Here is a 72,089-nt window from a genome sequence, read left to right as displayed (position 1 = left end):
TTGAGCATTGCAATCTGGTGAGGCATGTTACATTTTTTTATTTGACGTTCAATAGTGAATGCCAATGGTCAAGAAGTGTAAAGCTATAACCATAATAGCCCTGAGCTGTTTAGCAATGTTTGAAACAAAGTGCAAGTGATTAGATAGGCAGAAGGAAGGTGGGAATTGACCTTTGTACCTGGGACTAAGGGAAGGGAAATATAATTCCAGGGCTTTGCCGTTCTTGATTCATTCATTGGCACACAAGTTGTTTGAATGCCTTCAAAGTTAATGGGTATGATGACAGTTCAGTGGGCAATTAAGAACTGACAGCAACACTATGGTTCTATGGGCCATTTATAGTCCAAACTAATAGAAACTACTTTTTGAAGAAGTTTACAGCTGAGTTATTAACAGCAACCCAATGGTTTCATGTTCCCAATTATAGGTTATATCTTTTTAATTTTAGACTGTTCAAAGAACTGAATTTATACATTGCCAAGATGATGTTTGCATGCCTGCTTCTGGATTACCATAAAATACCATGTTATCTATTTTATCTTCCTTCATAAGTTCATGTTCATAAGTTCTCGGAGCAGAATTCGGCCATTCAGTCCATCAAGTCTACTCCGCCATTCCATCATTGCAGATTTATCTTTCCACCTCAACCCCATTCTCCTGCCTTTTCCCCATAACCCCTGACACTCGTACTAATCTATCAATCTCCACCTTAAAAATATCCAATGACTTGGCCTCCACAGCCTCTGTGGCAATGAATTCCACAGATTCACCACCCTCTGACTAAAGAAATTCCTCCTCATCTCCATTCTAAAGGTACGTCCTTTTATTCTGAAGCTATGGCCTCTGATCCAAGACTCTCCCACAAGTAGAAACATCCTCTCCACATCCACTCTATCCAGGCCTTTCACTTTTCGGTACGTTTCAAGTTGGCCTCCCGTCATCCTTCTAAACTCCAGCGAGTACAGGCCCAGTGCCGTCATACACTCATCATTTTTTAATCCAATCATTCCTGGGATCATCCTCATAAACATGTTAATTTTAGCCAGTCCTCCGAGATTGAGAGTGCCTTGGCCGATTTTAGTGCTATAGGCCCTTTGAGGTGACTGATGAGGCCAATCTGAGGCCGCAAATTCTACCTCAGATAGGGTAGCAAATTACCACCCATCCTATCCCTGATGGGATGGGTGGCAATTTGCAAGGTACAGTGGGTTTGTCAATCAAGATGACATCAGTCAGTATAATAATGCGGCGCAAGAACACAAGAACATTGAAGCGGTTGTAAGCCACCAGGCTCCTCCAGTCGGCCCCAAAGTTCACTGTCGTTTTGATTGATCTATTCTGGCTTCAACTCCTTTTCTGTGCCAGTTCAAGAGTCAAGAGTGTTTTACTGTCATATGTCCCAGATAGAACAATGAAATCCTTACTTGCAGCAGCACCACAGAATATGTAAACAAAGTACACTGTAAACAATAAAATAAACGAGAGAGAAAAAAAAGTTCAGTGTGTGTTTATCAAAGGTTTCAGTTTCAAAGGTCTTTTATTGTCACGTGTACCAATTAAGGTACAGTGATATTCGTATTATCATACAACCATACTAAAAAAAAGCAACAAGACACACAACTACATAAAAGTTAACATAAACGTCCACCACAGAGGATTCCTCACATTCCTCACTGTGATGGAAGCCAATAAAGTCTAAGCTTCTTCCCTCAATTTCTCCCGCGGTCGGGACAGCCGAACCATCCATCAGGGCGATCGAAGCTCCCGCAGCCGGTGGTTGAAGCCCCCGCGTCGGTGCGTTAGAAGCTCCCATGTCGGGGTGGTCAAATCTCCTGCGTTGGGGCGATCAAAGCTGCCACGTCGAGGCGGTTGAAGCTCCTGCGGCTAAGAGCTCCTGAAGTCGGTCTCTAACCAGAGACTACGAGTTCTACGATGTTAAAGTCCACAGGCTCCCGTGGTTGGAGCTTAGAGGTCGATCCCTGGAAAAGGGATCGCGAGCACCGCAAAATTAAAGTCCTGCAGGCTCCCGCGGTTGGAGCTCCCGAAGTCGATCTCCAGCAGAGGCCTCCAGCTCCGGCCGGTCCGGCCGGAGATACGATACGGAAAAAAATTGCATCTCCGTCGAGGTAAGAGATTAAAAAAAGTTTCCCCAAACCCCCCCAACCCCCCACATAAAACAAGCTAAAGAACACTAAAAACATACATTTAACACATACTAAAGAAACAGCAAAGAAGGAAGGGGCAGACAGACTGTTGGTGAGGCAGCCAATGCTGGCGCCACCCGGTGGAATGTATATATACACATACTCACAAATACCCACATATACTGTGTATATATATATACACACACACATGCACACATGCACACATACGTACGCACAAAAAAACAGTTCCCCATCAATGTTCAATACCTCTAAGGAACATGACTCAAAAGATAAATAAATTTAGGTAGAGAACAACAAGAGAGCAAAAGAGCAAGTGGAGGAAGTCCCTACTGGGGGTATCTTATAGCCCCTCCAACAATACTATACTGGAAAAACAGAAATAGTTGGAGCTTGAAAAAAACTATAATTGTGGGCACCTTTAATCTTCAAATGGATTGAACATATCAAATTGACCAAGGTAATCTCAAATTGATCAAGGTAAACGTTTCCTCCACCACCAATCCCATTCAATCTATATCCCTCCCTCTGATTTTACTTTTCACTCCACTTTTCTCCTTATCTGACACACTTTTGTCGACTTTTCATCTCTTGATTTTGTCCATTCATCTGCCAATAACCCCCCCCCCCCCACCAGTTTCCACCTATCACATGCCAGGCTTTGTCCTGGCTCCCACTCTCTTCCAGCTTCCTCCCCTTTACTAAAACCAGTCGAGAGGAAGGTCCCAAAAATGACCCAAAATGTTGTCCATTTCCATCTCCTCCAACACTTGCATGCTTTTTGTTTTTGTAAACCAGCATCTGCAGTTCCTTGTGTCGCGTGGTAATCTCATGCACAACTTCTTGAAATTCACAGTAATTTTGAACAACGTGCAATGGAACTAAACAAGAAATATGTTATTTTATATCTGGCCATGTGTAGGAAGACAGGATTAATGAATGGTCTTATAATAAAGGGTCCTGTGGAGAATAAGGATCAATTACAGAAGTCAGTGACTATCATTTTTAGTTTTGCAGTGCAAATCATAGGTTTGAAACTAGGATCTTGAAACAAAACAACACAATTACCAAGGTGTGAAGGCAGAATTGGCTTCAGTGGACTGGGAAAATGGATTAAAAGGTGAGATGACAGATCAGCGGAGGCAGACATTGAAGCAAATATTTCATAATTCTCCAAATAATTTTCTATCCGTGGCCTCACAAAGCAATTTAGGAACAGTATCAAATTGAAAGAAAAGCCATACAATATTGCAAATATTGGTGGTGGGCCGAAGGCTGGAAGCATTTTAAAACCTGAAAAGGATGAACAAGAAATACACGGGGAGAAAATAGACAATAAAAAACACAATAATAACAATAAAGATAAGATAATGTAACAAATAAAACTAATATAATAAATAAAAGAAAATATAAGAGCTTCTAAAGGTAAATGATAAAGGTATGAAGCCAATTGGACAATTATGCCAGGGATTTTAATAATGATAGATAAATAAATAGCAGCAATATTGAAGAAATATTTTGCTTCTGTCATCAAGATGGAAGATTTTAAGCACTGTGTTAATAGTAGAGATTTATGGCACGAACGGAACTTAAATGTATTTCTTATCTCCCTTAACAGAAGGTATAACGAAGACAGCGGAAAAAGCCTTTGGCATGCTGGCCTTCATTAGTCAGGGCATTTGAGTAAAAACATTTGGGATGTTATGTTGCAGTTGTACAAGACATTGGTGAGGCTTCATTTGGAACATTGTGTTCAGTTGTGTTCATCTTAGTGTAGGAAAAATGAGGGCAGAATAAAGATTTACAAAGACGCTGCCAGGACTCAAGGGCTTGTGTTATGCAGAGAGGTTAGGCAGGCCGGGACTGAGGAGACTGAGGGGCGATGTCGTAGAGATGTGTAAGATGGTTGAATGGACAGAATCCTTTTCCTAACTTGGGGAAATCAAGAACTAGAGGACATGAGTTTAAGTTCAGAGGGGAAAGATTTAATAAGAACCCAAGAGCAACTATTTCGCACAGAGAGTGCATGTACATGGAAAGAGATCCCAGAGGAAGTGACTGAGCCATGTATAATAACAACATTTAAAAGACAATGGGACAGGTACATGGATAGGAGAGGTTTTAGGGAATATGGGTCAAATGCAGGCAAAGGGGGCTAGCTTGGATGGACATTTTAGTCGGCATGAATGACTGAGATGAAAGTTCTGTTTTAGTGCTGTTTGACCCTATGACTGTGCTTTTTAAGTTTAGTTTAGAGATACAAAGTGAACACAGCACTGACCCGCTGACCATTGATCACCCACACACTAGTTCTGTGTTATCCAAGTTTCATATCCTACACCAACCAGGGCTATTTACAGAAGAAAATTAACCAACAAACCTGCATCTCTTTGGAATGTAGGAAGAAACCGGAGCACCCAGAGAAAACCCACACGGTCACAGGGAGAAATAACTACCCCATACATATGGCCCCCTTAGTCGGGATTGAACCCAGGTCTCTGATGCTGCAAGGCCGTAACTCTATCACTATGCCACAGTACCGCAGTGATAAAAAAGGGTGCTGGTACACATATCAATTAAAAGTGTAGCTACATTTATCAACAATTACTTTCCATCTATATCTACCCCTCTTCTATTTTGATTTTTTGGGCAATCGACTTCTAATATAATAAACTAAAAATAAAATTCAAATTCAAAACAAACTTAAGAATCTAGTTTATAACTTTTTAGAGATCCTGGTACACCCGGATTAGGCATGTGCTGTCACATAGAAAACATTGACTGTGATTGATGGTCAGCTTCCTAGGGTGTTAAGAGAAACGGTTGATTGTTCCCCATCCCCACCTCCCTCAGAATGAAAAAGTTGCCCCTTAGTCTCCTATTAAATCCTCCACCTTAAACCTACGCCCTCTAGTTCTTGATTTCCCAATGAAATTCTAAATATTCTGGAGAGGTCACAGCAGATTGGAAAAATATAAATGACACATGTTTCTCATTAAAGGAAGGAGACACAAGGCAGGTTAGTCTGATATCAGTCACTAGGAAAATGTTGAAGTCTTTATTAATGAAGAAAATGAAGGATGTTCAGAAAATCATAACATATTCACGCAGTCAACATGTTTTAATTTAAAATAAATTGTGCTTGATCAAATTACTCGATTTCTTTGAAAATACGAATAGCAGGATGTTTAAATGTAGATAAATATAGATGAAGTCAGAGATATAAAAATAAATCTTTCAGTTTAGATACAGTGTACTTGGATTTCCAGTAAGCATTCAGTAAAGTGTCACATAAATGGTTATCATGCAAGGTGAGGGAGTCATGTCATTAAGCTGGAAAGAGTGCAGAGAGGGTTTATGAGGATGTTGCCAGGACTCCAGGGTCAGAGCTATAGTGAGAGGTTGGGCAGGTTAGGACTTTATACTGTGGAGTGTGTGAGACTGAGGGATGATATAGAGTTATTGAGTGATAGAGTCATACAGTGTGGAAACAGATCCTTTTCGGCCCAACTTGTCCAGTCCGATCAATATGCCCAATCTATACTAATCCCGATAGTGAGGTCTTGATAGGGTGGAAATTGATGGGATGTTTCCTCTTGTGGGAGAATCTAGAATGAAGCCTCATTGTTTAAAAATACATCTTTAGGATAGAGATGGGATTATTTTACACAGTGGGTCGTATCTCTTTGTAACTCTCTTCCTGAAAACGTAGTGTAAGTACAGTCTTTGAAGTCCTTTAAAGTAGAGGCAGTTAGATTATTTATAAGGAAGGGAACAAAAGATTAGTGGGGTAGGTGGGAATACAGATCTGCGTTACGGTCAGAGCAGTCATGGTATTGAATGTTAGAGCAAACGCAATGGATTGTGTAATCCATTCCTGCTCCACATTCACATGTTCATTAAGCAAGTAGCAAGGTGGATTGAGAGTCTGCAACGGAACATCGATAAGTAAAGTGTGTGGGCAAAAAATTGGCAAAGGAACATAACATGGAGAGGTGTGAGCTTATCCACGTTAGTAGGAAGAAGAGAAGGGCAGAATATTCAATAAGTGAAAAGAAATTACAAGATCACAGAATGGTTACAGCATGAGAGAGATCATTTAGTTCACCATGGTTGTGTTGTACCTGTACCAGAAGATCTCACTGGTTTCAAATCGCTTGGCCTTTCTCCATAGTCTTGCAATTTTTCATCTCCAATTCCCTCATGAATGCCTCAAGTGTTTCCATGACTTCTGCTCCGCACAAGATGTGCAATATTAATGTGTAGGAAGGAACTGCGGATGCTGATTATTGCCGGAGATAAACACAAAATGCTGGAACAACTCAGTGGGTCAGGCAGTATCTCTGGATAAAAGGTACAGGTGATCAGACGCACAGTGTCTGTTACCCAGAGTGGGGGAAGCAAGAGCCAGAGGGCATAGGTTTAAGGCAACGAGGGAAAGATTTTATAGGAATCTGAGGGGTAACTTCTCCACGCAAAGGGTAGTGGGTGTATAGAACGTGCTGCCTGAGGAGATCGTTGAGGCAGGGACTATCGCAAGGTTTAAGAAGCAATTGGACAGGTACATCGATAAGGGAAATGGGCCAAACGCAGGGAAGTGGGACCAGTGTAGATGGAACATGTTTGTCGGTGTGGGTAAGTTGAACCGATGGGGCTCTTTCCACACTGTATGACTCTATGACTCTATGAGGCAAATTTACAAGTCTAGGTATAGCCTATTTAAAATGAAGACATTTCTTGTCTGCAAAGGGTGTGGATCTTTGGAATGCTCTCTTCCAGGAGGCAGTTGAGGTTGAATCATTGAATATATTAAGCACCAACAATAGCCGATGTAGAAAGATCTGACCAGTCATGACCTGGCTGAATGATGGAAAGGATTATAAGGCAGTGTTGCCAATTTATGCTCTTATTCTTATGTTCTCATATGCTTTTGAGTGCTGTTGAAATAAACACTCCGGCTGCTACAACACATGTGGGTTGATGGAAGTAAATAAGGAACCAAGTAATATCAGCATGTCCAAAGTCATTCACCTGAACATTAAGTTTAACTAGCTGCTTGCACACAGCAGCTCTGATCCATCAGGAGTGGTGGCAGCAACCTGGAGATGCTGCCTCCTGCAAAATCATCCTGGTTCTGAATGTCCTATATTGTCTGGAGGCCTGATGTAATTCTCATCCAACACCCCTCAAAGCACCTTGCAAACACTTAGCGCTACAGTAAAATGTATTTTAACCTCAATTTCATGTGCAGGTTAATTGGGTAATGTTCAAGAGAATGGGCAAAAACTTCACAGTCCATTGTATAAAGGAATGGCATTGATAATGAAAATTGGAAAGACTGGTGCTTTTTTTTAAAAGGAGTGCATTAATTCAACATTAAGGTTAACAGTTATTGCTTCCCCTACATCTAGTCATCAAGATATAGTTACAAATGGTGAAATAATCATATGATTCATGAAAGTTGGAAGTCAGATCCATGCAGACAGATGTCTGGTGATGGGGTCTTCATAAAAATCAAGACAGATCAGAGGCACAAAATGTAAACGGAAAGAGCTGCCAGAGGAGGTGGTTGAGGCAGGTACTATAACAATATTTAAAAGACATTTGGACAGGTTCATGAATAAGAAAGGTTTAGACAGATATGGGTCAACCCAGCCAGATGGGACTAGTGTAGATGGTGCATCTTGGTTGGCATGAGCAAGTTGGGCTGAAGGGACAGTTTCTGTGCTGTATGGCTCTATGACTCTCCAAGACTCTATGATGTATTCGGCTGTCATTTGGTCCCAGCTACCAACAATAAAAGGTGATGAAACATATAAGTTTAAGTTTCATTTATTACTACCGGTTGTGCACAATGCACTCACAGGATGGTTTTAAAAAAATCTTTCTTCAATTTGATTAAAGTTATTGCATTGGAGGATAAATATGGGTGGAACAGGACAAATTGCTGGTGATATTCATTCCGAATAGATTGAAGCTTACGACCACTTCTACTTTGGCACCATTAATGTATACTGGCGTGTTTGTACTGCTTCACTTCCTTCAATGGTCTAGCTAACATTGAGGGAGAGGTTGTCATCTTGGCACTCGATTATGAGATTCCCAATCTCCTTCCTGTAGAAGGTATCATCATTATTTGATATCCGGCCCAGTCCGGTGGTGTTATGATCAGCCATGATCAGCCATGATCACATTGAATGGCGGTGCTGGCTCGAAGGGCCGAATGGCCTCCTCCTGCACCTATTGTCTATTGTCTATTGTCTATTGTTATCAGCGGACTTGTAAATTGAGTTGGATTGGTATTTGGCTGCACAATCATAAGTGTATAAGAAGTATAGCAGGGGACTGAGAACACATGCTTGTGGGGCACCTGTATTGAGGATTATTGTGGAGGATGATTTGTCACCTATCTTCACTGATTGTGATCTGTTGGTCAGTAAGGTGAGGATCCAGTTACAGACTACGTTCCACAAATTCAAAGGTGAGCTTGGATGGGATATTGGTAATGAAAATAGAACTGTAGTCTGTGAATAGAAGTCTGACAGAGGTGTCTCTCTTATCCGGGTGTTCCAGGGATGAGTGTAGCGCTAGGGAGATGGCATCAGCCGCGGATCTGTTGTGGCGGTAGGTGAACTGCAGTGGATCAAGGTTGCTTGTTAGACTGGATTTAATGTGTGCCATAACTAGCCTCTTGAAGCACTTCATGATGGTGGATGTCAAGACCACTGGACGTAGTCATTAAGGCATGAGATTTTGTTTTTCGTTTGCACCAGGATGATAATGGTCTTCTTGAAGCAGGTGGGTACCTCAGAACAGAGGAGGGAGAGATGAACATTGTCCGTGAACACTCCCACAAGTTGGCCCATTTCATAATCCGTCCTGCCCAGTTGCTTTCCATGGGTTCACCCTCAGAAAGGCCAATGTAACTTCTGCAACAGTGACCCTGGGAAAATGTACACTCGAGTCTGATAGGACGAATGTCATTGCCCTGTTGGCTTATGTTCAAAGCGAGCATAGAATGCATTGAGTTCATCAGGTAGGGCTGCACCATCAACAGCAATGTTGCCTGGTTTTGTTTTGTTGCCATTTACAGTGTTCAGGCCTTGCCACAGTCTGCCGGTGTGCGAGTGATTATTCTGAGACTCGCTTTTGTCCCGGTATTGTCTCTTGGCATTCCTGATGGCTTTATGAAGATCTTCGCGAGCTTTCTTGAACCTGTTTGGGATTGTTTGATTTGTATCCAGCAGTCCAAGTCTTCACCTGGGATCCTAAAATCTTATAGGCAGCAAAGGTCTGGCAATTACGATATGATACAATACGATACGATAGAACTTTATTTATTCCAGGAGGGAAATTGATCTGCCAACAGTCATAAAGCAGAAAAATACATGAAACGTGAAATTAAAGTGATGAGTGGAAAGGTTTGGGGATGTGCAAAGATTGGGGAGGAGGGGGGGAGGGGAGTCTGCCTATCCCACGACAGAAGGGGGAGGAGTTGTACAGTTTGATAGCACAGGGAAGAAGGATCTCCTGTGGCGTTCTGTACTGCATCTCAGTGGAACCAGTCTGTCGCTGAAGGTCAAGTCAAGTCAAGTCAAGTCAAATTTATTTGTCACATACACATACACGATGTGCAGTGAAATGAAAGTGGCAATGCCTGCGGGTTGTGCACAAAAAGAATTACAGTTACAGCATATAAATAAAGTTAAAAAGTTACTATTAGTGTCGACAAAAATTTAGTCTCTGGGGTTATAAAAGTTGACAGTCCTGATGGCCTGTGGGAAGAAGCTTCGTCTCATCCTCTCCGTTTTCACAGCGTGACAGCGGAGGCGTTTGCCTGATTGTAGCATCTGGAACAGTCCGTTACTGGGGTGGCAGGGGTCCCTCATGATCTTGCTTGCTCTGGATCTGCACCTCCTGATGTATAGGTCCTGCAGGGGGACGAGTGTAGTTCCCATGGTGCGTTCTGCCGAACGCACTACTCTCTGCAGGGCCATCCTGTCCTGGGCAGAGCTGTTCCCAAACCAGACTGTAATGTTGCCGGACAGGATGCTCTCTACAGCCCCAGAGTAGAAGCAATGAAGGATCCTCAGAGACACTCTGAATTTCCTCAGTTGTCTAAGGTGGTAAAGGCGCTGCTTAGCCTTACCCACCAGTGCGGTAATGTGCGTTGCCCACGTCAGATCCTCTGTGATGCGGACTCCCAAGTATTTAAAACTGCTCACCCTATCCACAATAGACCCATTTATCTCCAGTGGCGTGTACGTCCTTGGATGTTTAGCCCTTCTGAATTCCACAATCAGCTCCTTTGTTTTAGTGACATTCAAGAGGAGGCTATTGTCCTGACACCAGAGTGCCAGATCAGCCACCTCCTCCCGGTAGTCCTTCTCATCGTTGTTGGAGATCCGGCCCACCACCACAGTGTCATCAGCAAACTTGATGATGGAGTTTGAGCTGAACCTTGCCCCACAGTCATGTGTGTACAGGGATTACAGTAGGGGGCTAAGGACGCAGCCCTGGGGGGATCCTATGTTCAGGGTGAGGGAGCTAGATGTGTGTTCCCCCATCCTGACCACTTGGGGCCTGGCAGTGAGAAAGTCCAGGACCCAGGCACACAGAGGGGTGCTAAGCCCCAGTTCCAGCAGCTTCTCAACCAATCTGCTGGGGACTATTGTGTTGAATGCTGAACTAAAGTCAATGAACAGGATCCTCACATAGCCCCCCTGGCTGTCCAGATGAGAGAGAGCGGTGTGTAGAACCAGGGAGACCGCATCATCCGTGGACCTGTTCGGACGGTATGCGAACTGTAGTGGGTCCATGTTGCGAGGAAGGAGGGCGCAGATGTGCTTCTTGACTAGCCTCTCAAAGCATTTCATGACAACCGAGGTGAGGGCCACCGGTCAGTAGTCATTTAAACACGCTGGAGAGGCATTCTTTGGCACCGGTACAATGATGGATCTTTTGAAGCATGCAGGGACCTCGGACTTTGCCAAGGAGAGGTTGAATATTGTGGTGAGCACTGGAGCAAGCTGAGTAGCACAAGACTTTAGTACTCGCCCAGATATACCATCTGGGCCTCCAGCTTTCCTCGTGTTCACACGCGTCAGAGCCCACATCACCTCATGCTCGGACACCGAGAATGTGTGCACATCCCCGGCGGTGGATCCCCCTCCAGCCCCGCTAGCCAGCGCCCCTTCGGTGCTGTTTTTAGACGGCGAGCTGGTGGTGTTACCCGTCTCAAACCGTGCATAAAAAGAGTTCAGGTCATCAGCTAAGGAGGTTGAGGGGGTGCTGGACCTGTAGCTAGTTATAGTCCGTAGCCCCTGCCAAAGGCGCCTGGTGTCCTGCTGCTCCATCTGTGACTCCATCTTGTCCCGGTACCTCCATTTTGCATCCTTCACTGCCCTTCGCAGTCGGTAGGACTCTCCCTTGTAGTCGTCAGGTACTCCTCAGGTTGACCAGTGTGTGTTATTCTTAAACTGTGGCCCCTGGTTCCGGACTCCCCCAACAGTGGGAACATGTTTCCTGCTTTTGCCTCTGCTTTAGAAGCATCCCTCCAAGACCACCTCCCATGAATCCAACTCCACTCCCAGGACGGATCCAGCCTTCCTGATGACCATTAAGAACATTACTGCTCTTAATGGTCATAGCATTAGCATATGAAGATAAAGATTCAGACGGTTGATTTCATGTGATTTATATTTGTTGCTTAACCACTCACCTACTTTTCTATTGTAAAATACTTCACAAAACCATCCTGAAAAGCTGAAACAAAGATATTGCACGACAAAACTTATGTTTTATGAATTGTGCCTTAATATTATGCAGATATTTGTTACACCAATTTCGCACAAAAATGCTGAACAAAATTTGTAAATAAAATAATAAATGAACTTGTCTACTTGCGTAAACTTAGAATTTGTATCTCTCAGCACACTGACATATGCTAATGGCTCTCAGCCTCTCAATGGGAATGTGGGCCCATTAAATGCAAACTCTATTTTTGTGTAATGTATTAACCCACATTCTTTAAGAATGAGGACAAAACATTGTGACATGCTTAATACTACTGCTGCCAGCCTGTCCACTCAGATTTTTTCCAATTTAAAGAACTGCTGATTGCATCTTGTAATAGGCTGCCGAAGGACAAATCTATGCACAACAGTGGAGCAGGGGATAGAATGAATTATGCATTAGGAATGCTGGTAGTCAAGCTCAACTTTGAAAAGTTTAGTATTTTCAACACAATGTGATTTATCCAAATACATTTAAAAGAGACAATGACTGATTCCGTAGTATTCATCACTTTTGTATAGCTTATGTTTAGTAATGAGTTTCCTTCTCATTCACACCTCCACATATATCCAATTTAATCTTCCTCATGCAAAAGCTGTTTATATGAACACATAGATATATATTTCATTAACGCGTACAGGATTTTATTTAAAGATAAATGTTTTATGGCTCATGTGCATCCAAGTAAAAGATGCATATAAATAAATGTTAAACGACAGTAAACAATACAAAATTTGATTACGCAGGTTATATCTAAACGATATATATGCACCAAAGCATTACACTGTGCTGACATATTCTCCTCATATGCAAGTCAATTTACTTTCCTGGCTTATACTTATAGCTGTCAAATTTCACTCAATTCCTGCCCACTAAGCACACTTCTAAGGAAAGCAACAAAATACTGCGCAGTGGGAGAGTTGCTGCCTTTACAGCGCTTGCTGCGCCAGAGACCCGGGTTCGATCCCAGCTATGGGTGCTGTCTGTACGGAGTTTGACCACGTGGGTTTTATCTGAGATCTTTGGTTTCCTCCCACACTCCAAAGATGTAGGTAAATTGGCTTGGTAAATGTAAAAAAAATGGTCCCTAGTGTGTGTTGGATAGTGTTAATGTGTGGGGATCGCTGGTTGGCGTGGACCCAGTGGGCCGAAGGGCCTGTTTCCGCGCTATATCTCTAAACTAAACTAAAACTAAAGAAATTACTCCAGCATGTCGTGTCTTTCCTTGCTGCACCAGCATCGGCAGTTCCTTGTTTCTACATTTAAGCACACTGTTCTATGATGTCCTCTTGGGATCGTTCATCTTGTCCTGGTGAAGAGGCTTGCATGCCCCCATGATTCCGAGAGCAATGCCGTCGGAAGCACTAGCTTCAGGTAGGGGCACCCATTGCAGATGAGGGTCCAGACTAAGAACGATCCATCCTACAAGACCTCAATGGCAGACCAGGCGGACAAAGTTATCTTGAACTCAATGGCTCTGAAGGTGGGTGAAGGCTGCCACAGATCTCTCAGCTCCAATCGTCTTGGTTCCCTTGCTATTGGAATTATTTGATTGATTTGTGAAGGACCGTGTGCTTCTCGAAGTCCAACATCAAGTACACGTTAAACAAACACGCGCACTGGCGTCTTCGTTCTGTGAACAGCAAAAAACTTCACTCAAGTCTTTCGGTGATCGGGGAAGGGCGACGGGTGCAGGCTACGTGATGGCTGCAAGATCCTAGTCAAGAACCGGCATGGAAGCGGTGAATACTTGATTCAATCGCTCAACTTTGGACTCATAAGCTACCTGAGAGTTCATAGAATCAACAGAACGTAGACCCTCATCCTCGACCTCGAGGGACAGCCACGACGACGATGTCTATGATGTGGTCTAGGGCGTATTCTTGGACAAGCAAGCAAAGTCCAGATACATTACATCCACTGGCTCTCCCTCATTCATTTTATTTGTTACATCCTCAAAAAATTCCCGAAGATTTGTCAAGCAGGATTTCCCCTTCATAAATCCATGCTGACTTCGACCAAATCCTTTTACTGCTATCCAAATGCACAGTTATTACCTCTTTAATAATTGACTCCAGCATCTTCCCCACCACCGATGTCAGGCTAACTGGTCTATAATTCCTCGTTTTCTCTCTCGCTTCTTTCTTGAAAAGTGGGATAACATTAGCCACGCTCCAATCCACAGGAACTGATCCTGAATCTATAGAATAAGACAATAACTGCAGATGTTGGTACAAATCGAAGGCATTTATTCACAAAATGCTGGAGTAACTCAGCGGGTCAGGCAGCATTTCAGGAGGGAAGGAATGGGTGATGTTTCGGGTCGAGACCCTTCTTCAGACTGATGTCAGGGGGGTGGGACAAAGGAAAGATATAGGTGGAGACAGGAAGACAGAGGGAGATCTGGGAAAGGGGGAGGGGAAGAGAGGGACAGAGGAACTATCTAAAGTAGACAATAATTGCAGATGCTGGTACAAATCGAAGGTATTTATTCACAAGACAATAACTGCAGATGCTGGTACAAATTAAAGGTATTTATTCACAAGAGACTGAATCTATAGAACATCTCCATTCAACTGCCCCTACACCTCCCGCCTTCCCATCAATCCAGGAACCTCAGCACCCTTCCATGGGGATAAAGAGTCTCATGTACCTCCTGGAACCTCATTTACTGCATTTGAAGTCCCAAAGTTGTCCCTACATTGGCGAGACCAAGCATAGAGTAGACGGCCGCTAAGCCGAACATTTACTCTCGGTCCACCTTGGCCTGCTGGGGCAATTAAATTGATAACCATTTTAATTCCCTTTCACATTCCCATACCGAGCTTTCTGTCTTTGGTCGCCTCCATTGCCAGATTGAGGCCACATATAAATTAGAAGAACGTCACCTCATATTAAGCTTGGGTAGCTTACAACCTAGTGGTATGAACATTGAATTCTTCACTTTTAGGTAACATCACACCCCATTTTTCCCCCACCTCTCTTTCCTGACCCATTACATACCCATTCTTCCACTATTCCATTCCCTTTCCTCTTCCCCCCATCCTCTTCCTCCTATATTCCTCCCTCTTGCTTTACATTTCGACCCTCTTTGACTCTACTTCTCTCCTTTGGTCCGCACCCTTTTGTCTCCTTGTTTTCTTGTTGTTTCCATTAGTCCCCTTTTGTCATCCTTTTGTATTTAATTGTCTTTAGACTTTAGACATACAATGCGGAAACAGGCCTTTTGGCCCACCGAATCCGTGCCGACCAGCAATCACCCCAAACACTGGTACTATCCTACATAACAGGGACGCGTGCAGCGTAGGTTTACTAGGTTAATTCCCGGAATGCCGGGACTGTCATATGTTGAAAGACTGGAGCGACTAGGTTTGTATACACTGGAATTTAGAAGGATGAGAGGGGATCTTATCGAAACGTATAAGATTATTAAGGGGTTGGACATGTTAGGGGCAGGAAGCATGTTCCCAATGTTGAGGGAGTCCAGAACCAGGGGCCACAGTTTAAGAATAAGGGGTAGGCCATTTAGAACAGAAATGAGGAAAAACTTTTTTAGTCAGAGAGTTGTGAATCTGTGGAATTCTCTGCCTCAGAGGGCAGTGGAGGCCAATTCTCTGAATACATTCAAGAGAGAGCTAGATAGAGCTCTTAAGGATAGCGGAGTCAGGGGGTATGGGGAGAAAGCAGGAACGGGGTACTGATTGAGAATGATCAACCATGATCACATTGAATGGCGGTGCTGGCTCGAAGGGCCGAATGGCCTACTCCTGCACCTATTGTCTATTGTCCATTGACAATTTTACAATTTTAACAAAACCAATTAACCTACAAACCTATACGTCTTTTAAATGTAGGAGAAAACTGGAGCACCCAGAGAAAACCGACGTGGTCTCAGGGAGAACATAAAAACTCTGTATACACAGCACCCACAGTCAGGATCAAACTTGGGTCTCTGGTGCTGTAAGGCAGCATGTCTACTGCTGAATCATTGTGCCGCCCCTTTTGTATCCTTTTCATCTTTAGCCTTTGTCTATTTGCCAAACGACACATCCCTTTATCAGCCTATCTCTTGCCAAGATTTGTCCTCATCCCCACCTTCTTTCCAACTTTCTCTCTCTCACTTCTTGGTTACTTCAAAATACTCAATCAACTTTGTAAGATACGATCTCCCATCCACAAAACATGTTGGCTATCCCTAATCCCTAATTTACTTTACTGTGAAACCACTGTCCCTTAAATAATAGGACTAGCACACCGCATGATTTTCTCTGTTTCACTTAGGGTTCCCTCAGCTTCTAACATTGAAACATTGCAGGCAGGAGGGTGAACCGGAATAATGCCTCCAGTAAGCTGCAGGAGGTGCCCCCGGGACACGTAGAAGGCCGGCCGAGGAGAGGAGAGGGCTGACCGGACTTTGTATTATGGCACCAATAATGGAGGCGCCCGCTTGTTTAATATATGCAAAAATAATTTCACTGTGCAGTTGCATATGTGATACATAAAGCACTATTGATATTGTGGTTACCTGGAACAAGCTACCAGCGGTGGTGACGGAGGAAAATATCATAGTGGCATTTAAGAGGCTTTTAGATATGCAGAGAATGAGGGCATATGGATCATGTGCAGGCAGATAAGATTAGTTTATCTTGGCATCATGGTAGTGGGCTGAAGAGTCTGTTCCTGTGCTATGCAGTTCTACAACTATGTAAATGTGTTGGTACTCAGCATATGTTTCAGACTGGAAAGTAGCAATAACATGATTGCAGAGATATCAGTTACCTAACATCGTCTTCTGTTCCATGGCAAGCATTCATCAGCTCACACCCATTTAAGCAGCTTTACATTTTACACATGGTTTTTAAAAAAATATTGAAAATCCAAAAAGGAAGCACATGTTCAAGACATCAAGATGTAACAATAAGAATGTTAGTAAAAGGTCCTCCTTTGCAGAGAGTGCTTTGGGTCCAGGATGACTTCCTTCCACTTTGGTTCCAAAAGACTTTACGGAGGCTGATGAGGTCAGTATGGAAACCAAGGACTTGTCAAGGGCAGGAGATGACTGACGGGTCAGACAGATACGATACGGTATGATACAATAGAACTTTATTTATCCGAGGAGGGAAATTGATCTGCCAACAGTCATAACAAACACAAAACGGGTTGGACACGTTAGAGGCAGGAAGCATGTTCCCAATGTTGGGGGAGTCCAGAACAAGGGACCACAGTTTAAGAATAAGGGGTAGGCCATTTAGAACTGAGACGAGGAAAAACCTTTTCAGTCAGAGAGTTGTGAATCTGTGGAATTCTCTGCCTCAGAAGGCAGTGGAGGCCAATTCTCTGAATGCATTCAAGAGAGAGCTAGATAGAGCTCTTAAGGATAGCGGAGTCAGGGGGTATGGGGGGAGGGCAGGAACGGGGTACTGATTGAGAATGATCAGCCATGATCACATTGAATGGCGGTGCTGGCTCGAAGGGCCGAATGGCCTCCTCCTGCACCTATTGTCTATTGTCTATTGTCTATAAAATACATGAAACACAAAATTAGAGTGCCGAGTGGGGGATGTGCAAAGATTTGGGGGAGGGGGTGGGGGGGAGGGGAGTCAGTCTCAGTCTCAGTCTACCCCATGGCAGAAGGAGGAGGAGGTGTTGTAAAGTTTGATAACCACAGGGAAGAAGGTTGCAATAAACTAACTAACCAAAAAAAAAACAAGATAAATAAGAATTAAATAAATGAAAATAAAGGAAAAGACGACCGACTGTTGGCTGGCTGCCGTGTGCACAGCGCCGGAACCGGAAACCAGAAGTTTTTTTAAAAATGATGGGTGATTCACAAAGTCTTTAACTCTTTCCCTGATTTACTCTGGGGTTCCGTGCGCTCCTGTTGCATGGACTCGAGATTCCCAGCGGCATCCTTCTCCACTTTTGTGTGATGGTGGGCCAAGGTTCCTGGTCACGGGGAGAATGTTGCATTATTTCAGAAAGACTTTGGGAACTTTCTTGAACCTTTTCCTTAGCCCACCTGTTCTTACACGTGTTAACCTTTTCCAATTTCTCTCGCAATTGAGTGTTTGTGCTTGGAGTCTGGTGTCAGACACAAAAAAAAAACCAATATGACCGACGTCATGGTAAACCAGCATCTGCAGTTCCTTTAGTGTAGGAAAATAACTGCAGATGCTGGTACAAATCTGAGAAGGTATCACAGAATGCTGGAGTAACTCAACGGGTCAGGCAGCAACTCTGGAGAAAAGGAATGGGTGACGTTTCGGGTCGAGACCATTCTTCAGACTGATCACAAAATTCTGGAGTAACTCAGCAGGTCAGGCAGCATCTCTGGAGGGAAGGAATGGGTGACGTTTCAGATCGAGACCCTTCAGACTGATCACAAAATGCTGGAGTAACTCAGCGAGTCAGGCAGCAACTCTGGAGAGAAGGAATGGGTGACGTTTCGGGTCGAGACCCTTCTTCAGTCTGAAGAAAGGACTGGACCCGAAACAGAGATGCTGCCTGACCCGCTGAGTTACTCCAGCATTTTGTGATACCTTCTGCAGTTCCTTCTTACACATGCAAATAACATGGCCTGCTGAATGTCGCCAAATCAATGTAATAAGCCCATCAATGCTGCAAAGTGTGGGCCCAGGGGAAGGCACTGACATTGATCCATTCACCCTTCCTGAAGATTTGACATACTTTTTAGGGACTGTATAAGTGGCATCCATCCCTCCAGATCGTTGATGCGTACACTGATTCTAGTCCTTGTGTGGAGGAAGAATGAGTATAGAAGAGGCCACATTCAGAGTATCGTGCTTAGTTTTGGGAACCATGTTATAGGAAAAATGTTGTCAAGCTGGAAAGGGTTCAGAGAAGCTTTACAAGCACATTTCCAGGACTCAAGGGCCTGAGCTGCAGGGAGAGGTTGAGCAGGCTAGGACTCTATTCTTTGGAGCACAGGACGATAAGGGGTGATCTTATAGATGTGTACAAAATCATGAGAGGAATAGATAGGGTAAAAGGACAGAGTCTCTTGTCCAGAGTAGGGGAATCGAGAACTAAAGGACAAAGGTTTGAGGAGAGAAAGATTTAATAGTAACCTGAGGGGTAACCTCTTTACACAAAGGGTGGTGGGTGCATGGAATGAGCTGCTGGAGGAGGTTGTTGAAACAGGCATTATTGCAATGTTTGAGAAACATTTAGACAGGTACATGGATCAGATAGGTTTAGAGGGATTTGAGCCAAACGCAGGCAGTATAGTGTAGATGGGACATGTTGGTCGGTGGGCAAGTTGGGCCGAAGAGCATGTTACCACACTATGATTTTATGACTCTGTGAGATAGGAGAGCTGGGTTTACTGCTGCCCAGTAGACCATGTGTTATGAACCAGGTCTGCGAACTTGATCCATAAATACCCTCCTTACTATTTTGAAATTAACTCATACAAAGGTTTTGCTCTTCAGTCACCATCAATATCAATCTGTAATAACACTTGACTTGTTGAAGTAAGTTGAAGTGGGAGACAGGTACAGAAAACTGTTCTCTGCACAAAGGGTCATATAAATCTGTAAAAGGTTCATTTATGTTGTGTAAATGAAAAGGGGAGTTGATGGATTGCTCTAGGATCTGGCACAAAATGGATAGGCTGAATGGCCTCTTTCAATGTCATAAGGAAAACAGGAATCATTTAATCTATAGACCTAGTCTAATAATTCTGAAAATTTCGGTAAGGATCTAGCCACACAGTCTGATAATTTTAATTTAGCTTTTTCTTTACAAAAATAATCTGTAAATAAAAAGCTGTTGCAGGTAAAAGAGGCTGCTCAGTTGTCTTTGGTTCAGAGGGTCCATCAGTGAAGGACACTTGCTATTCTAACCTTATTTGCCCACACTCTCTCATGTGGATCATTATTAACTATCCTTTGACATGCTTCAGCCAACTCCAAGAAGATGATTATGAACAATGGCGTTGCTAGGAAAGGTCGAAGCAGGTAAAATTGCTGGATAAGCACAACCCAAAAATAAGTAAACATCGACTGCAACTGAAAGTAGAAACAAGTAAATGAGGGTGGCACAGTGGCGCCGTGGTAAATTTGCTGCTCTACAGTGCCAGAGATCCTGGTTCAATCCTGACTACGGGTGCTGCCTGTATGGAGTTTGTACTTTCTCCCTGTGACAGAGTTTTCTCCAGGTGCTCAGGTTTCCTCCCACATTCCAAAGATGTACAGGTTTGTACGTTACATAGAAACATAGAAACAGAGAAAATAGGGGCAGGTGGAGACTTGGCCCTTTGACCCAGCTCCACCATTCATTGTGATCATGGCTGATCATCCATAATCGTATCTTTTATTTATAATGAATGATCCCTTGCTCTCTTGCTATCCACTTTGCTGCTGTAACATTGTAAATTTCCCTGGTGTGGGACGAATAAAGGGATATATTATATTATATAATCAGTAACTTGTGCCTGCCTTCTCCCCATATCCCTTGATTTCACTAGCCCCTAGAGCTCTATCTAACTCACTTTTAAATTCATCCAGTGAATTGGCCTTCTGTGGCAGAGAATTCCACAAATTCACAACTCTTGGGGTGAAAAAGTTTCTTCTCACCTCAGTTTTAAATGGCCTCCGCTTTATTCTTAGACTGTGTCCCCTGGTTCTGTACTCTCCCAACATTGGGAACATTTTTCCTGCATCTAGTTTGTCCAGTTCTTTTATAATTGTATACGTCTCTATAAGATCCCCTCTTATCCTTCTAAACTCCAGTGAATACAAGCCCAGTCTTTCCAATCTTTTCTCATATGACAGTCCCTCCATCCCAGGGATTAACCTCGTGAACCTACGTTGCACTGCCTCAATATCAAGGCCGTCCTTTCTCAAATTAGGAGACTAAAACTGCACAATATGCAACAGAAGTGGTCTCACCAGGGCCCTATACAACTGCAGAGGGACCTGTACTTTGCTCCTGTACTCAAATCCTCTCGTTATGAAGGCCAACATGCCATTAGCTTTCTTCACTGCCTGTTGTACCTGCACGCTTACTTTTAGTGACTGGTGTACAAGGACACCAAGGTCTCGTTGCACTTCCCCTTTACCTAATCTGACACCATTGAGATAATAATCTGCCTCCTTGCTTTTGCCGCCAAAGTGGATAACCTCACATTTATCTACATTATACTGCATCTGCCATGCATCTGCCCACTCACTCAACCTGTCCAAGTCACCCTGCAACCTCCTAACATCCTCTTTGCAGTTCACACTGCCACCCAGCTTTGCATTAATTGGCTTCTGTAAATTTTAAATTAACCCTTGTGTGTTGGATAGTGCTTGTGTATGGGGTGATCACTGGTCGGTGCAGAGTCAGTGGGACAAAGTACTATATCTCTAAAGTCGAAAGTAAACTGCAAATATACAAAACAAAACACAAAGTGGTGGAGTAACTCAGTGGGTCAGGCAGCATCACTGAAGAACATGGATGGGATGTTCATCCATGCTCTCCAAGGATGTAGCCTGACATGCTTAGTTATGCCAGCACTTCGACTTCAACTGAAAGTTCTTTTTGCACAAACAGTCCGTGCATAGATCTGGTGAGGTCCCTGCAGAGTTGCGTGTAGCCTTAATAATTGCTTCAAACAATTGTTTCCGTGCTTGCTGAACTCTCTCTCCTGCACAAAAATCTGAAATATAAAGTAAAATGCATTGAAAATATTAATTTAAATAAGATAGGTGGTGACACCAATGCCTTAAAAAAGAAAAAGATTTGGAACTCACTCCTCATCAAGATTTAAGGTTAAAATAGATTGCCCACAAGGAGTCCAGAGATGTTCCTTTTGTTTCACTTGGGGATGGCATGCAGCCATAGGCCATATAGTCATTTGTAAATGTCATCAACAGATACGATACTTAGCAAAGAAAAGGGCTACAAAATACTAATCAATAAATTGAGCAATCATAAAAAAAGACATAATTACATTGCAATAATTGCAATAATAAACACATGATCGTAAAATTCACCCATCCATTAATTTCATAGTATTCATATCGAGATGTAATAGGTGCAGACTTAAACCTGACTGATCTGTGCCATTGATATTTTTCTCTTCATAAGAAAAGGATTTTAAGATCCATTATTTAGTCTTTATATAGCATTGTGCAGTAATACCAGGCATTTGGACTGATTATTAATGGAATCGTAAATGGTTGTCATCACATCAAACATTTTGTCTCCTATTCTGTCAATTGTGTATGAGAAATTGAAGAACCTCTTCAAGGCTTTGAATGAGCGATTGGACATTTGCAAGCACAATGTGACTTCCCATGCTAATCAGAATACCAAATAACATTATGTCGCAAGTTTACATTGTTACCTTTTATTCTTGAAAGCCAAACGATGTTCATCACTTGTTCAGCATTAATTCTCGGAATTTGTATGTATTGAACATGATAAAACCAGACACAAACCCTTAGTTTTTTTCACATATTGAACAATAGTGTAATGGCAGCCTATGTTGTACCCAATTATGCTATTAATTAAAACCAGAAAACTGATTCTCTTCCAACTGATGCATATCGATTGGCTGAGTAGTTCCAGCATTTCCTGTTTTTATTTAATATTTGCTGCAATGTTTTGATTTTTTCTGTATTTTGAATTCTCTGCCATGCCACAATTATGGCCATTCTAGACTTTGTTCGATATTCTACCCATTCTCCAAAAGAGCTGTCAGCTCCTTTTCACTTGTAATATTGCAAAGCTGATTCATCTCCTCTCAGAAAGAATGGCTAACAGTATTTTTGTTAACAGAACCATAAAGGTATACATTACAGACAGCGGGGCTTAAGTTATCCTGAAATTGATCTGAAGTTTGTCACCTGAGCATGCCATGAGAATATCAAGGGAACTGTTCATGTAGAAGCTGGGCAAGAATGAAAGAGAGCATGTAATTTTTCATGTTTAACCATGGCCTTTCTTCTCTGACCCCTGTTGATGTTGACAGTTCTTAAGATCATTATATTCTTTATACAGTCATTACTGTCAGTTTCATAAGTTCAGCACTTAAGAGTTTTTTTTAAAATGATAACAGAAGGTATTTAAATTAAAAAAATTGGAAAGATTACCAGTAATTAAATAATTACTTCAGTTAAGCAAACAAACAAAGCGATTCTAATTGTAAACCCTACTATGTGTCTGAAGGACATTTGTATAACATGACATTCCATTTCAATGTGTGATTAGCTTGTTTCAACAAAAATAATGCTTGTGGGAACTTTTGAAGTTTGTGTATACTAACTTGAAATACAGCTCGATTATGAGTATTCAATTCCATGAAACTTCCTTCGCACTTGAAAGCCCATTACCTCACCTGTTCTCACCTGTTCACTAGTTACCTCACTAGTCTCACCTGTTCAGTACTGCCTTCAACCACTGAAGGTCACCTCACCTTCTGTCTCCTTTCTCTGTTCATTTATTTATTTATTTATTTATCAATTTATTCATTTCCCTATGTTCTCAAAATCTCTGTAAAGCGTCTTTGAGTATATGAAAAGCGCTATATAAATAAAATGCATTATTATTATTATTATTATTACATAGATACATATGTTTCCAAATACACAGGACAAGATGTTAGAAATCCAAAGTGCCAAATGTCAACTTGGTGGTGATGGGAGGCTTATGCACTCACCTATCCTCCGATGTTGAGAAAGGCTAGGCAGACGCGTCATTGGGGTTATCAAGTGGGCACCTACTTTCATCGACGTTTCGCTGATTGGACCCACGATGTCTCCAGTAGGCTCAGCAGTGTATTCTGGCATCCCAGAACCACCCCCTCTGCATCTGCCTAGCCGGCTTATTTGGGAGTCCAGATGGGGTCTTTCCTCTTCAGCCAGAGCCACTGGCTACTCCACTCTGCCACCTGTGATGTTTCCTTGATAGCCTGGCGTAGGGCTTGTCCGCTGATCCCCAGGTCCTTCATCAGTCTTACGGTAGATGTTGCCACAAATCCTCGACATCCAACTTCTACCGGGCAGATCTTTGCTCTCCAGCCCCACTGTTCTGCCTCCGCTGCAAGCTCTGTGTAGCGCAGTTTCTTTCTTTCAAAGGCTTCCTGCACAGCATCCTCCCAAGGGACTGTGAGCTCCACAAAATACATCATGCACTGAGTTGGACCAGAGGACAAGATCAGGCCTCAAGTTGGTGATGGCTATCTCTGATGGAACTGTAAGCCGTTGGTCCACATCCACCAGCATCTGCCAGTCCCGAGCTGCCTCCAGCTGTCCAAACCTTGTCCTTGGTGGAATTTTCCATTGCCATTCAATGTGATCATGCCTGATCATCCTGTTCCTGCCTTCTCCCCTTGATTCCGCTGACCCTAAGGTCTCTATCTAACCCTCTTTTGAATGCATCCAGTGAATCAGCCTGCACTGCCTTCTGAGGCAGAGAATTCCACAAATTCGCAACTCTCTGTGTGAAAAAGGTTTTTCCTCATCTCAGTTCTAAATGGCCTACCCCTTATTCTTAAACTGCGGCCCCTGGTTCTGGAGTCCCCCAACATCGGGAACATGTTTCCTGCATCTAGCATGTCTAATCCCTTAATAATTTAAAATGTTTCTATAAGATCCCCTCTCATCCTTCTAAATGCCAGTGAATACAAGCCCAGTCGCTCCATTCTTTCATCATATGGCAGTCCCGCCATTCTGGGAATTAACCTTGTGAACCAACGCTGCACTCCCTCAATAGCAAGAATGTAGTTCCTCAAATTAGGAGACCAAAACTGCACACAATACTCCAGGTGTGGTCTCACCAGGGCCCTGTACAACTGCAGAAGAACCTCTTTGCTCCTATATTCAACTCCTCTCGTTATGAAGGCAAACATGCCATTACATGTGAAACCTTATTATAACTACTGTAATTGCGTTTAACTACCTTGGGTGTATAAGGGATATAGGAGTACACTTAAGAAGGGAATTAGGAGGGCAGGAAGTGAATGTGAAATATCCCTGAGGTATAAGTTAAAGGAGAATTTTAAAAGATTCTGTCAGTATAGTAAGAGCAAAAGGATAGCTAGGGAGAGATTAAGTCCCTTAACGATCAGTGTGGTAATCTACTGTATATTGTTGAACAGGGAGACCAAGTGCATAATTCCTTGAAAGTGGCAACACGGGTAGACAGGACGGCAAAGAAGGTATTCAACACATTTGCCTTCACTGGCCATGGCACTGAGTACAAAAGATGGGATGTCATGTCACAGATGTACAAAAAGATGGTTATCCCACAGTTGGAGTACTGTGTGGTGTTCTGGTCACCACACTACAGGAGGGATACGATTTAATCTAAAGAGGGTGCAGAAAAGATTCAGAAGCATGTTGCGTGGACCAGAGGACTTGAGTGCTAAGGAGACATTGAATAAGCTGGGATTGTTTACCCTGGAGCTTCGGAGACTGATGAATGACCTTTTAGAGGTTTATAAAATCATGAGGATATAGGTAGGGTAGATCGCCACTGCATTTTTCCCATGGTAGGGAAGGCTAAAACTGCTCTGTCCAAGACCACAGTAAATAGCAGAGAAATAGCTCTCAACTACCCACTGATGCTGTTTGGAGCATGTATTCTACATTGCTTTCCGAAGTCAATACTAGCTCCTTCATCTTGCTGACATTGAGGGAGAGATTAGAGTCCTGACACCATCTTACTAAGTTCTCTATCTCCTTCCTGCACTCTGTCTCATCATTGCTCATGATCTGGTCCATCGCGGTGATGTCATCTGAAAACTTGTAGATAGAATTAGAGCCCAACGTGGCCATACAGTCATGAGTGTACAGAGAGCATAGTAGGAGACTTAGATCGCATCCTTGCCAGCACCGGTGTTGAGAATTATTGTGGAGGAGGTGTTGTCACCTATCTTCGCTGGTTGTAGTCTGTTGGTTAGAAAATTGATGATCTAGTGATAGAAGGGGCTGCCGATTCCAAGGTCCAGGAGTTTGGAGATGAGTTTTGATGGTGTTGAATGCAGAACTATGGTCGATAAAATGGTGTCTGAAGAAGGGTCTGGACCCGAAACGTCACCTCTTCCTTCTCTCCAGAGATGTTGCCTGTCCCGCTGAGTTACTCCAGCATTTGTGTCTAAAATGGTGTCAAATGCAGGAATCAATAGACAATAGACAATAGACAATAGGTGCAGGAGGAGGCCATTCGGCCCTTCGAGCCAGCACCGCCATTCAATGTGATCATGGCTGATCATTCTCAATCAGTACCCCGTTCCTGCCTTCTCCCCATACCCCCTGCCTCTGCTATCCTTAAGAGCTCTATCCAGCTCTCTCTTGAATGCATTCAGAAAATTGGCCTCCACTGCCTTCTGAAGCAGAGAATTCCACAGATTCACAACTCTCTGACTGAAAAAGTTTTTCCTCATCTCAGTTCTAAATGGCCTACCTCTTATTCTTAAACTGTGGCCCCTTGTTCTGGACTCCCCCAACATTGGGAACATGTTTCCTGCCTCTAATGTGTCCAACCCCTTAATAACCTTATACGTTTCGATAAGATCTCCTCTCATCCTTCTAAATTCCAGTGTATACAAGCCTAGTCGCTCCAGTCTTTCAACATATGTATGTCCCACCATTCCGGGAATTAACCTAGTAAACCTACGCTGCACGCCCTCAATAGCAAGAATATCCTTCCTCAAATTTGGAGACCAAAACTGCACACAGTATTCCAGGTGTGGTCTCACTAGGGCCCTGTACAACTGCAGAAGGACCTCTTTACTCCTATACTCAACTCCTCTTGTTATGAAGGCCAACATTCCATTGGCTTTCTTCACTGCCTGCTGTACCTGCATGCTTGCTTTCAGTGACTGATGCACTAGGACACCCAGATCTCGTTGTACGTCCCCTGTTCCTAACTTGACACCATTCAGATAATACTCTGCCTTCCTATTCGTACCACCAAAGTGGATAACCTCACACTTATCCACATTAAACTGCATCTGCCATGCATCCGCCCACTCACACAACCTGTAAAATTCACCCTGCAACCTCATAGCATCTTCCTCACAGTTCACACTACCACCCAGCTTTGTATCATCTGCAAATTTGCTAATGGTACTTTTAATCCCTTCATCCAAGTCATTAATTAATCCTTGTTGTCTAGATGTTCCAGAGATGAATTTAGAGTCGATGATTCACTTAACATAGAACATATCACAAAATAAATAGATTGTTGGTGTAGATAGCTCAATGAGAGCATGCAGATAAACACAACTTGCTGCACAATATTACCTGTACTCTGTTTCTTTTTCTTATTCACTCCCTAATGTACTTCCATTTAGATTACCTGAATAGCACACAAAACAATGTTTTATTTACAGATATAGTATGGAAACCTTCAGCCCATTGAATCCATGGCCATCATCGATAATCCGATCAGTATTTCCATGCTATCCACTTTCTCATCTACTCCCTACACACCAGGGACAATTTACAGAGGACAATTAACCTATAAACCCACACATGTTTGGGATGTGGAGGAAACCGGAGCACCCAGTGGAAACCCATGCACGCACAGGGAGAACGTGCAAACTCTTCACGGACAGAACACAAAGTCAGGATTGAACCCAGGTCTCTGGCGCTGTGAGTAGCAGCTCTACCAGCTGAGCCACCATGCTGCCCTTATTTCACTGAATCTCGGTAAATATGACAATAGTAAACTAATACTAACAATATTTTATATATATTGAATATAACTGGAACCAAGTATAAGGAAGGGTTTCCACATTTAATTGCTGAATTTTACAATAATTGTGCATGTGCACTAACGGAAGGCAGGGCAATATGCCTCAATCCATACATAATGTGGAAAACACAATATATCACCTTAATGTTTCAGAATTGAATGTCAAAACTCATGCATAAACATGGCTTATAACCCTTTCTAGTTCTCTTAAGCAACCATATATAAATTTTGAATACTACTTTTATATATAACGATTTTGGGTTATATATTAGTATTAGTACGGAGCAAGTATGAATGTTTCACGTGAGTTGTATGTTTCCGTGTCAGAGGTTGTCAATAATGATTTAACACTCCTTGAGCCTAAAAAATGATTTGTTTGTTGAGGAATAATATTTAAGAATTTGCCATGTCACTTCTAATTTTTCTGAACATTTTTCATATTAGATACTTTACTATACATTTGGATTAAAATGTAGCATTATTTCACAATTCATATTGGAAAATTAGGAAGCAAGCTATTATTGATTAAGAGGAAAATAATTTGCAAGGCCAACAAAGGAAAGGTGACTGGCCCTACCAATTTTGCGTTCATCTGAGAGAGCTAGTGTTGATGAGCTTTCTCATGTTCCTCTGGGTTTGGTTTTGTATATTTGGAAACATTTGGACTTCCGTGGAAGTACACAATCTTTTGAACTACAGGCAGTTGTGCCTGACTTTATTTTAGAGATACAGCATGGAAACAGGCACCTCGGCCCACCGAGTCCATGCTGACCAACAATCACCCCACACACTAGTTCTATCCTACACTCTCGGGACAATTTACAGAAGCCAATGAACCTACAAACCTGCACGTCTTTGGAATGTGGGAGGAAACTGAAGCACCTGGGGAAAACCCACGCAGTCACAGCAAGAACGTGTAAACTCCGTACGGACAGCACCCATGGTCAGGATTAAACCCACTTCTCTGGCGCTGTAAGACATGCAACCGACTGCTGCACCATTGTGCACTGTCAGGACTTCTCGTGATTCTTGATGGAATTTGTAAACATGAATCCGATGGTGGCAGCTTTAGCTGAGGTATAATATTTCTTGATCAAATACTGTAATATTGGTAAATGTTTGTCTTGTGAAATGCAAGTATGGACTGATGGAGCCAAATTGTTTGTTTCTGTGTGCTGTAAATTCTAAGTAAGGTGTATCCTGACATTGGAATATGGAGATTGGCTAATTAAATGTTTGACAAGTGAAAGTAGATCTCAACAGGAATTAATGCATTCTCAATAGACAAGAACAAATTGGGAAAGAAAATAATTCAAATACATTTCTCTTGAGTTACCAGCTGAAATCATTGAAAAATGATCAGCATTTTTGGAGTAAAAAATACTGGTCCTTCTATTCTATGTTAGCACCACTGTCCATGACATCATTTATAAACACTATTAAATGAAACCAATATCTATCTATCTATCTATCTATCTATCTATCTATCTATCTATCTATCTATCTATCTATCTATCTATCTATCTATCTATCTATCTATCTATCTATCTATCTATCTATCTATCTATCTATCTATCTATCTATCTATCTATCTGTCTGTCTGTCTGTCTGTCTGTCTGTCTGTCTGTCTGTCTGTCTGTCTGTCTGTCTGTCTGTCTGTCTGTCTGTCTGTCTGTCTGTCTGTCTGTCTGTCTGTCTGTCTGTCTGTCTGTCTGTCTGTCTGTCTGTCTGTCTGTCTGTCTGTCTGTCTGTCTGTCTGTCTGTCTGTCTGTCTGTCTGTCTGTCTGTCTGTCTGTCTGTCTGTCTGTCTGTCTGTCTGTCTGTCTGTCTGTCTGTCTGTCTGTCTGTCTGTCTGTCTGTCCTGTCTGTCTGTCTGTCTGTCTGTCTGTCTGTCTGTCTGTCTGCCTGCCTGCCTGCCTGCCTGCCTGCCTGCCTGCCTGCCTGCCTGTCTGTCTGTCTGTCTGTCTGTCTGTCTGTCTGTCTGTCTGTCTGTCTGTCTGTCTGTCTGTCTGTCTGTCTGTCTGTCTGCCTGCCTGCCTGCCTGCCTGTCTGTCTGTCTGCCTGTCTGTCTGTCTGTCTGTCTGTCTGTCTGTCTGTCTGTCTGTCTGTCTGTCTGTCTGTCTGTCTGTCTGTCTGACTGATATCACTAAAACTCTCTGTCCATGTGTATGTGTGCACCATAACTTTTGTGGTTCGCACAGCCAAAACGGTACACCATAGCGCCACAATGTTTGGCCCACGTTACTCACCATTATCCTGGGCATGTTATGTATGTAACAACTCTCATTCAAATTGAAGCTACATTTTTAAAGCTCGAGGCATTTTAAAGTTTAAAAATTTCCTTTCCAACCCATTTCTTGAAGGTCTTCAGCATGTGACGTCACAATGGCACCCGAGCGACTGTGAGAGAAGAGGCAGGGGTGGGGGGAGGAGAAAGTGGGGGTGGGGGTGGGGGGCAGACTGGGGGTGAGGAGGAGGGCAGGGTGGGGGTGGGGCGGAGGGAAGAGTGGGGTGGGGAGGAGGGCAGATTGGGGGTGGGGGAGAGTGGGATGCGGGCAGGGAGAGTGGGGGTAGGGGAGGGGATGGAGATGGGGCAAGTTGGGGTGAGGGGAGGGGGAAATAGGGGTGGGAAGGGGAAAATGGGGGTGGGGCAGGGCTGGGGGTACTGGGAGTAAGGGAGGGCCAAGTGGGGGTGGAGGCAGGGTAAGGGCAAGTGGGGTTGGTAGGGGGGATGGAGTGGGTCAGTGGGGGGAGGAGGGGGGATAAGGGGGATTGAGTGGGGGGGGGGTTGAGGGTGCTACACCAATACAGGAGAGGCTTTGGGTCCAGGGCTCACTCAGTCACACCCTCTCCCATTCCCTATCCCCCCTCTAGGAGGAATGGGCCCAACAAGTCCACTTGGTCTAGAAAAAAATTAAGATCAATGTGACCTCCGGCATATCTTTTTCTATCTCACACATTTTGTCTCATCTCCAACAGTGAAAATATATATAGTTCGCCTTAATATTCCTTCAATTTTGACAGACTTATCTATGACTCTTTAAACACAGGAGTATTGTTCTTTGTATACTAACTCTGTGGCAATATCTGTAAATTACATTGGTCATTTAGAGACTTTAGAGACATACAGTGCAGAAACAGGCCCTTCGGCCCAACAAGTCCACGCCGACCATCAATCACCCTATACACTGGCACTATCCTACGCACTGGGGACAACTTACGATTTTACCAAAGCCAATTAACCTCCAAATCTGCATGTCTTTGGAGTGTAGGAGGAAATGGAGGAACCCGGAGCACACCCACGCTGTCACAGGGAAAACATAAAAACTCCGTACAGGCAGCAACCGTAGTCAGGATTGAACCCAGGTCTCTGGTGCTGTAAGGCAGCAACACTGCCACTCATAATGCAATTTTATCATATAACAATCAATGGAAGCAGAAGAATGAAGTAAATTTGCAAGGTCACTGTGATTCCTAGCCAAGGAGACATCTGCTACGGTTTCAGGTCTGAAATAGGTCAGGAACTCGGAGTTCCTTCCATTTCACGGGGGCATACTCATTGCGGAAAGGAGTAATGTTTCATGAGAAACAATGCTATTGCTTAAATTCCTTCTTACATCAATGCCTCTTACATTTATTCATTTTTAGAATGCAAGCATTATAGTTAAGGCCAATGTTTGACACAAATTCCCCTTTGGCCATGGAAGGACAATGGTGGACAGCCTTTCTGAACAGCTGCAAGATAACAAATGTGTTTAGGTAAGCAGTTCCAGGGTATATATATCCAGCGACAGAGAAGGGTCAAAACCTTTTACTTTTTAGTTCATTAGTTCTAGGAGCAGAATTAGGCCATTCGGCCCATCAAATCTACTCTGCCATTCAATCATATCTGATCTGTTTCCCACTCAACCCCATTCTCCAGCCCTCTCCCCATAACCCCTGACACCTTTACTAATCACGAATCTGTCAATCCACGCCTTAAAATAATCTATTGACGTCCTCTACAGCCGTCTGTGGCAATTAATTCCACAGATTCACTAACGTTACATGTTTTTGCTTTTGTCAAGGAAAATAGCTTTAGATTAAAGCCCACAATCTTGCGAAAATGTAATAGTCCGTAGTGAAGAAACAGAGAATATTGTTAAAGTTTTTTGGCAAACTTATTTTCAACCAAGCCATGAAAGTTTATTTGTCAATTAATCAAACCACCATATGCCAGATTTATCCATGCTGATATCTGCTACATTTGCCTGAACAAAATGGCTAGTCCACCTCAAAGTTATTCATGATCTGTAATGTAGTTTCAGACAGTCGTGGAGATGAGAATGAAACATCACAGAAGTGTAAGTTTTCCTTTCCTTGAAAGTTTATTCTGTAAGCAACAAACCAATAGTGACAATAACAGAAATGTATTGTATACCGTATTAGTAAGAAGGGCACAGCGGTCAAATCAGAATAGTGTCCTTCCAGTTCTGATATAATCCATGGCAACATTTTGATTCCTTTCTGAGAATATTAGATTTTTTTTTTTTTACAGAGTCCGAGAGCTGAATTGAATTCAATTCTATCCTCAAGTATGTGCCTACAGACTATCTGGAAAACATCTGTACTGTAATTATCTGGGAACAACTTGGTTTGACTTTTCCCTTCAAATACCAGATGTGGCTGAGTTGATGAGTGGGAGGTTTCGGTGTTATATTCCCTGCCAAAAGGCTGACATTCTGGTGGAGCAGAGAAAGGGGCTTCACTGACACAGATCTTTTGGAAGAGCTGCCAAACACATTCGGGTGGACAGAAAGCATCACAGGGCACCATCTTGAAGAAGAACAGCACTAGTCAATATTGATCCCCCAAAAATAATGATAATTGGCATAGACAGGGTCAGAACCTTTTTCCCAGAATAGATATGTCCAACACAAGAGGGCATAGCTACAAGGTGAGAGGGGAAAAGTTTAATGGAGATGTGAAGGGCAAGTTTTTTTTACACAGAGTGATGGGGGCCTGAAACACATTGCCAGGGGTGGTGGTGGAGGCAGATAGGATAGTGGTGTTTAAGAGGCTTTTAGATAGGCACATGGAAGTGCAGGAAAATAGAGGGATATGAATCATGCACGGGCGGATCAGATCAGTTAAACTTGGCATCATGTTCGGCACAACCATTGTGGGCCGAAGGGCCTGTCCTGTGCTGAACCACTCTATTGGATCTATGTTCCAATTCTACAGTTTTAGTCAAGTCAAGTCAAGTCAAGTCAATTTTATTTGTATAGCACATTTAAATACAACCCACGTTGACCAAAGTGCTGTACATCTGATTAGGTTCCAATGGGAAAAAAAATGAAACATACAGTAGCACGCAAACGGTTCACAGCGCCTCCTCAATGAGCCTCAAACGCTAGGGAGTAGAAATAGGTTTTGAGCCTGGACTTAAAGGAGTCGATGGAGGGGGCAGTTCTGATGGGGAGAGGGATGCTGTTCCACATTAGTGAATCACTAGACCAAGTTGGGCCCAATCCTCGTAGGGTTTCCATTATGACTTGGGAAAATTATGTTTTATCTTTTAAATAAATTGCTTTAAAAAAAAAATCTCAATGAAAACTGTGATTTTTCTTTAAAATTGCGTTTTCATGGCTGCATTGGTCAAGCACCCTCCCGCACACCACCCCCCCCCCCTCCTCCCCCACCCACTCCCCTCTTACCCTCTCCCCCACTCAATCCCCCTTATCCACCCCTCTTCCCCCACTCACCCCATCACTCCCCCTCCTCCCCCCAACCCCCACTCCTCCTCTCCCTCCTCCCCCCCACCCCCACTCCCTCCCCTTCCTTCCACTTCCCCCCACCAAAACGACCCCCACCCCTGCTCCCCTCCCCACCCCAACCCCCTCCACTGATACCCCTCCCACCCACCCCAACCCCAATCCAACCCCAATCCAACCCCAACCACTCACCCACCCCATCCCCTCTCAACATAAACGGGCCTACCAATCCCTGGACCCATTGGCAACAAAAGGCACTTGCCCGTGCCCCATGCGTGCCCCATTAGACCCTCTGGTGCCGCACTGCACCACACGAGGAAGATCAGGGGCGGGGCGGGGCGGGGCGGGGTGGGGCTAGGCGGGGCGGGGGGCGGGGGGGCGGGGCGGGGTGGGACGGTACGGGTGGCAGTCCTCCCACTGGGTGGGGGGGAGCGCATTTGTTAATGGCAGTCTCCGCCCACCCTCATTGGCCGCCACTCCCGTTACTCTGCGGGTCCCACCCCCAGCGGTCATTGTGGCCCCCCCCCATATCGGCTATCACTCCTGTCACTTGGGCGGGTGCCATTGTGACGTCAATGCTGAATACGGGTAAGGTAAGTGGAAAAGTGATTTTTCTAACTTTAAAAAGAGATTTTGAAAGATTAAAAAGTGAATTAAAAAAAATATATAATATTTATTTCAACTCCAAGACAACGGTGAGTAAGGTGGGCCTATAATTGTTGCGCTATCGCATACCGTTTTGGCTGTGTCCAGCCCCAAATAATATACAGTTAATACTCATACAAACAAGCAGAGAGTTTTAGTAATAAACTAGACCAAGTGGACCCGTTAGGCCCAAACCTCTGCTGCATTGGTGCAGTACCCTCCCCTCTTCCCCCTCTCCCCCCTCCCTCCCTCCCTCCCTCCCTCCCTCCCTCCCTCCCTCCCTCCCTCCCTCCCTCCCTCCCTCCCTCCCTCCCTCCCTCCCTCCCTCCCTCCCTCCCTCCCTCCCTCCCCTCCCCTCTTCCCCCTCTCCCTCCCTCCCCTCACTCCTCCCCCTCCCCTCCCTCCTCCCCTCCCTCCTCCCCTCCTCCTCCCCTCCCCCTCCCCTCCCTTCCTCTCCCCTCCCCTCCTCTCCCCTCCCCTCCCCTCCCCTCCCCTCCTCCAATTCTCTCAACCCCCCCTTATCCTCCCTTCCTAGGAGATAGATTTAAACTTTAAAATGTGAATAAATTAAAAAATAAAACACTGATTTCCATGAAACTTCTTCCATTAGCACCAAAGGGACAACGGTGAGTAAGGTGGGCCTAAAATTGTCACGCTATCATGTATCGTTTTGGCTGTAGTTCAGGAACAAACAAACAAACAAACAAGAATTTTAGTAAGGCTATTAAATTACCTTGTTCTGTTAAAGCAACAAATTCTATATACTGAGATTGAAGAGCAAATTTTAACAGATTATTATCATGGCATTTGTCTTCAGTAAATCCTGCTAGACAATGATTGGGGTAAATTAGACAGATCCTGAAATTATGTAAGGGGATTGTGATGTGCAATTAACCCACATTTGTTGCATGCAAGGAAACTAATGTGCAGCTCCGAGCTGCCTGATTATTATGATTACTGCATTCACCCAGCACTAACTGCAGTGTTAATTGGCTTGATGCGTCAGCAGGTGCCCCAGAATCTTAACTTCCTAGAGCACTAATTAAAGCTGGCCTGCAATGCTTGAAGAGAAATGCCTTGTGACTGGAACAGATGCTCACAGTCCTTTAGGAAGGAGTCTGACATAGGAAAGAGTGAATGGCTCATCATGGAAAAGAATATTTTCTAAAGATTTCAAACATTGCCTAGATGCCATATTAGACATGGCAGTACAGAAGAGAAATATTCCAGGGTTAAACATGCTCAGAAACACCAGCCATTCCACACCGAAACTGCTAACACTCCTCTGTGTAAATGCAATAAAGTTTGGAACTCATACACACAGATGTCTCAAAGTTACTGGTCACATATTGGTTGTTTAGTTTAGTTTAGTTTAGAGATACAGCGCAGAAACCACTGAGTCCGCACCGACCAGCGATCCCCGCACATTAATACTATCCTACACACACTCGGGACAATTCTACATTTTTTTACACCAAGCCAATTAACCTACAAACTTTTTTCCCTCTCACCTTAAATCTCTATGCTTTAGTCCTTGGTTCCCCGAGACTGGAAAATAAACTGTGCATTCACCTTATCCATTTCCATTGTGATTTTGTACCTCTATATGATCTTGTACTCCTAAATCTCTCTTGCAGAGACTTAGTACAAGATCATTATTCCCTGCCTCCTACCATAAAGCCAATTCCGTAACCAGGCTGATAACATTCCCTGGATCCCATGTGATTTAACCTTCCCAAGCAGCCGACCATGCAGAACCTTATCAAAGGCCTTGCTGAAGTCATTCACCTACAAACCTGAACATCTTTAGAATATGGAAGGAAACCAGAGCATTCGGTCACAGTACAAACCCCGCACAGACAGCACCAGTAGTCAGGATCAAACCCGGGTCTCTAGCACTGTGAGGCAGCAGCTTTACAACTGTGCTACTGTGTCATTTTGCAAATAGCTGCATATTCACTGATATTTTACAATGTTTTAGATGCAACTTATAATGGGAATATATGGCATTCATTGCATGCTGATGTATTTTCCAAGCAGTATCTGCATTGCTGTAGAAATAGATCCTTCTAAACAAGTTTTGAGCCTATTAGACCCATATCCAGTAATTCCCCTTTAAATAAAATGATCAGTATATCTTCCATGTTTTTACTTTTCAATATACTGCAGTGGCTTTTGGTAAAATTAAGGATTAAGTAAAGAGAATGTTCTGAAAATCAGCTTATTCCCACTGGAGCTCCGCATTCACTTTAAGGAAAGCCTTTCTGACATTATTAATGGGAGTGGGAAGAGTGGGAAGAGCCTATATGCAAATTCATTGATATTTTTAAATTAATTGGAGAATTAGCTGAAACATAGAGGGAAATTAAAATTCTCTGCACTGCTTTTCCTTTACAATTGGCTCGTGGCTTTACCCAAAATGAAAGATCGTAGTGCAATAGATAAAAATGAATCTTCATGGTCAACAGATTAAAAGTTTTGATTAGTTCAGCAATGTCTCAAATATGTTTCACCACTTAAAAATAAATTATTGGAATTTTAAAAGAAACTCAACAATATTAAAAAAATTGTAGAGGTAAAAAAATGTATGTAAAAGAAGCTCAACTGGATCAAGGCAGGGAATTCCATAGATGATTGGTATATACTGTAGTCCTCATAGACTGATTGTTCTCTATATTTTCTGACAAAGGAGCTAAGATTGTCATATCATATATCATATATATACAGCCGGAAACAGGCCTTTTCGGCCCTCCAAGTCCGTGCCGCCCAGTGATCCCCGCACATTAACACTATCCTACACCCACTAGGGACAATCTTTTACATTTTACCCAGCTAATTAACCTACATACCTGTACGTCTTTGGAGTGTGGGAGGAAACCGAAGATCTCGGAGAAAACCCACGCAGGTCACGGGGAGAACGTACAAACTCCTTACAGTGCAGCACCCGTAGTCAGGATCGAACCTGAGTCTCCGGCGCTGCATTCGCTGTAAAGCAGCAACTCCACCGCTGCGCTACCGTGCCGCCCTATTGACTGTCAAGAAATAGGAAAGATTCCTGTTCATACATAAAATGTGAGAAAAGGATTAGTTTTAAAGGAAAAGTCTGCATGTATTGCAATTCATTCCCCTTTACCACGAAACACACTATTTTGCAACATCTATGCATTATACTCTCCCTCTAAAATGCATGCAGTTGAATTCAGTGGAATGAATTTCAGAGACAGAGTACAATATACAGCAATACAGATTGGGGATGAACTTCCAGGCAAACAACCAGATTGTCTGACACGTTTTTTACCATACAGATATGAAACAGGTGCTTCTTTTCGAATCAAGCTTGCAAACGTTTGCTTTGTCAAAAAGGTAATTGTGCTGCCAGCCAAGACAAGGTAATTTTGGAGGACCAAGAACCAAGAACCAATCTGCCACATCTCCAATAATTAACATTAACCTTAGTCAACATCACAATGTTGTAGATTTATGCCTTACTTTAGAATACCAGAAAATGGTCTTGGGCTGATACTTCGCGGCATACTGACCAGTCAGGATAGTCTTTTTCATGAAATGTTCCACGGGTTGACAATGCCTCAGTTAAAATGCATTTGTTGGATTCAAAGTCACATCATTGAGCTCCATCGGGCAGCTTTTACATCCTAAGAAACATGTGGCAATATATCTCATTTATTATTTGTAGAATTTTGCAGCACATAGGATGATCATCATGCCTTTCTACACAATATCTATATTTCATGAATAATTCATTGCCTATGAAATTTTCTGAGATGACATGATTATTTGATAAATGCTGCATTATTGGAATTTTTGGGCAGTTAACTATCCACGACTGATATAAAGTATTAAACTTCAATGATTTAGCTTGGAGTACAAAACTACTAGAGGTAGTGTATAAGAGTGTACATGAAGTTAATACACTGACAAAGCTCTGTATACTAATAGGAATAATTCTTAATCATTATTAAGACATCAGAAGTCATCATTAACAATGCAATTAATTCATTAATAATTTGCTCACTGATGTCCACCTTGGGTTTCCTGGACAATTTGGCATCAGGGCTCACCAGAGATTTAATCCAAGCAGAGACCAAAGAGATGAAATCCAAAGCAGGGGTAAAAGTGATTGCCCTTAGCATCAAGTAAAATACATGTCAAGTCAAGTCAAGTCAATTTTATTTGTATAGCACATTTAAAAACAACCCACGTTGACCAAAGTGCTGCACATCTGATTAGGTGAATTGGTCAAGAGGAGAATATCCCAATGGTTGGAATCATACTTTGCTCAAAGAACAATTGTTTTAGATTTTGGAGTTCAATCATTCCAGCACTAGATCATCACTGAAGGAGTCCCTCAAGGCAGTGTCTTAGGTCCAACCATATCTGGATGCTTCATCAATGAAATTCCTTCCATCAGAAAGTCAGAGTGGATTTGTTCATTGATGAATGTGCTGGGTTCAATTTTAGTTTAGTTTAGTTTAGAGATACAGCATGAAAACAGGCCCACTCCTTTTCCCATGTTCTCCCCCCTAATACAATTAGTGTGATGAATGGTCCCAACCCAAAACATTATCTGTCCATGTCCTCCAGAGATGCTGCCTGACGCACTGAGTTACTCCAGCACTTTGTGCCTTTTATTAGTGACAAACATGTTGCATTTTTCTCAATAAAACTAACCTCTTTGATTGATCAATTACATTTATAATTACATTTAATTATGATTAAATGATTAACTTGGCTGAAATTTCTCTTTATTCAATCTTGTTCCTTAATATTCTAAAGTAATCTAATCTTCAAAGTGATGGTCTATCAGCCAACGAACCATCAGTGTTTTAACACTCTGGTAGATGTATCAAAGTAGCTTTTGATCATGCTCCAGCAATTTCCTTCAAACTAAAGTTGTACTGGATGCATTTTTTCCCCTATCTTTAGCATTTAACTATCAAGAGTCAAAAGTGAAGACTGTTAGTTGTAAAATGTATTAGAGTATTATGTTCAGTTTTGGGCAAGATGTTGTCATTCTGGAAAGGGTACAGAGAAGATTTATGAGGAATGGGTCGAGTAAACGCAAAGTCCCTTGCCCAGAATTGGGGAATTGAGAACCAGAGGACATAAGTTTAAGGTGTGGGGGAAACGATTTAATAGAAATCTAAGAGGTAATGGGCCTGTCCCACTTAGGCGATTTTTTAGGGACTGTCAAAGTCGTAGCAGATCGCCAAAATTTTCTTTTACCTTACGACAATGACCAAGACAATGCCGAGTCAGGTTGAGATTACACCATCTTCGGAAACATTGCAAAATTCCCACGCTGTCAATACTTCTCCGGCGTCCTCATTTTCGCTGAAATCACTGACAAGTCGGTAATTGCTTGAGAGTTTTGAAATATAACATCTTGCCCGGGTTACTTGAAAACCAAGCTTCACGGTAACAAGGCATAAACTGGATTGACTTCCTGTTTACTAATAGCAGTATTTTAAAAAATAATTTAAAAAGTGGTTAAATGGATTCTTGTGCGGAATGTGGGCATTCTTTGAAAATGTAAGGGAGATGCATAACTGGTTTCTGGGTTGCATATCTGGGTTGGGAGCCTACTTTAAATGTAATCGCTGATGCCATAAACATCGCAAAAATTCCCACCCTTACCTGACCGTCAAACTGTCGCCTCCAATCTACCTGTCAAATATCCTGACGGTAAATAAATTGGTTAAACACAAGTATTTTATGGTATCTTTAAATGACTTTACTTAATTTAATATTATGTTCTTCTAAATGCATCTAAGACAACCTAGCAAATGTGGGGACAGCATGCGACAGCGCCCACAATAAGCAACAATACCTGGCGACAAGCCAGCTGTCGCTGAGTAATTTCACTCCAGTTGATTTCTCAGCGACGCGCTGAGATCCACTACGATTCTTGGAAGACTCCTCACGATCATGCCCGCACTGTCGGCAACAACCTAGATTTTAGATTTAGATGATTTTTAAAAAAAAATTAGATTTAGAGATACAGCGCAGAAACAGGCCCTTCGGCCCACCGGGTCCGCGCCGCCCAGCGATCCCCGCACATTAACACTATCCTACACCCACTAGGGACAATTTTTACATTTGCCCAGCCAATTAACCTACAAACCTGTACGTCTTTGGAGTGTGGGAGGAAACCGAAGATCTCGGAGAAAACCCATGCAGGTCACGGGGAGAACGTATAAACTCCGTACAGTACAGCATCCGTAGTCAGGATCGAACCTGAATCTCTGGCGTTGCATTCGCTGTAAAGCAGCAACTCTACCGCTGCGCCACCGAGCCTAGTCGCTGGCTGTCACCTTAAAATCGCCTAAGTGGGACAGGCCCTTAACTTTTTTACACAAAGGGTGGTGGGTGTATGGAAAGAGCTGCCAGAGGAAAAGTTGAGGCTGGTAGTTTTGCAACGTTTAAGAAACATTTAGACAGGTACATAGATAAGAGGGCCAAATGCAGGCAGGTGGGACTAGAGTAGATGGGACATGTTTTTCAGTGTGGGCAAGTTGGGCCCTAAGACCTGTTTCCATGTTGTATGAGTCTATATGTTGGTACGGAACAATGAAACTCTTACTAGGTAACCAGACCATATTTGCGCAAGCTAAATTACGTAATGCAACCTATAAATAGTCCATAGTAATTTGTTGCTGAGCTAGGGTTGTGTACAGCCTGATGGGGAAAAAGCTATTCTTGAACATGAGGTAATGGTATCAAGCTCCTGTACTTTCTTCCTGGATGTAGCAAGATGAGACCCTGGCCAGTGTGGTGAGGGTCTTTGATGATATTAGCTGTCTTCTTGTGGCAGTACTTCCTGTAGATTCCTTAAATGGTTGGAGGAGTGGGATAGGGTGGTTGGTCAGTATCAATGATGGACCAGGCAATATCCACCACTTTCTGCAATCTCCCTCGTTTTTGGGCGTTGGAGTTATGGAACCAGGCTGTGATGCAACCAGTCAACATGCTCTTCACCTCTAGTGATATGATAGGGTATTCAGTGAAATGCCAAATCTTTTCAAACCTTCTGAGGATGCAGAGGCATTGGTTAGTTTTTGTTGTGATTGCATCAACACAGGACAGATGTGCACACCCAAAATGTGAAGCTGTTGACTCTCTCCATCACTGTGTTGTAGATGAAGATAGATGTGTGGTCCCTTGGCTTTCCCTTCCTAAAATCAACGATCAGCTCCTTGGTTTTGCTAATGTTAAGAACAGGATTCTTACGTTAATAAGAATAGGATGAATAGGATATAAGAATAGGGTAGGATTAAGAATAGGTCAATTTGGACCATTTTACTGCTGTAATATTTAACAATTAACCTGAGATACGTAATTCCTAACATTATTCAAATAGGGTAGACACTAGAAGTGGGATGAATGTCAGATATTGCCACAAGGAAGCACCAACTTTATTAATGATATTATTATTCCTAATGTTTAAATTCTGTAAATGGCGATGGAATTACATTTTAACACGATAATATCAGGATGATTAACATTCTCCATTACTAAGGAATATATCAGATAACGACATCTGGTAACCATTGATGGCCAGTTAGATGTTTGAAATCTGGAAGTTGCTGTCCAAGTGGTCCTGCTCCTCCAGACATGTTGTAACAGAATCGTGTTGAGAAATGTGACTTTCATTTACATGGGAAGGGATGAAATTAATTGTATTTACACTAAAAGCACTTGCAAAACATGCAAGAAAACAATTGTCTGCTTATTCTATTTTTAACTGCATGCTGGGGACTTATTTGGTGCCAAGCGTCCTCCATGGGCTTGAAAATGGACTATTATCTTTGTGGTGTCAATTGTTCAGATTTTAATGCACAGATTTGCTGTTTACTATGTTATTGAACTCTGTTTATCGCAATTGTCTATGAGTGGACCACTTGGGAAAAACATACATGGTTGCAGAAAAGATGTGCAACCTCTATACAGAGAGCACCGTGGATCCAAGTCACTGGAGCCATCAGGAAACTGCACTATCTACTATGCCACTGTGCAGTACAATGTCACGCCAGTCATTCTCTCTTCTCCCATCTCCTATCAGGCAAGATTTACAGAAGTTTGAAAATGCATACCTCCCGATAAAGGGACAGTTTCTTCCCAGCTGTTATCAGGCAAGTGAACAGTTCTTTCATCAGCTAAAGTGCAGTCCTGCCCTCCCATCTACCTCCTCGGATTCCTTTGAACTATCTTTAATCGAACTTTATCTTGCTCTAAATGGTGTGCCCTGTGTTGTTTATCTGTGCACTGTGGACAGCTTAATTGTAATCATGTATAGTCTTTTATTTGATTGAATAGCACACAAACAAAAGCTGTTCATGTACAAACGTACATGTGACAATAATAAACTGAACTAAACAATGTCACCTGGTTTTATAGTCTGTCTCTGAAAATCATTTCCATTGATTCCAATAGAATTCAATTTTAAGGCAGAGCACACTGACACGACAGTATGGCTTTTTTCTTGCAAATGACCAAGGTTGAATTTTGAAGCACATAAGATTGCACCATCTCGAACATTGTGCATCTGTTTTAAAGTTTAGCACACTTTCTTTAAAGCAAAGCCAAATGTAAGCTGAGTAAAAACGTATGATTAATGTAGTATTCACTCCATTATGATATAGGTCATTCAGTCCTAAGGGACAAGAGCTTTGAGTTACATGATCATTTTAGTAAGACTGTGGGGAAGTTCATGTTTGAAAAACCCTCCAGCTTCTGAAAGAAAACAGGGCAGCACCTCAACTCTAGTAGAGCTTTAGAATTATGGCTGCGTTTTGCTGAAGGGGATTGGTAATTTATTAGGTTATAATTAAGTTATGCATTTAAGATGCTAGAACACCCTTTGTGCGAATAAAGCTAACATCTATAAAAGCACCATTGTGTATTCCAAACATTGGAAAAGATGCATAATAAGATTTGCCTCCTCCATTACTTCAACATGCTGTGAGGGGGATAAGGAAACTGAATTACCTTGGGGCTCTATTGAATGGGAAAAATTACTAAATGCAAATTGATGATTATATTAACATCCCTTAGAAGGAAAAAAACATTTCTACTATTAACAATGTTGCACCAAGCAGCAACAATGACTATTAAGAAATACATGACTTTAAAGACACAATCTTTAAAAGACAATTTAAGCAATCATTATCTTGGAGCAGATAACAGTCCACTCCTCAAAAATATTCCTTTACTATTAATAGGTTTAAATGGCATTCTGATTTTACTCTTTCTATTTTTTTCTGACAACAAGGCATTATATTGAGTGAAATGTAAATGTTTCACTCTGTCTCTTTTTATGAGTGAGGTTAAAATTAATCCTGGTTATATCCAATTGTCATTCGCAATACATATCAGGTTGTAAATTTATCGTAAGTACACAGGTGCAAATACAGGGACAAATTCTTAACATACAATACAAATATTGCCCAAATAATTAACTTAAACAATGTAAATCTAACCTATAAGCTTGAATTCACAACAATGAAAGCAAACTGCTGATTAATAATTAGTACTAATTACTCATTTCTAGAAAATGGCAGATAAAAATGGCTGACCCATCTACCTGAGAGGAGACCTTTGAACTATTTTTAATCAGACTTAACTGGACTTTATCTTGCAGTAAACATTATCCTGTATCTGTACACTGTGGATGGCTAAAATATAATCATTTCACTGACTGGATAGCATGCAACAAAAAGCTTTCACTGTACATCGACACATGTGAAAATACTAAACTGAACTACACTTAACTAAACTAAACTAAACAAGTGGTGAATCAGAGGAATTCTTTGCCACGGAAGGATGTGGAGGCAAAGTCAGTGGGTATATTTAAGGCAGAGATGGATAGATTCTTGATTAGTACGGGTGTCAGAGGTTATGGGGAGAAGGCAGGAGAATGGGGTGAGGAGGGAGAGACAGATCAGCCATGGGTGAATGGTGGAGTAGACGATGGGCTGAATGGGCTAATTCTACACCTATCACTTATAATGATCTTATCTTGGTGTTAGCTTAATATTACCTCGGTGCATTGAATATTTATGTATTGTTCTTAAATTGACGATGTACGTGACTATTACCAGAGGAGAGTGACGTCAACAAATGGTGGCATGGTGGCGCAGCGGTAGAGTTGCTGCCTTACAGCGCCAGAAACCCGGGTTCGATCTTGACCATGGATGCAGTCCGTATAGAGTTTTTACGTTCTCGCTGTGACCTGTGTGGGTTTTGTAGGTTAATCAGCCTAGCAAAATTGTAAATTTGGCCTTGTGTGTGTGTGTGTGTGTGTGTGTGTGTGTGTGTGTGTGTGTGTGTGTGTGTGTGTGTGTGTGTGTGTGTGTGTGTGTGTGTGTGTGTGTGTGTGTGTGTGTGTGTGTAATAGTGCTAGTGTGCGGGGATTGCGATTCAGTGCGGACTCGGCAGGTTGAAATGTCTGTTTCCGTGCTGTATCTCTAAACTAAACTAAACCATCATAATATTATATTTTGAGTGTACTGTGTGTTCACTGTTTTCTCCACCTGGACTACTTGCAATGCTGTCACCCAAACTATTACATTTCATGTAGATCAGTTTTAAGGTATAAAATTGGGTCATCTCCTGTGGGTTGAAATTTGAAACAAGCATTTATCCTGCACTCCCATTGACAAAACTGCACAGCTTCTGCTAGGCCACTCTACAATGCAGCCTTATTTGCTCATTCAGCAAGGTCAATGCCTGACAAACAAATTGCCAGCCAGGGACTCAAGGAAATGCATATTAAGGGATGTGTAGGAAAATAACTGCAGATGCTGGTACAAATCGAAGGTATCACAAAAAGCTGGAGTAACTCAGCGGGTCAGGCAGCATCTCAGGAGAGAAGGAATGGGCGACGTTTCGGGTCGAAACCGTTCTTCAGACTGATATCAGGGGAGGGGACAGGATAAAGAAATAATGTAGTTGGAGACAGGAAGACAGTGGGAGAACTGGGAAGGGGAGGGGAAACAGAGGGACAGAGGAGCTACATAAAGTTAGAGAAATCAATGTTCATACTGCTGGGGTGTAAGCTGCCCAAGTGAAATATGAGGTGCTGTTCCTCCAATTTGCAGTGGGCCTCACTATGACACTGGAGGAGGCCCATGACAGAAAGGTCAGACTGGGAGTGGGAGGGGGAGTTGAAGTGCTGAGCCACCAGGAGATCAGGTTGGTTAAGGTGGACTGAGCAAAGGTGTTGAGCGAAACGATCGCCGAGCCTGCGTTTGGTCTGGCCGATGCATAGACGTTGACATCTGGAACAGCGAATACAATAGATGAGGTTGGAGAAGGTGCAGGTGAACCTCTGCCTCACCTGGAAAGACTGTTTGGGTCCTTGGATGGAGTCGAGGGGGGAGGTAAAGGGACCGGTTTTGCATCTCCTGCGGTTGCAGGGGAAAGTACCTGGGGAGGGGGTGGTTTGGGTGGGAAGGGACAAGTGGACCAGGGAGTTACGGAGGGAACGTTCTCTGCAGAAAGCAGCAAGGGGAGGAGATGGGAAGATGTGGCCAGTTGTGGGATCCCATTGGAGGTGACGGAAATGTTGGAGGATAATTTGTTGTATCCGCTGGCTGATGGGGGGAAGGTAAGGACAAGGGGACTCTATCCTTGTTACGAATAGGGAGAGGGGGAGCAAGAGCAGAACTGCGGGATATAGAGGAGGCCCTAGTGAGAGCCTCATATATTAAGGGATGATCCATAAGGTGAGGTATAGTTTATTAAGACATATCAATTTTTGTAATTCACAGTTGGACACCACAGATTTAATATAAATCATGAATTTTTAAAGGTATCAAGAATTTTGTGTCGCGTGGATGAACTCAAAATGTTCACAGTGTGTTATATTTAGTTTTTTAGTTTAGTTTAGAGAGAACAACGAGGAAACAGGTCCTTCAGCCAACCGACCAGTGATCCCGGCACATTAACACTATCCTACACTCACACTAGGGATATTTGTTAAATTTATACCTAGCCAATTAACCTCAAATCTGTACCTCTTTGGAGTGTGGGAGGAAACCGAAAATCTCGGAGAAAACCCAAGCAGGTCACGGGGAGAACATACAAACTCCGTACAGGCAGCACCCATAGTTGGGATCAAAACCGGGTCTCCGGTGCTGCAAGTGCTGTAAGGCAACTACCCCACCGCTGTGCAACCTTGACCCCCCTATTGTTTAGAATGGTCCTTCAATATTTAAGTATACAGTTGGAGATACTGAGACTGTAAATGCTGGAACATGATACAAAAAAAAAACAAGTTTAGTGGCATTGTGGTGCAGTGGTAGAGTTGCTGTCCTGTAGTGCCAGAGATGTGGATTTTATCCTGACTACAGGTGCTGTCTGTATGACGTTTCTACGTTCTCCCTGTTTTTCTCTGGATGTTCTGGTTGCCTCCCACATTCCAAAGATGTACAGGTTTGTAGGCTGACATATTGAGTCGAGAGCCTGGGATTGATTTCGGTGGATCGTTAAAGGTGTTGGAGGCTGAACGGAGGGAGGAGACCTGATAGCAGTACATAAAATTATGAGATGGATTTTTCCCAGGTTGGAAAAATGAAAGGCTGGAGAGCATAGCTGTAAGGTAGAGAGGGCCAACATTTAAAAGAGATGTGTGGAGCAGGATTTTTTAGGCAGGGGTTGTGGGGTGCCAGGGGTGGTGGTGGAGGTAGACATAATGGAGATCAGTATTTAGGCATATGGATATGTAAGGAGGGGAGGCATATGGATCACATGCAGGCAGATTAATGTGGCATCAAGTTTGACACAGACATTGTGGGTTGTCGGGCCTGTTCCTGTGTTCAACTGTTATACTGTGCTATATGTTCACATGTATTTTGAGCAGTATACACAATATTGACAAGAAAACTCTGATAAGCCCTTCACTATTGTATAGCTTTGTGCTAACAGTATAGTGATAATATCTATTACCGTTACCTGTTTTACAAAACTTATTGTTCTTTTCCCCTCTGTTTTTGCTTTTTTTGGTATAATTGCTTTCACTTACACCTCTATATATGTACTTTATTTCTTGACTTCTAACAGTTACAATTCTTACTTTTAATCTGATTCTTTTTTCTCTTTTATTTATTGCCTGATCTCTTACTGAGTAAGATTGATTGCGATGAGACTTGTCCTTGATTATGCCGGTGGCCTTGCCGAGGCAGTGTGAAATGTAGATGTCGTCAATGGAAGGGAGGTTGTTGTCTGGGCTGCGTCCACAATTCTCTGCAATTTCTTGCGGTCTTGGATGGAGCTGTTCCCAAACCATGCTGTGATGCATCCTGATAAAATGCTTTCCATGGCGTTTCTGTAGAGGTTGGTGAGAGTTGTTGGGGACATGCCGAACTTCCTGAGCCTTCTAAGGGAGTAGAGTCATTGGTGTGCTTTCTTGGCCAATGCTTTGATATGGCTATCATATCATATCATATATATACAGCCGGAAACAGGCCTTTTCGGCCCACCAAGTCCGTGCCGCCCAGCGATCCCCGTACATTAACACTATCCTACACCCACTAGGGACAATTTTTTTTTTTTTACATTTACCCAGCCAATTAACCTACATACCTGTACGTCTTTGGAGTGTGGGAGGAAACCGAAGATCTCGGAGAAAACCCACGCAGGTCACGGGGAGAACGTACAAACTCCTTACAGTGCAGCACCCGTAGTCAGGATCGAACCTGAGTCTCCGGCGCTGCATTCGCTGTAAAGCAGCAACTCTACTGTTGTGCTACCGTGCCGCCCGCTAGTCCAAGACAAGTTGCTGGTGATATTTACTCCTTGAAACTTGAAGCTTGCAACCATCTCTATTTTGGCACCAGGTCGAGCCAAACCAGGGTATGTGTACCGCTTCACTTCCTGAAGTCAATCACTATCTCCTTCGTCTTGTTGACTTTGAGAGAAAGGTTATTGTCTTGACACCAGGTAACAAGGTTTTCAATATCTTTCCTGTGCTCCGTCTCGTCATTATTTGACATCCGGCCCACTGCGGTGGTATTGTCCGCGAATTTGTAAATTGAGTTGGATTTATACTTGGCTGCACAGTTGTGGGTGTATAAGGATTGGAGAAGAACTTCTTTATATACAGAACACTTTCCTCCCAGAATAAAACCCAGTGTGCCTTCTCTGCACCACCTCTCATGCAATTATATACATTTGAGTTTAGTTTAGAGATATAGAATGGAAACAGGTCCTTTGGCCCACCGGGTTCTTGCTATTGAGGGCGTGCAGCGTAGGTTCACTAGGTTAATTCCCGGAATGGCGGGACTGTCGTATGTTGAAAGGCTGGAGCAATTAGGCTTGTATACACTGGAATTTAGAAGGATGAGGGGGGATCTTATTGAAACATATAAGATAATTAGGGGATTGGACACATTAGAGGCAGGAAACATGTTCCCAATGTTGGGGGAGTCCAGAACAAGGGGCCACAGTTTAAGAATAAGGGGTAGGCCATTTAGAACGGAGATGAGGAAGAACTTTTCCAGTCAGAGAGTGGTGAAGGTGTGGAATTCTCTGCCTCAGAAGGCAGTGGAGGCCAGTTCGTTGGATGCTTTCAAGAGAGAGCTGTAGAGAGCTCTTAAGGATAGCGGAGTGAGGGGGTATGGGGAGAAGGCAGGAACGGGGTTCTGATTGAGAGTGATCAGCCATGATCGCATTGAATGGCGGTGCTGGCTCGAAGGGCTGAATGGCCTACTCCTGCACCTATTGTCTATTGTCTATTGTCTATTGACCAGCGATCCCCACATATTAGGGGAGTGTCCAATGAGCAATGGTTGGTTAAAAAAAAAATGTTTTCATTGCGATGCTCAGGACTCTGAGAAGAATAAAAAGTTACACACAGTGAAGTTGTTCTTTTTTAGCCAGAGAATCTAAATTTGGTGGCCGATGGATAAGAGGTAAGCTGCTTATAGACAATAGAAAATAGGCAATAGACAATAGGTGCAGGAGTAGGCCATTCGGCCCTTTGAGCCAGCACCACCATTCAATGTGATCATGGCTGATCATTCTCAATCAGTACCCCGTTCCTGCCTTCTCCCCATACCCCCCTGACTCCGCTATCCTTAAGAGCTCTATCTAGCTCGCTCTTGAAAGCATTTAGAGAATTAGCCTCCACTGCCTTCTGAGGCAGAGAATTCCACAGATTTACAACTCTCTGACTGAAAACGTTTTTCCTCATCTCCGTTCTAAATGGCCTACCCCTTATTCTTAAACTGTGGCCCCTGGTTGTGGACTCCCCCAACATTGGGAACATGTTTCCTGCCTCTAACGTGTCCAACCCCTTAATAATCTTATATGTTTCGATAAGATCCCCTTTCATCCTTCTAAATTCCAGTGCATACAAGCCTAGCCATTCCAGTCTTTCAACATATGACAGTCCCGCCATTCCGGGAATTAACCTAGTAAACCTATGCTGCACGCCCTCAATAGCAAGAATATCCTTCCTCAAATTTGGAGACCAAAACTGCACATATTACTCCAGGTGCAGTCTCACTAGGGCCCTGTACAACTGCAGAAGGACCTCTTTGCATCTATACTCAACTCCTCTTGTTATGAAGGCCAACATTCTATTGGCTTTCTTCACTGCCTGCTGTACCTGCATGCTTCCTTTCAGTGACTGATGCACTAGGACACCCAGATCTCGTTGTGCGTCCCCTTTTCCTAACTTGACACCATTCAGATAATAATATGCCTTCTGATTCTTACCATCAAAGTGGATAACCTCACACTTATCCACATTAAACTGCATCTGCCATGCATCCGCCCACTCACACAACCTGTCCAAGTCACCCTGCAACCTCATAGCATCTTCCTCACAGCTCACACCCACCCAGCTTTGTATCATCTGCAAATTTGCTAATGGTACTTTTAATCCCTTCATCCAAGTCATGACTGACACAAAGATATAAAGTATTCATGCTGAAAGCCACAAAATCTTTAGAATTCTCTCGGTAAGAAACTTGGGCTGGGATCAATATGTTTTTGGACACAAAGGAATCAGAGGATATGAGATCTACTTTTGTTTCTAAAATATATATTTTTTCTATGCTTGGAAAGACCCATTAAAGTTGTTTTCATATAATAAGTCACCTCCGCAATATGACGTTGAGAAATATATTTGATATATATAAACTGAGATTTTATTTTATTTTGTCAATTTATTGTTGCACATGAAGTAAATGCTAGTCTGTCATGTATTCCCTGGTGAAATCTCTGTGCCACAGAATTACAGCTCTTTGATGATGATTGACAAGACAGCTTAAAACAACAAACATCAAAGCACGCAATGATTTATATGGATAGCCCACTTTAATTCAAGAGAATTGAATGTCAGAAACACAAGAGGAGAAATGTGTCTTTAGTTGCCAACACTATAAAAGCATGTATCGATGACTGGGCAGGATGACTTGAATGGAATAAGCCCAAGCTGGAATGATGTCCATGGAAGGAAGCAAGGGACTAGGAAGAGCTTTATAAGCTTCCACATTTTCTACACTTTCTCCCTGTGACCATGTGAGTTTTCTCCGAGACCTTTGGTTTCCTCCCACACTCGAAAGACGTACAGGTTTGTAGGTTAATTGGCTTGGGTTTGTAAACTTCATATAAGTGTAAATAGTCCCTAGTATGTGTAGGATAATGTCAATGGAAATATAGAACATGGAAAAATAGGTGCAGGAGTAGGCCATTCGGCCCTTCAAGCCAGCACCTCCATTCAATATAATCATGGCTGATCATCTAAAATCAGTACCCTGTTCCTGCTTTGTCCCCATATCCCTTGATTCCTTTAGCCCCAAGAGCTAAATCTAACTCTCGCTTGAAAACATCCAATGAATTGGCCTCCACTGCCTTCTGTGGCAGAGAATTCCACAGATTCACAACTCTCTGGGTGAAAAGTCTTTTCTCATCTCAGTCCCAAAGAATCTCAGTCCCAAACAGTCTCATCTCAGTCCCAAAGAATAAAGTCGTAGACAGCTCAACCTCTCCCTAGAGCTCAAACCTTGAGTCCTAGTAGCATCCTCGTAAATCTTCTCTGCACCATTACCAGCTTAACAACATATTTCCTATAATGGAAGAGCAAAACTGAACACAGTACTCTAAATATGGCCTCACCAATGTTTTGTACAACTGTAATATAACCTCCCAACTTCTGTACTCAATATTCTGACCGATGAACATCAATGTGCCAAAAGCCTTCTTGACCCCCTATCACCCTGTGATGTCACTTTAAAGGAATTAAGTCATAAGGTCATAAGAAATCTTCTCCCCATAACCTCTGACACCTGTACTGATTAAGAATCTATCTATCTCCGCCTTAAAAATATCCACTGACTTGGCCTGCACGGCCTTCTGTGGCAAATAATTCCTCAGATTCACCACCGTCTGACTTAAGAGTGTAAAGAGAATTATGTACCTGAACTCCTAGATCCCTCTGCTCTACAGCACTCTTCAGAGCCCTTCCTTTCACTGTGTAGGTCCTGCCCTGCTTAGACTTTCCAAAATGCAACACCTTACACTTATCCGTATTAACTTCCATCAACCATTCATCAGTCCTTCTGCCCAACCAATCAAGAACCTGTTGCAATGTTTGACCACCATCTTCGTTATTTACAACACCACTTATTCAGGTCCATAATTCTCTTTACCCTCTTTAATCAGAGGGTGGTGAATCTCAGGAATTCTTTGCCACAGAAGGCCATGGATGCCAAGTCAGTGGATATTTTTAAGGCAGTGTCATCAACAAAATTACTTATCATGCCTTGTATGTTCTCATCCAAAACATTGATATAGATGACAAACAGCAATGGGCCCAGCACCGAACCTTGAGGCACACCGCTAGTCACAAGCTTCTAGCCCGAAAAACAACCTTCTACCATCACCCTCTGCTTCCTTCCATGAAGCACATTTTCTATCCAGTCCCCTAACTCTCCTTGGATCCCATGCGATCTAACCTTCCACCCTACCATGCGGAACCTTGTCAAATGTCTTGCTGAAATCCATACATACGCCTACAATTCTGTCCTCAACAACCATTTTGAAAATATTTTTTTTAAATCTCAATCAGATTCATGTGACATGATCTCCAATACTGTGCTGAATATCCTGAATCAGCCCTTATCTATCTTTTTAGTTTAGCTTAGTTTAAAGATACAGCGCGGAAACGGGCCCTCCGGCCCACCAGCGATCCCCGCATATTAACATTATCCTACACACACTGGGGATATATATATATTTTTTCTTATATTTACCAAACCAATTAACGTACATACCTGTACGTCTTTGGAGTGTGGGAGGAAACCAAAGATCTCAGAGAAAACCCACGTAGGTCACAGGGAGAATGTACAAACTCCGTACAGACAGCACCCATAGACTGGATTGAACCTGGGTCTCCGGGCTCTGCATTCGCTGTAAGGCAGCAACTCTACCGCTGCGCCAATGCATGTATATCTGATCCCTCAGAATACTCTCTGGTAGCTTTCCGATCACAGATGTTAGATTCACAGGTCTTCCCATCTAATGTTTTACAATTGGCACTGATGAAGTTGTCTCCTCTACAATAGAAAAAAACAGGTGCAGATTGGATGATTACTTTGTGGAGCACCTCTGTTCAGTGCATAGTGACACTCGCAACTTCCAATTGCCTGACTTTCATCCTCTATCCCACTTCCATCAACTTACAACTTATTTATTTTCTTACTTTTCCAGTTCGGATATATGTCTTGTACAGGTACCTGAAACTTTAATTTTATTTCTCCTTTCACAAATGCTGCCCGATGTGCTGAGTGTTTCCAACATTTCCTGTTCTTTTTAAAAACATTTCAGAGCTCCTGCAGCTGAGGCTTTTTTTTTAGATTTAGAGATACAGCGTGGAAACAGGCCCTTCAGCCCACCGAGTCCGTGCCGCCCAGCGATCCCCGCACATTAACACTACCCTATACACACTAGGGACAATTTTTTTACATTTACCCAGTCAATTAACCTACAAACCTGTACGTCTTTGGAGTGTGGGAGGAAACCGAAGATCTCGGAGAAAACCCACGCAGGTCACGGGGAGAACGTACAAACTCCGTACAGACGGCGCCCGTAGTCAGGATCGAACCTGAGCATTCGCTGTAAGGCAGCAACTCTACCGCTGCGCCACCGTGCCGCTTCTTTGTGCACACTTGGCTTTCATCTGAGAAACGTGATATGAATTACTAAGTGCTGTGAATGAAAAATGGCTGTGGGTCTTCTACATATAAAAAGTGATGAGCCTATATTTGAGACTACATTTACGACTATATTTGATTAGTAAGGATGTCAAGGGTTTATGGGAATACGGAAGGAGAATGGGATTGAGAGGGAAAGATAGATCAGAATGGCGGAGTAGACTTGATGGGCCAAATAGCCTAATTCTGCTCCTATAACTTATGAACTTATGAACATGAACATTTTGAAATCAAACCCTTGAATGGATTTAGAAATGTGACAATAGAACAGGAAAAAAGGCCAGATGATTGTTCTACTGCAAACATGAAGAGAAGATTTGCCTGGTTTAGATATGGGAGATGAGGGCGATGCGAAGTGATGCATAATAATGTCAAATAAGATTTTTTTTCCCAGGTTAAGACAGGTCAGAGGAACGCAAAAGTCTGATTACTGTAAAACTTATGGTAAGTAATCTTTTTCAAATACCTATCCCCTTCCACTTTGCATGTGTGGAAAACAACTGCTATTTGGTAACTACTTGCAGAAGCATAGTTTTGACCTTGAATCTTATTCAAAATTCTGCATTCTTAAAAGCAGGTTTGAATGATGACTACCGTGCTTGAATAAGATGATAATGGTCTCTTGGGATGGGATCCCTTCAGTGCTACATTTTCCTCTCTAACCTGCAAACACTCCACTTCTCTTCCCCTTTCCACATGCAGTGCCACTATGGTTTGGCTTTAGTGGTGCAGAGGCATTGATGGAACATTCAACCTCTGTTCCCAGCACTAGAGAATTCTCAAACATCATTCAATCTTGAAGGCCTTAATCAATTTGATGCCTTGACCATCCAGCAGAAGGTATGTAAGCATTCATACGTTCATACATTCATGTGATAGAAGCAGAATTAGGCCATTCGGCCCATCAAGTCTGCTCTGCCATTCAATCATAACTGATCTATCTTTCCCTCTCAATCCCATTCTCCTGCCTTCTCCCATTAACCACTGACACCCGTAGTAATCAAGAATTTAACAATCTCTGCCTTAAAAGAGCCCACCTCCTATAAGCAAAAATACTTACAATCATAGTCATGATTTGCTACATCATTTCAAATTGAATATAGATTCAGATTGCTTCCTTATTCTCTATTCGATAGGAAATCAGTTAAGGGCCTGTCCCATATACACGATTTTTAAGGCGACTGCCGGGGACTGTCAAAGTCGTAGCAGATCGCCAAAATTTTCTTTTACACTACGACAATGACCACGACAATGGTAGATTGATCAAATCAAGTTACATTTTTTGTGAAACTAGCACCAGGCTAAGAAATTACACCATCTTCGGAAACATCCCAAAATTCCCACACTTACCTGACCATCAAACTGTCGCCTCCAATCTAACTGTCAAAAGTCCTGACGGCAAATAAATTGGTTAAACAAAACTATCTTCTGGTGTCTTCAAATGCCTTTTCTTAATTTAATATTACGTGCTTCTAAATGCATCTGCGACAACCTAGCAAACCTGGGGACAGCATGCGACAGCGCCTGTAATAAGCTACGATACCTGGCGATAAGCCAGCTGTCGCCGAGAAATTTGTTTCTGGAAATTTGTTTCCGCGACGCGCCAAGATCTGCTACGATTCATTGAAGACTCCTCACGATCATGCCCGTGACACCCCGGCTAACGTTCAGTGACAGCCTCGTCGCCGGCAGTCGCCTTAAAATCGCCTAAGTGGGACAGGCCCTTTAATGCACCCGAGTGCACTATAAAATAATTTACATAGCAGTTGTGTGTAAAAAGAATTACATTAATTAATACTTTAATGAAGTCTTGATAATGAAAGCACTCTAATTAATTACAAACTCAAACCTTATTAGTATTTTTTTTTGTTATCTCTACACTAATTGCCATAATCAGATAACTCAGTTAATTACAATGATATAGTTTTGTAAAGAAAATGAGAATTCTGAAATGTCATTCATATTGTGCAAGCAAACTAGTGCTAGAGGAATATAAAAGAAGCTTGATAAAAGCTGTGTAGTTTAATCATTTTATCTAAAGATATCTAAATATGTACTTTTAGATATCGTCATGGATGAATCTGCATGAATGAGACAATAGATAGACACAAAAAGCTGGAGTAACTCAGCAGGTCAGACAGCATCTCAGGAGAAAAATAATAGGGGATGTTTCGGGTTAAGACCCTTCTTCAGACCCTTCTTCAGACAATACATGGCTGAGAGATCGGCCTCTAGTTTTTTTTTATCAATCAAAAGTCTCTCTGAAAAACAAACTAAACTGCAGATGCTGGTTTACAAAAACATGTTACAAAGTGCTGGAGTAATTCAGCAGGTCAGGCAGCAACAACACCTTATCATGGTCTCTAGAGATGCTGCCTGATCCGTTGAGTTACTCCAGCACTTAGTGCCTTTTTAAATTTTATGACTGTAGGCTTCTAGAGATGAGAATATTGGATGGAATTTATGCTCAGTCGTTTATAAATGAACACAGCCTGGCAACATTTTGTTTTTAATCAATATTTGATTAATTTAGTCCTCTGGTAATGGGAAAGGGGTTTGACAGTTTCACGCATATGAATCATGTTGATGAAAATTAACAACTACAATCTAAAGAGGATATTGCTGTCGGTCAAAGACAAAATATAGAATACTTGTTACTCACGCATATTCCACTTACCCGCTCTAACGACCAGGTTACAATTCAACTGATTGGAAAGGCAACAAGATCACAGGAGAGGAGGGACACAGTGGTGTGACTGTGGTATGTTGGAACCACATTGATACTATTGCCTCAAAAGCACAGCAACACCTCTACTTCCTCAGATGGCTAAGGAAATGCAATGTCACCAATGACTCTTACCAATTTCTGCAGATGCACCATAGAAGGTATTCTATCTGGATGCACCACAGCTTAGTATGGCAACTGCTCTGCCGAAGATGGCAAGAAAATGCAGAGAGTTGTAAACGCAGCCCAGTCCATTACACAAACCAACTTCCTACCCATAAACAATTAACACTGCCTCAGGAGAGTTACGTCCACAATCAAGGACCACTCACACCCTGGTCATTCTCTTGTATTCCCACTCTTGATAGACTTTACATAAGACTTTCGAGATATAGCATTGACACAAGCCCTTTGGCCCACTGAGTCTGCACCGACCCCATACATTAGCATTATCCTACACAGTAGGGACAATTTACAATTTTACAGAACCTACAAACTAATATGTCTTTGGAGTGTGGGAGGAAACCGGAGCACCAGTCGAAAACCCACACAGTCACAGAGAGAATGTACAAACTCAGTACAGGCGGCAACCGTAGTCAGGTCTATACCTGGGACTCTGGCGCTGAAAGCCAGCAACTCTACAACAGTGCCTCTGTGCCATATCTAATTGAGCAGAAGATACAAACCCTTGAAAACAAGTTCTGCCATATTCAAGAACAGCTTCTTCCCCACTGTTATCAGATTCTTGAATGGATCATTTTCCCTCCGAGGATGAATAAAGTTTTATTGTATTATGTCGTATTGTGTTGCTCATATGCCTGGGATGTATTCCCAATCTTCCAATCATACCTTGTTACAGCCTTTGTACTTTTATTTATTGGCACTTTCTCTGTAGCTGTGTCGCAATATTCTGCATTTACTTTATTTTCTCTTGTGCACTACCTGATCTTTATGATTTACTTGGATATACACACAAAACAAAAGTTTTTCACTGTGTCTCAGAGCACATGATAATAATGAACTACTACTAGTAACAATAAGGTTTAATATATTATTAACGACAATCCCTGCAAACAACCCCTTGGTTATTTTGGCACATGGGCCTAAAGTCATTACTCTTCTCGAAGGAAGAATGCCAGAGTGGTGCAAAAGGAGAGGACATTTGGGTGCATATTGATGGAGAAATTCGACTCCTACAAAGTAAACAATGATATTCTTCTTTGAATGTGTATGAAGCAGCACACGGACAAATTAAAAGAGGAAATTTGTTCAAAATGAGATGGGTATATATATTATAAATATGGCTGAAAACTCTATCTACATTAATTGATCTGTCAGTAACCTGGGTTTATAAATTGACGCTCTTAGGCAAATGAGCAAATGGAAAGATTAGCCGAATTGCTTTTTAAACTGAGAGCTGTCAGTCCCTTGGAATTCACTATCAAAAAGAGTAATGAAAACAGAAAGAAAATAAGGATTGTGATCCCCATGTTATTGCTTCAGCGTTTGTGCTTAGAAACAAGGCACTTCTAAAAATCAAATCAAAACACAGTTTTCCCTCTTTGTTCTTATCCATCTTATTTCAGGCTGGAAGTGATGAAGTAACTCAGCGGGTCAGGCAGTATCCACGGAGAACGTGGCTGGGTGACGTTTTGGGTCAGGACCCTTCTTCATACTCATGTATGAATGCTAAACAAGATCAAAAGAGTAAGTCAGCCCCTTCCCACCACTCTCCCCTACCCCTATCCTCCCAAAGTCATACAGATGTGACCTACAGATGCAGTATTAAGTGGTATCTTCTGAAATAGCAAAAATCATAAATCAAATGAATAATTTCATATAAATAGTATCAATAACAACTGCAACTATTTATTTATCCATACTGAAATGTCAATATTTTTTTGATGCTGATTAATCTACAGAATGTTTTTATTCACAAAATGCTGGAGTAACTCAGCAGGTCAGGCAGCATCTCAGGAGAGAAGGAATGGGCGACGTTTTGGGTCTCGACCCGAAACATCGCCCATTCCTTCTCTCCTGAGATGATGCCTGACCTGCTGTGTTACTCCAGCATTTTGTGAATAAATACCTTCGATTTGTACCAGCATCTGCAGTTATTTTCTTACACTTTTAATCTACAGAATGTTTTTCATTTTTTCACTTCTTTCATTTTATTCTTTAGCCAGAGTTTGAAGATTTATCTTCATTTCTTACAGCAGCTGGTTCAAAGGTGTTGCAACAATAATCTCTCACCCAAGACCAAGGAACTAATCGTTGACTTCAAAAAGAAGTTTGGAGATCAAGCACAGTTTTCATCAGTGGACCAGAGCTGGACAGAATTGGCAACTTCAATTCCTGGACATTGACATCTTGGATGATATATCCTGAGCCCAGCACTTAGATGTAGTCATGAAGAAGGCTCATCACACCTCTACTTTCTTAAAAGTTTAAAGAGATCCATCATGTCACTAAATACTTGGACAAACATTGACAGGCATATTATAGAAAGTATTAAGACTGGTTGCATTAAGGCCTGATATGGCAATTCCAATGCACAAGACACAAGAGTTTATGAGAGTGGTGGACTCTGTCCATTGCAACACAGGCACAGCCCTCCATCAAAAGCATTTACATGAGGTGCAGCCTCAAGAAGGCGGTATAAAAGTTTGAAGTCCCATACCACCCGGTTCAGGAACAACTACTTTCCAACAACTCTCAGGTTATTGAACCAACATGCATGATCCTAATCCTATATCAGCAGCAGAACACCATGGACCACCTCTTGGACTACATTGGACTTGTTTTCTACTTATGTCTTTGCACTAATAACTTGGTTTTTTTTTTGCAGTCTTCTTTCTTTTTGAAATGTTGTGTGTAATTTAAGTAAATTGTTTTAGTGTGCTTGTTTGAATCTATGTGCCAGTGATGCTGTTGCAAGTAAGATTTTTTATTGTACTTACACACTTGCATTTAGAATTTCCGAGATTCACCACTCATTGTGAGAAATTCTTATGCTCCTAGGATTAAAGTTATCCTAAAATGTAAATGTAGGATCGACAGCTTAGCTAGAAACTATCTTGACTCGAGATGTGAACTTCAGGGAAATATTGAGCAAGTGCAATCTGAAAATTTGACATTGGAGCAGCCTTAGTTTTGAAAAGTAAAATGCATTTAAATTATTAACACATTTTATTTAAATATATATTAACCTAATGCCAAAGAAGATAAAAAATCTACCTTTGATGATAGTGGATATTCCTTCACATAACAAACATGAATATAAAGCAAAGATAGACACAAAAGGCTGAAGTAACTTAGTAGGTCAGACACATCTCTGGAGAAAAGGAATAGGTGACGTTTTGGGTCTCGACCCGAAACATCACCTATTCCTTTGCTCCAGAGATGCTGTCTGACCCGCTGAGTTACTCCAGCTTTTGTGTCTATCTTCTGTTTAAACCAGCATCTGCAGTTCCTTCCTACACATGAATAAAAAGCAATCAGATGCTGAAGTAAAGTAGTACTCAGAGAATTTCATAAAATTATATTATACAGTTGAAGTATCATCATAGATGATACTTGTTTTGGACTCTGTATTTTCTTAAACAAAAGTCAACAGTTTAAAACAAAAGATCTTCCAACATTACAGCTGTCCCTGAAACAGATGCTAATTCCACAACGGTTAGCAATGTCTCATCATTCATTACCACTGTAGTCCCTTGTTTCTACTGTTCCCTACGACAGGTGTATTCTAACAGGTGGTTAAGCATTAAAAGACCCATAAAGATGTTGACAAATCATAGAGGATGGAAGGTAGACCATCCATATGTTACAACATAAAAGAGTTTATTTTCCCTCATCATCTTGCCCATTATCAGTGAAGATTCAAAATGTCACCATGCTCGTCAAAGCCTTGAATTTATGGACAAGCTCTTGGCCTCATAGACTCCATCAAGCCTCATGAATAGATAAGGCTGGCACTAAATTTTACAACTGAAAATACATCAGTGCATGGCAGGTGTATGACCAGGAGTGCCAATAATGTTTATCTTTGTTATTAACTTGATGGAGTGTGAGTGAGCGAAGGCGTCGAGAGTTGGAAATAGCATTTCAGGGAAGGAAGAAGAAAATTAGATAGTTGTGTATCCAAGCTGATTTCCAATTCCAGCTTAAAAATTGAAGAAAATCACTGTAGTACCATAAGCTTGGGTTTGAATGTAAACATACTTCATTGATCATGGAAAATCATTGCATGAAAATCATATGTTAGCCTGAGTGAGTCCAAGTGCACATCTGCCTGTAAATGAAGGCATGTTGCAACTATTTAAAGAGCATGTGCATTTTTTTAATGGCCAAAGAAACTGTTAGTTGCAAAATAGTGCTAAACTTTAGGTGGTTGGAGAAAATCACAAAATATTTTCACAGGAAGTGCTTATGAAAATTAGACCCAACAGGCTAATGGTGTGTCCAAAAATGGTGTTTCAAAAATGTTTGCAGTATGACCAAGATGAAATAGGGTTGAGTAGTAATTCCCAATAGCAAGTTATTTGAGCATGTTGCTATGACACGTAGGGAGCTCCAATGCTCTCTGTGGAGTTTAAAATTTCTCACCATAATTTGTGGGTTTCATATGAGGGAAGGTTTCCCAGTTTCCCCAGTATCTTCTTCCCACATCCCAAGATTGTGCAGGTTGGAAGATTAAATGGCAACTGTAAATTGCCCCTAATGTGTAGATGAGTCATAGAACTTGGGAGAATTCTTGGTAATGTGGAGACCGAAGGGAGACCGAAGTCAGGAAGAGCCATAGTAGTGGGTGACTCCATTGTCCGAGGTACGGACAGTAGATTCTGAGGTCGCAGGCGGGACTTCAGGATGGTCTGTTCAAGACATCACGGACCGGCTTCAGAACATCCTAGCGAGGGAAGGCGATCAACCGGAAGTAGTTGTGCACGTCGGCACGAATGACGTCGGGAGGAAGAGGAAGGAGGTACTGCAACGTGAGTTTAGAGAGTTAGGAAGAAGTCTGAGAAGTAGGACGTCAAGGGTGGTTATCTCCGGATTGCTACCTGTACCTCGTGCTGGTGAGGGCAGGAACAGAGAGATCAGGGATATGAATGTATGGTTGAGGGGCTGGTGCAGGGAGTAGGGATTTAGATTTCTAGACCACTAGGATCTCTTCTGGGATAGGGGTGACCTGTACAAAAGGGACGGGTTACACCTTAACAGCAGGGGGACCAACATTCTGGCAGGCAGGTTTGCTAGTGCTACACGTGTGGGTTTCAACTAAGTAGTGGGGGGGAGGGGTTGATAAATTGGGACTATGAAGATGGAGTTAAAGGGGAAGCGAATACAGGACAAATTGCAAAGGACTCTCGAATAAATGGGAAGGAAAGTTCTAGATGGGATAAGAGAGTAAGGTCAGTGCCAATGGTGACCGGTGTGAGATGGGAGGTGAATACCGAAGTTAAAGTGTTGTATTTAAATGCGCGAAATAGAAAAAATAAAGTGGATGAGCTTGAGGCTTAGTTATACATTAGCAAGTATGATGTTGTGGGAATTACAGAGACATGGCTACAAGAGGACCAGGGCTGTGAACTGAATATTCAGGGGTACACAATGTCTAGAAAAGACAGACAGGTGGGCAGAGGGGGGCGGGGTCGCTCGGTTGGTAAGGAATGATATTCACTTCTTTGCAAGGGGTGACATATGTAGAATCAATATGGATAGAAATGAGGAATTGTAAGGGTAAAAAGATCCTAATGGGAGTTATCTTCAGGCCCCCAAACAGTAGCCTCGACATAGGGTACAAGTTGAATCAAGAGCTAAAATTGGCATGTCGCAAATGTAATGCTACGGTGGTTATGGGAGATTTCAACATGCAGGTAGACTGGGAAAATCAGGTTGGTACTGGACCCCAGGAAAGCGAGTTTGTGGAATGCCTCCGAGATGGATTCTTAGAACAGCTTGTACTGGAGTCTACCAGGGAGAAGGCAATTCTGGATTTAGTGTTGTGTAATGAACCTGATCTGATAAGGGAACTCATGGTAAAAGAGCCATTAGGAGGCAGTGATCATAATATGATAAGTTTTACTCTACAAATTGAGAGGGAGAAGGGAAAATCGGAAGTGTCAGCATTACAGTATAGCAAAGGGGGTTACAGAGGCATGAGGCAGGAGCTGGCCTGATTTGACTGGAAGGAGGCCCTAGCAGGGAAGACAAGTGGAACAGCAATGACAGGTATTCCTGGGAATAATGCAGAAGTTGCAGGATCAATTTATCCCAAAGAGGAGGAAAGATTCTAAGGGGAGTAAGAGGCACCCATGGCTGACAAGGGAAGTCAAGGACAGCATAAAAAGAAAAAAAGAAGTATAACATAGCAAAGAAGAGTGATTGGGACTCTTTTAAAGAGCAACAGAAGATAACTAAAAAGGGAATACTGGGAGAAATGATGAGGTACGAGGATAAGCCAGAAAATAATATAAAGGAGGATAGTAAAAGCTTTTTTATGTATGTGAAGAGGAATAAAATAGTCAAGGCAAATGTGGGTCCCTTGAAGACAGAAGCAGGGGAATTTATTATGGGGAACAAGGAAATGGCAGACGAGTTAAACCGGTACTTTGGATCTGTCTTCACTAAGGAGGATACAAGCAATCTCCCAGATGTTTTAGTGGACAGAGATCCTAGGGTGTCGGAGGAACTGAAGGAAATTCACATTAGGCAGGAAATGGTGTTGGGTACACTGATGGGACTGAAGGCTGATAAATCCCCAGGGCCTGATGGTTCTCATCCCAAGGTACTTAAGGAGATAGCTCTAGAAATTGTGGATGCATTGGTGATCATTTTCCAATGATCTATGGATTCAGGATCAGTTCCTGTGGATTGGAGGGTAGCAAATGTTATCCCACTTTTTAAGAAAGGAGGGAAAGAGAAAACGGGAAATTATAGACCAGTTAGTCTGACATCAGTGGTGGGGAAGACGCTGGAGTCAATTATAAAAGATAAAATTATGGAGTATTTGGATAGCAGTAACAGGATCATTCTGAGTCAGCATGGATTTACGAAGGGGAAATCATGCTTGACTAATCTTCTAGGAAATTTGACAGGGGAGAGCCAGTGGATGTGGTGTACCTTGACTTTCAGAAAGCCTTCGACAAGGTCCCACATAGGAGATTAGTGGGCAAAATTAGAGCACATGGTATTGGGGGAAGGGTACTGACATGGATAGAAAATTGGTTGGCAGACAGAAAGCAAAGTGTGGGGATAAATGGGTCCCTTTCAGAATGGCAGGCAGTGACCAGTGGGGTACTGCAAGGCTCGGTGCTGGGACCACAGCTATTTACAATATACATTAATAACTTGGATGAAGGGATTAAAAGTACCATTAGCAAATTTGCAGATGATACAAAGCTGGATGGCAGTGTGAACTGTGAGGAAGATGCTATGAGGTTGCAGGGTGACGGACAAGTTGTGTGAGTGGGCGGATGCATGGCAGATGCAGTTTAATGTGGATAAATGTGAGGTTATCCACTTTGGTGGTAAGAATAGGAAGGCAGATTATTATCTGAATGGTGTCAAGTTAGGAAATGGGGACATACAATGAGATTTGGGTGTCCTAGTGCACCAGTCACTGAAAGGAAGCATGCAGGTACAGCAGGCAGTGAAGAAAGCCAATGGAATGTTGGCCTTCATAACAAGAGGAGTTGAGTATAGGAGCAAAGAGGTCCTTCTGCAGTTGGACAGGTTCCCTAGTGAGACCGCACCTGGAGTACTGTGTGCAGTTTTGGTCTCCAAATTTTAGGAAAGATATTCTTGCTATTGAGGGCGTGCAGCGTAGGTTTACTAGGTTAATTTCTGGAATGGCAGGACTGTCATATGTTGAAAGACTGGAGCGACTAGGCTTGTATACATTGGAATTTAGAATGATGAGAGGGGATCTTATCGAAACATATAAGATTATTAAGGAGTTGGACACGTTAGAGGCAGGAAACATGTTCCCAATGTTGGGGGAGTCCAGAACAAGGGGCCACAGTTTAAGAATAAGGGGTGGACCATTTAGAATGGAGATGAGGAAAATCTTTTTCAGTCAGAGAGTTGTAAATCTGTGCAATTCTCTGCCTCGGAAGGCAGTGGAGGCCAATTCTCTGGATGTTTTCAAGAGAGAGCTAGATAGAGCCCTTAAGGATAGCGGAGCCAGGGGGTATGGGAAGAAGTTAGGAACAGGGTACTGATTGAGAATGATCAGCCATGATCACATTGAATGGTGGTGCTGGCTCGAAGGGCCGAATGGCCTTCTCCTGCACCTATTGTCTATTGTCTATTGACTAAATTATATCAATCCAAAGAGCTGTCCTCTTCACCCCTGTCCCATGGGCAAAAGATAGAGAAGTGTGATTCAGGGACAGTTTCTTCCCAGCTGTTATCAGCAACTGTATCATCCTACCACAACTAAAGAGCAGCCCTGAACTAGTCTCTATCTCATAGGTGACCCATGGACTAACTTGGATCAGACTATTCTTGCACTAAACGTTATTCCCTTATGCGTCTATCTCTACACTGTAAATGGCTCGATTGTAATCATCTATTGTCTTTCCGCTGACTGGTAAGCACACAACAAAAGCTTTAATGACATTAACGTGACATTAAACTAAACTGAACTGTATGTTGCCAATTCATCATAAAAATCCAAACAGCTCATCACTATCTTCCAGGGAAGGGTTGCATACCTCCCCAGAGGCTGACAGGTTTTGAACTTAATTAAAAAATTAACCGGTTGCTATTATCATGCTCCATAAAGTGGCTCGTCAGTCAGTCAGCTGTCAAGGCCGAAACTTGCATTTTTGTAATATTATCTACAATTCAACCAATATACGCAGAAAATGCTGTCAAGTTCTGATGAAAATAAGCTTACAGTAAGTTTATGACATTTTCCAGAAATGGGGTATCAGGAGAGTTTTTTTTATCCCCTTTGAATTTCAGATTGGTTTTACTTTTTGCATAAATGGATTGAATTGGAATATCGCAACAAAGCCAGATGTGTTTTAGATGGGCAGCAGGTGTCAGCTGACAACAGACGGCAAAGTGACTGCCTTTGTATCCAAGGAAGAACATTCAGCATGTTCGTAATCAGTTGCGTGATTATCAGTTCTTTATTTTGCACTACCTCCTGACATAAGGAGGAACAGGCTTTGTGTGAGGTAATTTTCACATCCATTAGAGATTTAAAAGTGAGTGGAACATTCAAAGGCTTTGGGATTGTGTCTTGTTTTTGAACAGATTGTGTAGCATATAACTCTTGTATTGTACAATGAGTGTCTTGCTGTGTTTTTCCACTTATGAGCGTAATCTTAATTGAGAATAAATGCAACCAGTCATTGTGGCTGTACACACTGGATTGGCCTAATGCTGTGACAATTACTGCCTTTCAGTATGAGGCAGACATCCAGTGTACTTTCAGTGCAATTTAGCACAGTTAATTGTTTGTCCCATGGCGCACTGTCATGGCACACATCAATTAATTGTTCTCATTCACACTTTCTTACAACAATTGTATCTGATACTCAGTGCTGTCTGACAATTTCCATCAGCAGACTGCTTCATTTGTGAGCAAAAAACCTTTGACTTCAACAGTCAACAGTCAACAGAGCTTTATTTGTCATTCGGTACCAAGGTACCGAACGAAATTACATAGCAGTCACACAAAAAAAAAAAGACACATGACCCCAACACAAACGTCCATCACAGTGACTCCAAACACCCCTTCACTTCATACAGGCTGAGTCTAACACTGTGCCACATGGATAGCAAAAGACTTTTAGCATGATATTCTGCACTATCAGAGACCACATGTGATGTCCACCTGGCTCTTCAACTTGCTCAAAGGTGGTGAAACATTATACCAAAACGATTTGTAAGGGTAAGGCCAATTCAATTTAATGCAAAAAGTTACATTGGCACAGAATTGCTCATCGAGGTAGCAGTAACAGGATCGGTCCAAGTCAGCATGGATTTACGAAGGGGAAACCATGCTTGACTAATCTTCTGGAAATTTTTGAGGATGTAACAAGTAAAATGGACAAGGGAGAACCAGTGGATGTAGTGTACCTGGACTTTCAGAAAGCCTTTGATAAGGTCCCACACAGGAGATTAGTGGGCAAACTAAGAGCACATGGTATTGGGGGTAGGGTATTGACATGGATAGAAAATTGGTTGGCAGACAGGACAGAGTAGGCATTAACAGGTCCCTTTCAGAATGGCAGGCAGTGACTAGTGGGGTGCCGCAAGTCTCGGTGCTGGGACCGCAGCTATTTACAATATACATTCATGATTTAGATAGACACAAAATGTAACTCAGCGGGTCAGGCAGCATCTCAGGAGAGAAGGAATGGGTGACGTTTCGAGTCGAGACCATTCTTGGCAGTATGAACTGTGTGGAGGATTCTATGGGGATGCAGGGTGACTTAAACAGGTTGGGTGGGTGGGCAGATGCATGGCAGATGCAGTGTAATGTGGATAAATGTGAGGTTATCCACTTTGGTGGCAAGAACAGGAAGGCAGATTATTATCTGAATGGTGTCAGATTAGGAAAAGGGGAAGTACAATGAGACCAGGTTGTCCTTGTACATCAGTCACTGAAAGTAAGCATGCAGGTACAGCTGGCAGTGAAGAAAGCTAATGGCATGTTGGGCTTCATAACGAGAGGAGTTGAGTACAGGAGCAAAGAGGTCCTTCTGCAGTTGGACAGGGCCCTGGTGAGACCACACCTGGAGTATTGTGTGCAGTTTTGGTCTCCTAATTTGAGAAAGGACATTTTTACTATTGAGGGAGTGCAACGTAGGTTCACGAGGTTAATTCCCGGGACGGCGGGACTGTTATATGATGAAAGAATGGAGCAACTGTGCTTGAATTCACTGGGATTTAGAAGGATGAGAGGGGATCTTATTGAAACATATAATATTTATTAAGGGATTGGACATGCTAGATGCAGGAAACATGTTCCCGATATTGGTGGAGTCCAGAACCAGCGGCCACAGTTTAAGAATAAGGTGTAGGCCATTTAGAACTGAGATGAGGAAAAACTTTTTAACCCAGAGAGTTGTGAATTTGTGGAATTCTCTGCCTCGGAAGGCAGTGGAGGCCGATTCACTGGATGCATTCAAAAGAGAGTTACATCTAGCGGAATCAAGGGATATGGGGAGAAGGCAGGAACGGGGTTCTGATTGTGGATGATCAGCCATGAACATATTGAATGGCAATGCTGGCTCAAAGGTCTGAATGGCCTACTCCTGCATCTATTGTCTATGTATCTATGTATCAAGAACGCAGCTAGCCCAACCTTCATTTCTGTAAGGGAGGTGGTCCATTGTGGCACTTGTGGGAATATTAAGAACCAAAGTTCTGAATAAAATGGTACAAAATAACAGTAAAGACAACAAACCCAAAATAAACTGCAGAGCAGAGATGACAAAATGATTAATAAAGACCCTTAAAACTATATATGAATAATTTGAAGCAGATAGAAATAAGCCATGGATATTTTATCACATTAGGTTGGGTCTCATAACCTGAACCGCATCCCAGTTTTCTAATCAAAGCATTCTCAACACAGGCAGAAACACAGGAGTAAGACAGAAAGTAAGAAAGATGGACAGAGAGGCAAACAATAAGACAGAGTAAGACTGCCAAAATCATTACATCAACAAACATTTAACAGTCTGAAACAAATATATGACTAGCAAAAATGTCCTTCACTATATCATTAAAGCTTAAAATAGAAAGTGCTGTAGGAACTCAGCAGGTCAGGCAGCATCTGTGGAGAAAATTGGCAGATGATTTTTTGCTCTGGACCCTTTCTTGAGACTGGGACACTTCTTGTGAAGCTGCCTGACCCGTTGAGTTCTTCCAGCACTTTCTGTTTTGCTCAAGATTTCATCATCTGCAGTCTCTGGTGCCATCATTAAAGAATAAAACGGCTGAAGGATAGAAAGGTAAGGGGCGACATTATTTGGATGATACAATGACGAGCTCTCAAGTAGATGTGAAAGAGCCCATGAGCAGTTCTGCTCAAATCTACTTCTATGAAAAATGAACAGCTACATGCACTGCATTTATGTTATTGTCACTTGTAGAATCTTGCTGTACACAGATATGTCTTCTTCATTTACGCCATCATGGTACTTCAAAAGTTCTTTATCAGTTGTAAAAACCTTTGAGGAAGTTCTTGGACTGTGAAGGGCAACATACAAAGTCAAGGGTCTTGTACTTGGCTCACCATTGCAAAATTCTATTCTGCACAGGGCCCAAGGCATTCTGTTTAGTAGATCAGGCCTCCCATGCCCAGCATTCTCAAAAGTCACTCCTCAACCCTTTGATAATTTGCTGCATGATAGAATTTCTAGGCCATGATCTTTACTCTTTATAAAGAGTTATAGGAACAAAGGCACATTCGATAGGATGATTGCTCATGGAAGACTATATTTTATTTCAAGGATATATGTCTTCATGAAAATTCCATATATACAGCACATTCATATATCACCATTCACAGTGCAAGATATATCATTCCATTTACTCATTAGATTTATATTTCATTAGCATGACATCATTTTTTTCCTAACGTACATTCCATCAGTGCTAACTCTGGGATGCTTTTTACTTGACAGTACTATATATACGATGAGGTGGCCTGGATTCGGGGGGGGGGGGGTGGGTGGGGGGTGGTATTATCTACAGAGTGAGGTTGGACTGACCTGGACTGTTTTCTCTGGAGGTTATGGGGAGACTGGACCGAAATATAAAATTATGAGAGGCATGGATAGGATAGGATAGGCAGGCAGAGCCTTTGTTCCAAAATAAAAAAAAATAAGGTAATAAGTGAAGGGAGAAGAATTAGGTCATTCAGTCCATCATCTACTCCTCCATTCAATCATTGCTGATCTATCTCTCCCTCCTAACCCCATTCTCCTGCCTTCTCCCCATAACCGGCAAGGGTCCCCATAATGGGCGGCACGGTAGCGCAGCGGTAGAGTTGCTGCTTTACAGCAAATGCAGCGCCGGAGACTCAGGTTCGATCCTGACTACGGGTGCTGCACTGTAAGGAGTTTGTACGTTCTCCCCGTGACTTGCGTGGGTTTTCTCCGAGATCTTCGGTTTCCTCCCACACTCCAAAGACGTACAGGTATGTAGGTTAATTGGCTGGGTAAATGTAAAAATTGTCCCTAGTGGGTGTAGGATAGTGTTAATGTATGGGGATCACTGGGCGGCACGGACTTGGTGGGTCGAATGGCCTGTTTCCGGCTGTATATATATGATGATGATGATGATATGATGATGATGATAACCCTTGACACTGGTATTAATCAAGAATCTATCTATCACTGCCTTAAAAATATCCATTGACGGCCTGCACAGCCTTCTGCGGCAAATAATTTCACAGATTCACCACCCTCTGACTAAAGAAATTCCTCCTCATCTCCTTCCTAAATCAAATACTAGAGGGCATAGCTTTAAGGGGATTGGGGCAAAGTGTAAAGGAGCCATGCAGGGATGGTTTATTTTATGCAGAGAGTGATCAGAGCTTGGAATGCACCGTCAGGGGAGTTGGTTGAGTCAGATATGGTAGCGGCATTTAAGAGACTTTAGGATAGGCATAGAGTCTGAAGAAGGGTCTCGACCCGAAACGTCACCCATTCCTTCTCTCCAGACATGCTGTCTGTCCCGCTGAGTTACTTCAGCATTTTGTGTCTCCCTTAGGATAGGCATGCAGGGAATGGAGGGATTTAGATTATTTGCAGGCAGAAAACAGTTCAATGGTTCAACGTTTCAATGGTTCTTTTACTGTCATATGTGCCAATGCACGGTGAAATTATTTTCTTACGTACAGTCCAGTAAAGTGTTGCCATAACTAAGCACATCCCCGATTAGCAAAGAGTACAGAAATATTCTACCGAGCCTGTTTGCAAGAGGCACCAAGATACACCTCGTTTTCGGATGACTGCAGTTGTGCGCTGCATCAGTGAGGGGAGGGAAGCTGAATACATAGGTGTAGTCAATGACTTTGTTGAGTGGTGTGGGCTGAATCACCTGCAGCTTAATTTTATGAGTGGTGGACTTTAGGAGAGGAACACCCAAGTCCCCTGTCTCCATCAAGGGTGTGGATGTGCAGTTTTCCAAGGAGTACAAGTACCTTGGAGTTTACCTGGACAGTAAACTGGAATAGTCAAGGAATGTTGGGGCACTGTACAAGAAGGGGCAGAGCCGTCTGTACTTTCTGAGGAGACTCCTTTCTTTCAACTTCTGCAGTAAAATGCTGCAGATGTTCTGTTAATCAGTGCTGACCATTGCCAACTTCTTCACTGTTTTGTGCTGGGGTAGTAGAGCGAAGGCTGGGGACGGCAACAGAATTAACAAACTCATCAGGAAGGCTGTGTCTGGCCTGGGGGTGGAGTTGGATTCACTGGAGGTTGGCTTGGAGGGGAGGATGCTCCTCAAACTGTAGAGCACCCTGGACATTACAGCTCACCTCCTCCATGACACACTGGTCAACCTGAGGAGCAGCTTCAGCAAGAGACTTGTTCCACCAAGATGCAGCACAGATGCCACAGGAGATCCTTTTGTCCTGTGGCTATCAAACTGTATAACTCCTCCCCCATCTGTCATGGGGTAGACTGACTGACTCCCCTCCCCCCCCTCTCCCCAATCTTTGCACATCCCTAATCCTGGACTTTCCACTCATCACTTTAATTTCATGTTTCATGTATCTTGTGTTTTATGACTGTTGGCAGACTAATTTCCCTCCTGGGATAGGTAAAGTTCTATCGTATCATATCGTTTTGTATTTTGCGCCATTTCAAAGGCCAGTTTGCGCTCTATTTTTTATGAATGGTGCCCAATCCAGGCAAGCCCCAGGCTGCTGCATTGCCTCTAGCCACAGCCTTCCTTCGACACGATGTCTCTCTCTGTGACCATCCACCTTTGTGTCCTGAAGGTGCCTGCCGCACAGTAGCAAAAACCAATTGCAAATTCATTGGCTTTGACATCATGTTCGGCACAAACATTATGGGCCAAATGTCCTGTTCTTGTCTTGCACTGTCTGTGTTCTAAATTCCCGCCCCTCAGTGTAAAATTGACTTAAATTGCAGCTTTTCCTCAGAGACCTTGTGGCAGCTGTACTGAGGCTCTGTGCTTCCTTTAACATCTCGTTCTGGTCCGTGAAATGTGGCAGTATTCAATATTCAGCCAAGGACCGCTCTTTGCACTGGAAAATCAACAAAGATCAGACAGCTAGACATTTTTTACTGAGTTGATAATCTTCCAGCTGCTGTTGGTGTTTGTCTCAGTGTTTCTCCTTGGAAAGAGGTGGTAGAGCACAGTCTCCCCGTGAACTGCAACTGCTCAGGATAAACTTCAACAAAAAATAAAATTGCATCTCTTTCCAAACATACTTGACAATACACATTCCAGAGAACTCACTACCAGATCTGAAGGGTGAACCCAGCCAATCCTGTCCAAGTAACTGTGTAGGAAGGAACTGCAGATGCTGGTTTCAACCGAAGATGGACACAAAAAGCTGGAGTAACTCAGCGGGTCAGACAGCATCTCTGGAGAAAAGGAATAGGTGATATTCTGGGTTGAGACCCTTCTTCATACTGAGAGTTGGGGGGAAAGGAAATCAGAGATATAGACGGTGACGTAGAGAGATATACCACTGGGTTGTAAGCTGCCCAAGCAAATTATGATACCACTGGGTTATAAGCTGCCCAAGTGAAATTTGAGCTGCAGCTTACAACCCAGTGGTATGAATATTGATTTCTCTAGCCTCAGCATTTTGTGAATAAATACCTTCGATTTGTACCATCATCTCCAGTTATTTTCTTATACTCTCTAACCTCAAGTAACCCTGCATTCCATTTCTCTCCATCCCTCCCCCACCCAAGTTGCATCAGCCTCAAAGTCTTCTTGTTGAGTCTCATTCATTGTCTGTACTCTTTCACATCTACCAAACAGCTAACAATGGTCTTAACCATTAGTTTTTTGCATATCTTTCATTCACTTGTTCTACTATATC

Source organism: Rhinoraja longicauda, chromosome 1 (genome assembly GCF_053455715.1).
Source record: "Rhinoraja longicauda isolate Sanriku21f chromosome 1, sRhiLon1.1, whole genome shotgun sequence".
Lineage (NCBI taxonomy): Eukaryota > Metazoa > Chordata > Chondrichthyes > Rajiformes > Arhynchobatidae > Rhinoraja > Rhinoraja longicauda.
This window is presented reverse-complemented; position numbering follows the sequence as displayed.